The sequence below is a fragment of the Teleopsis dalmanni genome, chromosome 1 (genome assembly GCF_002237135.1).
Source record: "Teleopsis dalmanni isolate 2A chromosome 1, ASM223713v2, whole genome shotgun sequence".
NCBI classification, from domain to species: domain Eukaryota; kingdom Metazoa; phylum Arthropoda; class Insecta; order Diptera; family Diopsidae; genus Teleopsis; species Teleopsis dalmanni.
This window is the reverse complement of record NC_051846.1, coordinates 92,965,252-93,037,340: the sequence shown is the minus strand read 5'-3', so window position 1 is coordinate 93,037,340 and position 72,089 is coordinate 92,965,252. Positions and strand designations below refer to the sequence as shown.

At 35.1% G+C, this 72,089-nt stretch overlaps 2 protein-coding genes across 2 annotated transcripts; one reads left to right on the top strand and one right to left on the bottom strand.

The window, feature by feature from the left end:
- The first annotated feature begins 39,341 nt into the window (after window positions 1-39,341).
- Window positions 39,342-39,902, top strand: LOC119688323. Its single transcript, XM_038103004.1, has one exon. It carries the CDS (start codon window positions 39,342-39,344, stop codon window positions 39,900-39,902), a length of 561 nt encoding a protein of 186 aa, XP_037958932.1.
- A 26,433-nt stretch (window positions 39,903-66,335) lies between these two features.
- LOC119688281 lies at window positions 66,336-66,779 on the bottom strand. The gene has a single exon (XM_038102963.1). It carries the CDS (start codon window positions 66,777-66,779, stop codon window positions 66,336-66,338), a length of 444 nt encoding a protein of 147 aa, XP_037958891.1.
- Window positions 66,780-72,089: the final 5,310 nt, after the last annotated feature.

Sequence of the window (72,089 nt, the reverse complement as noted above, 5' to 3'; positions counted from 1 at the left end):
CTATCCCAAACAGATCGTCAACGTATTTCGTCATGATTCTGGGTTTGTAGACCATTTCTTCAAGACAGTTATCTAGTAACTCTTCCATAATAATATCTGCTATTATGGGTGAAATTGGTGATCCCATCGGCATCCCTTTTCTTTGTGTATATAATTTATTTTCAAAATTGAAATAGTTATTGTCTTTAAGACAAAAGTTTAAAATATCAAAAAATAAGGCTTTTTTAATTGTTGTAAAAGTCTTTATTATGTTCCATTTTTTCTCTATAATTTTTAAAGCCAGGTCAAGAGGAATGCTAGGAAATAAGGAAGTAACGTCAAAAGAGATCATTTTCTCATCATCATATATATAGGAATTGTTGATTTTATTTTTAAATTCTATTGCATCCTTTACATTATAGATAGAGTTTTTTGTTAAATTTTTAAGGATGGACGCCATGTATTGGCATAATTTATACGCTGGTGAGTTAATGCAAGAACAAATGGGCCTAAGTGGCAAATTCTCCTTATGGACCTTTGGTAAGCCATAAATTCTAGGAGGATAAGTAGTGGTGGCTATTAAATTTTCTTTCTCCTTTTTATCAATAATGTGGTCATCATATAATTTAGTTACTGAAGTTTTATTTTTAGTTTGTAATGACGTTGTAGGGTCTTTTCTTAAAAATCTATAAGACATTATATCATTTAACATGTTCATTTTTGAATCATAATATGCTTTTGTTATGGCAACAGTTTTGTTGCCTTTATCTGATTTTACTATTAATATATTATTATTTTGTTTAAGAAATTTTTTAGTTTAGTTTCTTAAAATAAATTTCTGTTTTGCATTATGTTTTAATTGACGTTTGTTATTTTTTACTATGTTAATAAGTTTTGTTCTTGCAATATCTTGTTCGTCTTTGTTTTGCAACGTTTTTATGCAGTCCTCCCCATCTGTTATGCATTGGAAAACAGGAAAGCTTTTTTTAGAGAAAGGTAAAGCGAATTTGGGTCCAAGAGAAAGAAGCCATTTTATTTCATGTGGGAACTCAATGTTTGTTTTATTTATAAACTAGTCGTCTTTTTGATTCATGTTAAATGATTTTAATAAATTTTGTTTTAATTTTTGGAATTTATTATCTAAAACTTTAATTTTATTTTCTTTCAGTTTTGTGTTTAAAATTTCTTCACTGTTGAAAAAGAAATCAGCATCCATTTTAGTCAATTCAAATAAAAATTAAAACTAAAAATAATACTCTTATGATTAAGTATTAATTAAAATCTAAAATTACACCGCACACGATATTATTCCGCGAAGTAAAATCAAAATTAGATCTATTAAAATCTCTGTAACAATTTCACAATCTTGTCTTCCTACCAAAAACAATTCGCAAATATATATGTATGTACATATGTAAGTTACAAATTGTATATTCTTTTAATAAAAAGTGAAACACAACCGATTTGTTTGATTCTTATTTATTAAATGAATTATGATGAGCATAATAACTTATGTCTAAACCTTAAGATCTAAGCATCACTTCCAGCTTCGCTTCTAAAAATTACCATAAAAGGCAATGTTATTTGCAGATTTCATTTCCAGCCTTTGTTCTACTGAGCTTATGTTTACAATAAAATGATATATTTACGTTAAATAAGAAATCTGGAAGTGTATGCACTTTATGATTTGCATAAAGTACCAAATCATTATCAACATACGTTTGTAATAGAATGTTGCTAAAAATATCAATTTAAGCAATTCAACAAAACAACTTTGGTCAATTTCATTAACTGATTGTTTTCATTTACAAACACTTCTAAAGACGCAACTATTGCTTTTTCTGCATTTATTTCAATATGATTATAGTTGCATCCTTGCATTTACTCTATCTTCCTCACTGTCCATGAAGTAAATTTGTAGAAATTTGGAGTCCTCAACGGGCATCGATAGTAACGAACCAATTCTATGATAAACCTGACCTTGAATTTTGAAAGTTGTTCCAACATTGAAATTGTTGTTACTTGTATTTTTAACTACGTTTGTTGCTCCAAATGAGGTCATTTAAAAGCATGAATTAAATTTTCGAATTTTTTTCAAAAATAATTTTGACTCATATGTTATGCCAGCTTTTAATGTTTTCAATGGCTCGGGTGGTGGATTCAATGAAAGCAATACCACTTTTCCTGATGCGCAACATATTCCAGGTGTTTCATTTTTAAATTTTAATGCATGACAATATCCACATTCAATATTCATTTCGCCAACTATAATTTTGGGATGTGCTGAATAATCTATTACTGGATCATATTCAAATGCAAGACGATTGAACGATGACTTTGTCAATGCACGTTTTTTTGAATGCGCTCTCAATTTTGTTGCCTATTTACATCAGTTACGTGTTGACGCATTCGTCTATGTCGTGATATATCTCCGTTTAACCATTGTTTTCTTTTCTTTGGTTCTGATTTTCATTTAAATGCAACTGCACCATCCGTTCCCTATCGATGTCATTGTTTCGCAAATGTGCTTCAGAAGTTCGGGTTTCTCGTCTTAATCGCATAGTTTGACTTCTCTGTATGTATTTAGAAAGATTTGTTTTTGCCTGGAATCATGGTATTTTTTCTTTAAGCAAAGCTGCAATTAATAAATATATTATAAATATATTTTTTCTTTATTTTAATTATTAAGCAAATGTATATTCGGTTTAATTTTTCAAATATATTGAAATTTTTAATATGACGTAATAAATTTGTTTTATCTGAAAAAACAACATAAATAGTATTGATGGTATATTAAAAATATTAGATACTAAGACAACATATCATCATGTGTCCAAAATTTTTCGTTCTATGCATCTACGTCACAATCATTAACAACTGTTGGCAAGCAGTTAAATTTGTAAATCCAGAATTTTAAAAATATTTTGGATTTAAAGAAAAAGTTTTTTAACTTTGTTAAAGTAAAAATTGTTATATTTTATACAATCAACTGAGTAATATGTATATATATAAGTAAAACGATATGTCTTTTACTTTTACTGACTTCGACTGACTCTCTATTTATTCAATATATAATATGTATTAGAACTAATAATTACAGAGTTGTAATTATACTACTTAATTATACAATAAAAATGTAAACAAATTATTGTGAAGTAACACAATTTTATCTTAGTATTTAGTGTTCTAGGCGGTATATAGAAGATTTAACAATTGCACGCACTGCAACTGACAGAATGCAATATACTGTCGATTACATCAACCTCATTCAATATCTTTTAATTTGCACAATCTGTGTGATATAATTTTATCGCTTTGAAGAATAGCTATTAAATAAAGCGTCTAATAAATACCGCCTATTTTTATTTTAAAATACAGATTAGTAAATTTTTAAATATTTTTCGTATACATTTTGTTTGAATTTATGAATAATTTTTTGCACTCGCAGAACTTACATGTATCCTCAAGAATGAGGTAGAATCAGGGTTTGAATTGCTGTGACTATATTTAAGCAATTATTTTTGACTACGAAAACAAAATAAGCAAAACGCAAATGCAACAGCAATTCAATTCAAACTTGGGATTTTTTTTTTGAAATCTTTTTTTGAATTCTGCTATGATAGATAGCGTAATTGGCAAGAAGATACCTTGTTGGCTTTCTGCTGAAAGGCGAACGTCAACGGCTTATAGTTGGTGCGGATGACGAAATGACGCCCTTCAAGCAGATGTCGAAAATGTTTTATAAATGCATTATAGGTGCTGTAATTCACATCTGCCGATTTAAGCTTGGCGGAGAAGAACGCTACTAGTTTCCAGTGGTCAGTGTTCCACTGCTCCATTACTAATCCGAAGAAGTGCTGTTGGTGATAAGAATATTATTTGCGATGTGTTAAGTTCTCCTGTCCAGACTATTTCTGTCTTATCTCTCTTCTTGGATTCTCTCAGTAGGCTGCTTAGGTGTGCTTGTAACTGTGCTGCTCGAGGAATCTACTTACGATAATAATTGACAACTCCAAGGAATTGACGAATTTCATGAGCTGTCTTAGGTCGGACATAATTTTGAATGGCTTCTACGCATTCTACTGGGGGATTCATGCCATTTGCTGATAAATAATAATCGACAACGAACTCGTATTTGGAAATATTAACGCCAAGATGTGTTTCACGTAGCTTGTTTAGCACGATTTCTACGTGTTTTTCAACTTCTACCATGTTTCGCAAAAAAACCAATATGTCATCCAGATAACAGAAAACAAAAGGAATATTTCTGAATAAGGAATCTGTCGTGGTGCACGTATGTATTTTATAATTAAATACAGAAAAGTACGCTGTGTGTACACGACTATATTGTACTTTTATTTAAATGTTTTGAAGTAACAATTCTCAAGCAAGATAAAATAATTTACAGTAAGTTAAAACAAATATTAAAATTTAATGACAAAAATTGAAATATATTCATAGCAAAACAAAGTGTGTCGAATTGAGAACACGTTAAAAACTTTACTAACTCTTACTTGCAGTTATCCCGTTAGTTTTGTTTTTGTCTTTTTTCCTCGTTCGAACTCTGCGCAAATTAGGGATGCCAGATATGTTGTGAAATGTAGCAATTGTTTACATCTAGTAAATACGTTTTTCATACATACGTATTTACTTGCTTGAGTGTTCGCCACAAATTCATATGTCTTTGAAACATTTGTTTCGCATTTTTGAGATCAAATTGCATAACAAGGAATTCGAACATGCCTACTAGAGTGCTTACTGCAGTTTTACAGATGTCTTCTGTGGCCATTGGTATATTGTAATACGCTTTGTTGATATCGATTTTTGAGAATTTACAAGCTCCAAAAAGTCTCTCAGAAATTTGATCCAGAAATGGTATTGGATATTTCTCCAACTGTCGGTTTTCTTTTTCACAAGATTAACGGGACTGGACTATTCACTATCAGATGGTCGCACTATTCCTAGTTCGAGCAATGTGCTGAACTCATAGATTATGGTATCTAGTTATTCACCTGCATAACGCCTCGGCTTCTCGGTTATCGGTTGATAATTCGTTACTATTCGGTGATTCACTTGCGAGTTTTTTGGAAGGCGATACGAGTTGGGATTAGCTAGGTCAACATACTTACTGATTATTGTGAAGAGATTGCTATTTTTGTCCAGCGTTGAGATCGAGTGCGTGGTGACATTTTTGATCGCACCAGTCACATTTAACATTGTTAGCGGATCAATTAGCTTTTTCTTCTTTATGTCCCCACATGTCCACAGAATTTTCATTTTTTATATTTTATTTAGATTCAATTTTAAATTTTACTGCGAAACAAAAATGTTCAGGATGGCATTATTTTTTGAAATTTATAAAACATACACACGATTTTTCAGTAAATAAAAAGGAAATATGTAACACAAATTTTTAGTTTTTTGCTTTAATTCTAATTAACCAATAAATTCTACTTAAAAAATAAATATTTCCAGTGTGGCATTGCTAGAAGTTGTAATGAATCTTTTCTTGTGAAAAGAGCTGGGATAAACTCAGCCTTGTCCAAAATCCTCACAAGAAATTTGTTTGTTGATACCATGTCACTTCCGTTGCATTCTGAAGGACTGAAGCTAAATCATTCTATACAGCTGAACCCCTCTCAATACTCGACACGGTATATTACAGGCACACGTAACTGTTAAAGGTATGTGTGTTGTATTATAGGTCGTAGGCAACACGCCCTTCCCTGTACACTGTTAAAGCGTCGTTAGCGTCTGATGTTTGGAAGGTTTGGTGGTAATTTTTCCAAATATTTATTCAAACTATGGGCCAAAAAACGTGGTATGATATTATATTGGTATGTTGAATCCCATTCTATGCCAATAGAGGTATAGATGTGCTTATACAGGTGTAATTGTACTGGGATTGATATTGCGACAGGTAGCGTAATGGAAAATTCGGAGAATTCATGTTTATATTGGTTTTTATGGATCGAGATAGGTGATCTTTCGTCATATAGCAAATCCCGGTGTGTTTCATGAGACAGTCCTTTACCGGTAAATAGGAAACTTATACCACAAGTTTTACATGTGTCATAGACGGCTTTTATTTTGTATATCAGAAAATTTACATTTTTAATTTTAATTTGAGAAAAACACGCGTTGTTATGCTTTCTTAAAAAAACTCGTTAGCACACTGAACTTAGGTGCGATTCAACTGTCATGTTTGACGTATATATTTGTTTGGAAAGAACATAAACGTGTTCCGAACACATTCGTGTGGAATGTGTTCGGAAATCGTTTTATTAAGGGTGACACATGTAGATAGGAGGATGTGATGTTGAGGAGAGATTAGTGGTGTGTCATCTAGCTCGCGTAGAGACATATGCAGCGATTGAAATAAAGATTTTGCGCGTGAAAATGTAGGTGTTCCTACTTCTAATGGTCTTAGTGCAGTGTGTAATAGGTCACAGAACTCCTCGCAACTATAGATGATACTCCGGCGATACTGGCGGGGAGGTTTTAGTCTGGTATCGCATAAGCGAGGATACATGTTATTGTTTGGTTATTCATATGGTCGCACAAAATGTTGTAATAATAAGACTCGATCGGGGGTTAAAGGTTGACCAGATGGTTGTGATCTGGATATCCAATTTAGTATCATATGTTGGACTTCGGTTTGGATATTGGTTTGTGGATACCCATTGATTAAACATTTGGTGATAAGTTTAGATAGATCGGTGGATAAATGTACTGTACTGGTTCGGTATAGTATTCTGCGGATGTGTGTTGTAAGGGCAGAGTGTTTTGTGGTTGTTGAGGTGTGTGAAGTATAATGTAACATCCGCTAGGATTCGGATGGTTTGTGGTATATGGAGATTTGAAATGTTGATGGTGTGTGCTCTATGTTGTAGTCTAGATACGTTATAATAGGATAAGGTCCGACAGTAGAGTTGATCTTCTCTATCTCATATGTTACTTCGTATCTTATGAACAGAGGGAAGGTTTCCAAAAACTCTGCGCACTGGTTTGAGGCATATACAGCAACACATCGTCTATATATTTCCACCATGAGTGCACATGATGGGATAAAAATAGTGTGTTGTAATTTAAAGAAATCTGAGTATCTAGGTACAGCGTAGCTAATACTTCAGAGGCGCTGGCTCCTTGTGGTAGCCCATCAATTTGTAGGTATACTGTACCGTTGAATGTGAAATAATTCCACTGTAGTAATACAGCCTGTTGAATATCTGCGGGAATAATTCCGTCCGGACCTGGAGATTTATACGGTTTAAAAGTTTGGATAGCCCACTTTATTTGAATGTTGGTCACTTGAAACGGTTTAGTTTTATTTAGAGGGGGTAAGCTGATTTGAGTTGATAAGTCAGCATCAGAGGCTATACTCCCTCGGAAGTGCGAGTCCAGAAGGATGTCGAGAGTTTCCTTACTGGAGTTGGTCCATTGACCATTTGGAGCCTGGATACAATTGAGTGACTTATTGGTGGAATTGAGGATTTTGCGCAGTCGGCTTGACTCGGAAGATGATTCTATGTTGCCACAGAAATTTTTCCAAGCTGCCCTTTTGGCCCGCCTAATGGCGTATTTAAATTGTCTTTGCTTCTCTTTATATTAAACCCAGTTTCCTGTTGCTTTAGCATCATTAAAAAGTTTTCTACAGGTTTTTCGGAGGTCTGCAATGTTCAAGTTCCACCAAGGAGGTTTGGGTTTGCCTCTAAATTCGGGTGGCTTGCAGGCCGCATTTGTGGCGCATCTAAATGCTGATGTGAGAAGGTCAACCGCTCGATCTATATCGGAACAGTTGAGAATGGTGGGAGGGTCCAACTGTAAGTTGGATTCCAGGTTGGCTCGAAAAATGGGCCATACAGTACGTTTCCTATTTATTGGTTTAGATGATCTGTTCATTTCAGGGTTCTCCACAAAATCTAGATCAAAATTAATGTACCTATGGTCAGAAAAGGAGCAATCTTGCGATACGGACCACTTAGTAATAAAGTAAGAGAAGTGCTCGCTAATCAGGGTGATATCAAGAACTTGGCTCCCTACCTATGTTAGCAATCACCAAGTTTCCTGCAAGAATGAAATCAAATAGACACTCACCTCTCGCGTTAGTTTCTGTGCTACCCCACATCTCATGATGTGCGTTGGCGTCAGCTCCTATGATCACCGGGATCCTACTGTTATTTGCCTCTGACACCAGAAGCCTGAGGGAGTCCTGTGGTGGAGTGGCACCGTGATCGTGTGCCATATATGCTGAGACAATCCAAAGGGTATTGGAGTCGTGTTCGTTGGTCATGGCTACATTGTCATTGTCACTAAACCTAGGGAGTAAAATGGCATTAATGTTATTTTTTACTAGATTGCAAGATCTTGGTTTACCTTGACCTTCTGTGAATACTAACCGATAACCGTTTGTATTCAGTCCGCAAACTCGATTGTTTACAATCCAAGGGTCTTGGATTAACATTATGTTCTGTCCTTTTTCAGCTAGGCGGAGGGTAAGGGCTTCCGAAGCAGTTTTGGAGTGTTGAAGGTTAATTTGGACGACTTTCAACAGCTTGGTTGTTTTTCAACTATGGTACTGTCCAGTTCATCCTCGTCCGACATCGGTGAGGTCGCCCGGAAGAGCGCCATACCTGTAAAGAACTCGCCGACCAGTTCGGAAGACGAGATTACGCTACCTCCGTCTTCGGAGGAAGGAGTGCCGATTAAATCGGAAGTCCCTACATCGGGGTTGATTAGAACTGAGATGGAACCGATTCCGTCATCGGAGATCGTTTCCGAAGGTGCCCCCCAGAAGGTTGGTGCTTAGCGGCTTGAGAGTCACTTTTGTAAACACGTAGAGTGACCGAACCGAAGCCATAGTGAATCACCCCATTTCGGGCTTGAAGGGGTGCCAAAGATTCTTCGTTGAGAAGTACGACGGCTTCGACAAAGTCGCCCTTGGGGTCACTGACCTTCACAACTTTCCAGTTATGCGTGGGGAGGTCAGTGTTACTGGCCCTTAAAAGGGAAAGAATTTCCTCAGGGGAAGTAAGCTCCGAAGGAAGCCACACATTAAGCCTAGAAAGGATGCGGTATGCTGACCTTCGCGCCCTATACGCCCTTGTCGAGGGGTTAGGGTGGGAGCGTGTACCAGAAGTTGAGTTGGTACTAATTGCAGATGGTACGGTTGGCGTATTAGCTTTGACCGCAGCACTAGCAGAAGAGCAGGAGGTAGCATTACCACCTGGGACAGTTGCCAAGGTGTTCAATGACGGAGCATTACTTGTACGAACCGCCTGAGCAGAAGCTCTAGACGGTTGGTTGTTAATAGGCGCTTGCCTTATAAGGCTTGAACGCCCCCCTGATGGGTTAGGAGTTTTAAGAGGTTTGTTGAAATTTTTATTTGATTTGTTCATTTTAAAAGGGTCCCCACTCAAAGCCGCTATCTGACACCCGTAAGTGTGGTTCCTGATAAAAAGAAGTCCCACGGTTATCTATGCAAATGCAGGGAGGTCATGCGAGGGTTGGCACAGGTCCTTATGGGAGCAAGTGCTCAGAGCCAGACCAGAACTAATCGGGAGCTAAGCTACAACCGAACCTACACGACCAACTTAATGGTGACGGATGCAGAACGTACCTTGAGGCCTGCCAGGGTTTTAACGGGACGGAGGCAGCCACAGACTTAGCCTGGAGCCGTTCACACGCGAGTTTCACCCCGGTGCTACCGTGTCAGAAGACAGCTAGGTCCAGAAACCTGTGACCACCAGCCCAAAGCGATCAATTACAAAAAGAGGATCTGAAGAAACGTGGTCCGAGAACAAAAACGGTCGTTACCAGAGGATGCTGGAGCCCCTGAAGAGGACAGCATCCAGGGGGGGAATAGATCATTTGGCGTTACCCAGGGTGCACCACGAGGAGGCGATCTAAGACTACACCCCTATTTTGTTTTGGTTAGAAGTAATTTTTGAATATATGCGGGTTTTTGGAGTATGTTTATGATGGTTTGTAGTTTGAATAATTGCGGTTTAAGTATAAAATATATGTAAAATATTTATATGTGCATATATAGGAATTGGTGTTAATGTGTTAGTAAGTGTGGTGACACCTGTAGGTGAAGTTTTGAGAATTACGTGAATATGAATTCATTGCTTGGGATGTATGTAAGTGTGAATTTGGGTGCAGCGACATCTGGACGTGAGAGTTTAGCGAAATATAATAATAAAAATATATGGAATATGAAATAACATATTTATTTACATACATACCTTCATGCAAGATAGATGGAGACGAAAGAGATGGGTGATCTTGTACAGTCTGTTGGTTTGATGTATCCATGTTTTGTATTCTTGTATTTTTCGTATTGTTTTTGGTGTAGTGCAAGAGGAAGAGAGTTATGAAAGTTTTTTTTGCGGGGAAATTGCACTGAGATGTTAGTGGGAATATAAGCACTGAGAAGTGTTTTGGCGGAAAAAATAAGCACTGATTTAACACAAGCAGGTTATTGCCTGTTTTATATGAATTGTAATATGAAACATGAAGTTGTCACATTAGGCTTAATCTTGTTAAGTTTGTTAAAAAAGCTTTATATGATTATTTACGTTTCACAAATTGATAATAGATGGTAGGAAAATTTATTTGTTTTTTTACACAGTTGTAATGTTTTGCAATACCTTGGTTTGTTTTTAATGTAAAAGTGTTTTTAACTTTATATAAATATAATTTTCATAATAGGTTTACAGTGTTAATATTTTATATAAATATAATTTGATGTTTTTAATTGTGTTGGTATAATTTGAAGATTAAAAAAACAGTTGTATACAATTGTACATGTATTTATTTTAGAGATTTTTCACAGATTTATAAAGAATTTGGAGGATTTTATAAGAATGTGATTTGGAGTTTTGTTAAAGTTTATAATTTTGTATATAATTGTTCACAGATTTGTTTTTATATACTAATGTTCGTGAATTTTATAAAGAATTATGTTTTGATGGTTTAAAGTATTTTCATATGCAACTGTTTATAATTTTAAGAAAACTTAGAAAGGTTGGATTACAGTGCGCGGCTTTTGAGTGTTCGTAATATGGCTGTACTATTATGAATGTGTGTGGAAACAAAAATAATGTGAGTTTAAAGCGCATTTTAATAGTCTTAAGGGTGAAGTAGATGAGGGGGGTACATTATGAAAATTCAATTTATACATTTTGGTGGGAGTAGAGTTTTGTAGCCAAGTTAAGAACCGGTGAATGGCACATTATTTAACATTATTTAACATATTAATTTTATTATTTAACATATTAATTTTGTTGTATTTATTTTATTGCATCAATGGTTCAGCAATAGTTTGTATTATTTTGCAGTATTAATTTCAGTTTAAATAGAGGAATACACCCATTCATTAAACATTTGGTGATAAATTTAGATAGATCGGTGGATAAATGTACGGTACTGGCTCGGTATAGTATTCTGCGGATGTGTGTTGTAAGGGCAGAGTGTTTTGTGGTTGTTGAGGTGTGTGAAGTATAATGTAACATCCGCTAGGATTCGGATGGTTTGTGGTATATGGAGATTTGAAATGTTGATGGTGTGTGCTCTATGTTGTAGTCTAAATGTGATATCATTGGATAATGTCCGATTGTGTTATTTCGTATCTTATTAGCCGAGGGAAGGTTTCCAAAAACTCTGCACACTGGATTGAGGCATATACAATAATACATCGTCGATATATTTCCACCAGGAATGTACATGATGGGATAGAAATAATGCATGGTAATTTATGGCAATCTGGGTATCTAAGTACAGTGTGGCTAATATCCCTGATGCACTGCCACCTTGTGGAAAGCCATCAATCCGTTGGTATGCCTTACCGTTGAAGGTGAAATAATTCCACTGTTGTAATATATTCTTTAACATCCGCTGAAAGACTTCTATATCTATAGGACATGCAGTCTGAAACCAAGACTCTGCGGTCATGTCTTTCAATATTGACCATAAAGAAGATATTTGTGTGGTAGGATACATATCGCGGATATAAATTGTTACCAGTATGTAGCCATGTAGGTGCTTTAGTTGTAGCAGGTGGTTAGTCAGCTGGTTTATATCTGATAAGTTATGTGGTGGCAGACGATTTTTGGTTGTTGTTTCCAGGATATACTGACACAATTTCTGGATTGGCTGCGAGTACCAATATAATTGACAACATATTGGTCGGATTGGATAATTAGGTTTATGGGTTTTTATTGTGCCATACAGGTAGGGTAGTGCTGGCTTATCATAGCTTCGTCCTCTCAGTAATAAATGTATACTGGAGGGATAGGGGCTGTTATTCCCTTTGTAGATTCGACATAATGATCTGAATAATTTTATGTACTGGGCGTAATTTTCCGTATTAACTGGGCTAGGTCCCCTTTATATTCGTTGCAAGAACCTGTGGCCAGGTATGCCTTTAACCATGTTTCTAACTTGTTGGGTATGAAATGTTATTATAAGTCTTATAACTTTCCACAATAGTTCACAGTGTTTTTAGTTTTTTAATTTTTATAAACAAGAATTTTATGTTGAAGTTTTAAAATATTTTTTACACAATTGTTCATAATTAGTTTGAAACTTTGATTGGTTTGTTCACTGTACAAGAAATTTTTAAGAAGTTATCAATATGGCAGATGTATGACGAGTGTTTGTTGATACAAAAATAATGTGAGTTTAAAGCGTTTTTACATGGTCTTAAGGGTTAAGCAGATGAGGGGGGTACATTAGTAGATTTAAACTTATATATTTGGTGTTAAGTTGGTTTTTTAGCCAAGTTATGAACCGGTGAATTGAAGAGGAGTTAACAAAATATTTTTGCTGCAATGGTGTTGCGACATTTGTGGTCTCTGGTCTTGTTTGGAAAGACTGTATGTTTGAGCATATAAAAAAACATTCTCAGTGCTAGAGAATCGTGTTGTGTTTGGAAATTTTCAACCGTGCCCAAGTTGTTGTGCTAGAAAATGTTTCGTCCGCGTCAAGCGTTATAACATTAAACTTTTTACTAAAAATTTTAATCGTTACAAGTTATTCAGTCGTAAAGACGAATTTTGTTTTTGTATCTCTTCAATTTTTAGTTATATTTGTTTCTTTTACGTTGATTTTACGTTGCTCGGGGTCACCAATTGTGGGTTGCTAATTCCACTATAGTTTAACTTTTATGTGCTTGCTCGTTACCCGTTCGGATGCAAAAGAGAGCGATGCTTGATTGCGTTCTGTTTTTATATCATCCTTAGGTTATGATGCCACAATGTTACCATCATGCTTTCCGCGTATTATAAACTATTTGTGGTTGCCACATATATTTAGATGTATTCTTTAATAAATATATGCATGTTTTATTCAATGCACATGTTTTAAACTTTTTAAAATTTTATATATTTTATATATTTTTATACGTATGTAAATTAATATTTATTAATTTTTGGGTTCAATAAAATGTTTACTTAATTTAATAACTTAATTAATTTAGGTTTACAATCAGATAACTTATTTTACTTGGAAGTTCTGCACTTAAATTATTTAGAATTTTTACAATTTACGTCACTAATTGTTGTCGATTACAAAATTTATTTTTTACAATTGTTGCGTTACTTCAATTTTTTTCAACTTCCTTAACAAATTTTTTTGTTGTTGCTAATCTTAATATTTCTTTTTTATTTAAAAGTTTAATACAAATTCAATATTCAATTTTTTATTAAATAATTGTGTGTTTGCACACTTGTTTGCAAGCTTTTTTAACAAATTGTTTTGTTGCTTTAACTGTCAGAATTTATTTTTTACTTAAAGTTTATTTATTATTTCTACTTATTTCTACTAATGGCCCATTGTGGTACCACAGGAGTTACGTTAATTTGTATATAGATTGTAATCAGTATACATTTAACGCCGAAGAAAGGTAACGACTCTCCTATTAAGTAAAGGAAAACCAATCTGACAGTTCTATGAACTTGGTTAGGTCCCTAACATTACAGGATGACAACTCAGTCAGGTCAGTTAGAAAAGGAGATCCAAGGGTTTTTAATCTTCTTCTGGCTAGGGAAGGGCACTGACACATGAGATGGAGTACAGTCTCCTCCTCATCCTCAGAACCACAACCTCGACAAAAGTCATTAAAGGGGAGACCCAGTCTCATAGTGTGCCTTCCTATTACGTAGTGTCCCGTCAGCACAGATGCCGTAGTGCTGAGCAGGTTCCGTCTTAGTTGAAGTAGCTGACTAGTTCTTTTCTTGTCTAAGTTCGGCCAAGTCAACCTAGAAATCTGACATTGAGGTTCGTCAGCCCAGTATTGCTTGGCTATGCTCAGGCATTTTTGTATGATTGCCAGTTTAACTGTAGCAAGTGGAATGCCTATTTCAGAGAGGTTAATGTTAGGGAGACCTGCCTTGGCTAGGTCGTCTGCCCTACAATTTCCTATGATATCCCTGTAACCAGGACACTGGCGTCGCTAGACCAACTCTAGGCGTCGGCGAATTTATAATTGCGAGGCCCCTTCCATTACCGAATTTTAAAAGTAAATAAATTACATTAACTTGCTCTTGAGTAGCCATTTTTTATGTTCGGCGTCGGCTTGGTCACCAATGTAGTGGTTTACTATGTTTGCTTTTTATTTCGATCCTAACGCTCCTTAGTGGAAATGAATAACTTTATTTATTTCTTATAATATTTATTACAAACTATTATTAAAGTTAAGATTTTTGTTTATATATTTATTCACGTGTTGTTTTATATTTTTTCAAAAACTACGGGAGCTGCGGATATTGTTGTCTCTCCTCTGCATTGTTGACAGTTCTTTATTTATATTTTTTGGTGCTGCCACAGGTCAATTTTAATTTGGTTTTTACAAGATTCCAACGCTTACTCGACTTTGAAAAAAGCAAATAGATTTTATTGATGAACCCAAAAAATGTTTTCGCTGTTACAGAAGAATTAGCTGCATCAATCAAAAGTAAATTCCAGCTGTGGCATCCACAAGGCGTAAAAAATGCTCTTGAATTAATATTTAGGATTCTTGTTCTAACGCCTTTATTAATACCGACCATATTGGCACCATTATCATAACCCTGGCCTCGACAATTTTGGATATCTAAACCGAATTTGTTCAATTCTTGCAGTAACGAATTTGTTAAACACTCTCCCGTCGTTTCAGCGACAGCAATAAACCCAACAAAGTGTTCCTCTATAGATCCGGTTAAGGAATTGCAAAATCTTAGCATTAATGACATTTGTTCAACGCGGCTCACGTCCCTGGTGCAAACGAGCATAATCGCATAATATTTTGCTTTTTTAACTCTGTCTATAATTTCGTCAATAACTGTCTTAGACATTAATTCAATTAATTTATTTTGAATTCCGGGACTCAAATAATGTTGCGATATTTGTTTGTCATTAAATCATTGCAGGTGCTCCCGTAGTGTAAGATCATATTTGGATAACAATTTAAATAGATCTATGAAATTACCACTATTTACACTATCGTCCATACTAAGGGATTCTCGATGAGCTCTAAATGGCAGATTGTGAGACGCTAAGAACTTTATTATGTCAATCAATCTTTCAAACAAGTTATACCAATACTTTAGCGATTCTCTAATCAATTTCTCATTTTCCTTATCTATGGTTTTTCCGTGTGTGATTCGTTTATAAAATTCTATCCAATTAATCATGCACTGTCTGTGCCCCTGACTTTGTTCATGTCTTTGCAATATGCGACTTAAATCTTTCCAATCACAGCATCCTTCTTTTACCATCTGTGTCTGCATATGCGAAAAAAGTCTACATGGAAAGCAGTAGACTTTATCTTGGTATTTCGAGTAAACTACCCATGTGCGACGTTGCGTTTCGTCGTTACTTAATTTTCGAGTAAAATGAAAATTAGAAAAATGTCTTTTATGAGAATCCTTAGGATAACTTTCATCAGATTTTTTTATGTTTTGCTGAGGGCTATTACGAATTAAATCATGACGTTGCGAAGCCGTTATTGGAAACAGCCACCTCCCCGGATCTAAGTTAATAAATGACGCTCTTAATTGAACATTTCATGGAATAGTATTGGCACGTGCTGGTTCCCTATAGGACAGATCACAGCAGCTGCGGTTGAATGCAAAGGTATGTCATGCCTTGCATTGATCATGGAAGTTCTACCTCGAGGCAAACCGGTACGCTCCATCATTTGAAGGTTCTCTTTCTCTGCTTGATTGTAAACCTCGATCCTCCTACCAGCATAATAGACCTCTTCATTCACAAAGTCTGGAAAGACAGGTAACACATCTGGTAAGGCCTAAGCCAGATGCCTACGCGACTCCATGTTTTCGCGTATTTATGTCTGGTCACTCAGTTTATCGAAGAAAATAAATAACCAGAGGAAAGAAAAAATATCAACAGTCAAAAGGTAAATTTCAAACAAGATCAAAGGCGATGCTATCTCGATGACGAATAAAAACTGTGATTATGACGCTTGTATCACCCCCTTATTTGAAATCACTAAGATCTCGTAGTGTATTCAGAAATTTTCTATAAAAATTAATTCAACAAAACTACATAATAAAAAAAAAATAAATAAATATGTATATAGTTTTTTTTTTCCACGCTATATTTGTTACATATAAAAAAATATTTACAAAATTTTTGAACCTTTCAATATGATATAGAAATAAATAAATAAAAAAAACTTTACAATATAATCATATAAATTATTCTACAATGTTTTCAATGAATTTATATCTACATTTCAAATATAGAAATAATAACAAAAAAACTTAACAATATAATTAAGTATATATTAAGTATTTCTCTGCAATATATTCAATTCAATTCATAATAACATATTAGGATGATTACAATATTCTCTTCATTTTTATCTCAACAAGTTTATACATAGTTCATGATTATCTAAATAAATGCCTAAATAATGTATAAAAAAAAAAACTTCCTAATAGAAGCACAAACGAGAAAAAAACAAAAAAAGAAAATACAAGAAATCAGTAATGGCACCAGAAATTTTCTGGACTAAATAGAAAACCGAATCAGTGAAATGACAATAAAAGAAACTGTCACACTAATAATAAAAAAAAATAAACAAAAAAATTGTGAAATATTTATGTTTTACAAAGATGCTTGGTTTTCTCTTCCAAGTTTGATAGTGATTACTTTAGCTTACCCCACAGCCGCAGAAATGACGTCACTCCAACCACTGCTGACCTAGCTATAAATTTCAAATCAAAAAAAAATATCAAATCTATATATATATTTTACAATTAGTTTTGTTACGGTTTAAAAAAATAAAAAAAGATCTGATATGTTCATATGTTTCCTTGTTTTTTTTCTTTCTTAGTTTGTGTGTTTGTTTATGACAAATATTTAATTTTATATATTAACATAATGTTATTTTTTAATTATAAAATGTGTAACTCATTTAACACCATATAAATTAAGAATCTTTTCTTTAAATAAAATTTATACTGTTTAAATTTTTAAAAACTAAAATATGTGTTCAGTTAAATATTACAGCGTAAAAAAAAATATTATTTCTTTTCTTTTCTTTTAAGATCAGAGATATTTGAAGGAATTTATTTACAAAAAAATCGACCTTTAGGCGGTTAAATTTTTTTCTTCTTCTTTTTCAATTTATACTGTTATTAACCGGAATACCTGGACACCGTTGCATACTAACGGTGTGTCATGTGGCCGTTACTGTCCTTTCTTCCAGTTGTTTTTTTCTTAATCCGTCGGCTCCGGAGTATAATTTCTCTAGCGCTTCTGCAGGATTTCAAATATCCGTAGTCATCCACTGACTGTCAAATAGATGAATATCTATTTCTTTATGCACTTTTTATTTCATATTTATTACGGCTGTGTCGTTAGTTAAAATTTTTTTCTTAATGGATATACAAATTACAAAAAAAATATAATTTTTCTTTCTTGATTTAACTTTTAATAGTTTTTGTTTTTAGTTAAATTTTTTTTTTTTTGTATTTAACTTTTTGAATTTTTATGAAGTTTTAGCAAAATTTTAATTAAGATTTGAAATTCTATTCACTTTTAATAACTTTAGCTAAGTTTTACTTAACTGTTTGAATCGTATAAACTTTTGAAATCTTTTAATTAAATTTTTGTTAATTTGTGAATTTTTCACTTTTAATAATTTTTCAGTTAAATTTTTGTTCACTTGTGAATTTTGTTCACTTTTAATAATTTATTTTAATTATTTAATTATTTCACTTTTAATTATTTAATTGCTTTAGTTTAATATACACCACTCCGAAAATAAAAAGACAAAAAAGACTGAATCAAACCTCTGCTAGCTCTTTTATACTCCTGTCGTCTAACTGAAAACACTTTTTCTAGAACATTCATCGTCCTGTTAACTTCAAATTTGGCGCTGAAGGCTCTTTAAACTTTTCACCACTTTTTAGTTACTTGGTAGTTCTCTCGTACATTGCTGTTACTGACTTTTCTTGTGTTTATTTTGGTTTTGATCTTGAGGTGAATGAACTATTACAAAGCTCTCTTTATTTTTTTACTTCCACAAGAGTATGACTTACCCTTTTGTATTTACGATGATTATTCCTGCTTGGTAACACCTCGTTTTCTCAGTAGTTTGAACTTGGTGCAGCTTTCGCTGGAACTCGCCTTGAATGCACTGATCAAAACAACACAAAAACAAGACGAAAGCAGATGCAAAAGCTTTCACTTATTTTTGGTTTAACAACGTGCGAGCAATGCACGTTGAATTTATTTGTTTACAAAAAAATGATGTGATGTTTTTCAGTTAAATTATTTGTGTTTTTTTTTTTTTCATTTTAATTTTTGCTTAATTTTAACGTTTTAATTTTTCTTTACAAAAATTTATAAGTGTAATAAATAAGTGTAACAAACCACATACACAATCAATGTAATGAAATAGGTCGAAAACAAAAACCAACTTGGCAGCGAGTGCTGAACCAAGCCAAATTACAGCGCAATCAAAGCCCGATGCCGAGCTTCCACGCTTCAATTGCAAACGGCATGCAGACTACAAACTTTTGAAGACTTTTCCGCCCCAACCGAACAACAACACAAAGAGGAGTTCGGCGACGTGTATAGAGCTCAATGGACATCGAGGGAATTCCGAGATAATGTCGTGAATGTTTATTTGCTTCTTGTGGTATTAATTTGTTACTTTTCCACAGGCCTACATAACAAATTGTACTTTAGAATTTGATAACAAACAAGCTAGTGTTTATCCTTTCCGTATAACTTTCTTATATTTTTAATATTAATAGCGAAGAATAGTTTAAAAGTCGACTTTCCAAAAATGAGATGATGAATACAGGTGTTTTATAAAATTTTAAGTTTATGATTGTAATCGATGGATATTTTGCCACCGACTTTAATTATAAATCACAACACTTTTTTATTGAAAAACTAACAACAAATTTCTAATTTTTAATTTAAAAAATATAATAATGAAAGTATAATATTGCTTTGTCTTTTGTAAAATGATTCAAAATGCGTGCACATATAAAGGATGATTGAAATAGAAAGAATAGGTATTTATATTATCATGAACGTGAGATGAACTTGACAAAAATAAATAACCCAAAAACCCAAACAAAACCAAACTCATAACAATAACAGCTCAAAAACCGCTATTCGTGGCCCATAATTTTTACATCCGCATATTTATTTTTGTAATGCCATTTACTATCCGACTGCACACGTGTGTCACAATGCTTACAACTTTTAAAATTTGGGACCACAAATAAAAACAAAATGTGTATTAGTAGCTATTTTGAAGTTGAAAATATGATTTTGTATTTATTACTGATGTTATTGTTTCTTCACTGTTAAAATATTTTATTTCTCACGTAATAAAAGGCAAACATCATTTTTTCATCAATTTTTTGCGAGGCCCCTAGAGGCGCGAAGCTGTTGGCGGTCGCCAAATGAGTTTGACCCTAACAAACCTAGCTACAGGAACCCAAATGAGTTTGACCCTAACAAACCTAGCTAGGTCATTTAGTGAAGCACGGCAGTCTTGTGTTGTGATTGATGTGGCTGAGGTGCCAATCAGTGATCTGATGGCAGCTTGGCTATCAGAGAAAATTGAGATTGGTTAATCGGATTTTCGATAGAGAAAATGACACAGCCGACTCGTTTATCTGTTTTGGAGCCGTCCGTGTAAATGTCAACCGTTTGGAGAGGGATCACTCTTTCAAGGATCCAGTCCTCCCTGCTAGGTATAAGAGATTCGAACACCCTGTTTAGGTGTGGGTAACAACACATGTAGTCAATAGAGACTGGAGTTGGCAGATCCTGATTCAGTATGATCGCGTGGGCTATATCAGTTCTTGACCAGCAGGAGAGGGCGTTGAGCCTGGTTGCAACTAATTTTGGCTTGCTGTTTTACCAGATTGATATGATGTAGTTTATCGTCTGTTTAAATTTTTGTTTGTATTTAGATTCTTATCAGCTTACAGACCCGAACAATTAAACGCATTTATTTAAAAATGTTGCAAATATTTCGTTCTTTATTTAAGAACTTCATCAGTGCTATATAATAACAAACATTAATTTAAAGATAAAATACTAACATCAAAATATATATACCTTATTTTTTATAAAATGCAGTAATTTTTCTGTTCCACAATAGTCATTAGTAATTAAAATTGAATTAACAAATAAAAATAAAAAATTAAAACAATTAAAATTCACACATTAAAAATTAATAAATAATTTTTTTGGACATAAATAACGAGCATAACAAAACTAAAAAATTTTTTAATATTAATATTCCGCCAAAAATAATGATAATAATAAACGTTCTCTTTTTTATATCTCTTATTACTCAATAAGAAGAAACTCAACAGCTGACTTTTATTTTCATTTATCTCTTATTTTCGATTAGCTTGTATTTATCCAATAAATTAGAGTAAAGTGTGCTAAAATTATCCGTGTCTCTCTTGTAGTTTACCATCTGTTCATTGTTTAATATGATGTGAATAACTTCACTCATTAATCCATTTTGATAGTTATTTTCAATTTTCACGATTATTACTTCATCAAAGTTAAAGTTATGTCCTTTGGAAAGAGAATGTTCAGAAAGAGCTGTGTTTTTTCACTTCATCTTTGCGTTTACACGTACTTTTGTGTTCACCAACTCTTTTTGCCAATCTTTGTTTGATTGTTCCTATATAAGCTCTATTGCAATCATTACAATTGATTTTATAAATAAGATTTGACAAATTTTCTTTCTTTTCTTTGTCTTTAATTTTTGAGAGGAAGCCGAGATGGCAGCCAATGAAGCAGAGCGAAAAGAGCTTGCGTGGGGATGAAGCGAAGAGCACCAGTGATTTGTAGTGCAGCTATCCTCCTAGTTTTGTCAATTAATTTGGTGTGGCACGCTTTTTCTGTTGCCTGCCACCAGAAAGCAGCCCCATACAGAAGAATTGGTTCGATAACAGCTAAATAGAGCCAGAGTGTAATGCACGGTTTGAGCCCCCAACTGCGACCTATAGCTCTTCTACAGCAGTAGGTGGCGCATAACTTTTATTTATTTGTATTTAAATAAATATTTTTAATAGTACAAAATAAAACTGTTATTCTTTATAGGTTCATTTTTATTTATTTGTATTTAAATAAATATTTTTAATAATACAAAATAAAACTGTTATTCTTTATGAGTTCATTTTTATTTATTTGTATTTAAATAAATATTTCTTATTACTTAAAAAAACTCCACCGCTCTTGTTGCTTGTCTAAACAGAAAACTGATTTTATACTTAAAATTAAAATACAATGAATTGGTATGTTCAATCCATGTCATCAGATTTTGGCTGATCATTTACACAAAGAGAGCCTAAATAAAGAGAATTTGTAGTTTTTATATAACTTCTCCCCCATTAGACTAATGAATCCCGGATCATTATACATAATTGAACATTTACGAGAGAAATGTTTTTAATACATTTTTACTGTTTTCAGTTTCTATCTCATTTGTTGCTCTATACTAGTTTTTATTTCATGTTCTATACTTGGCGTTGAAGTCAGCGTTTCCCCTTCTTTAAAAAATAATTCTGAATACCTTCTTATTAAACCATTTATAGCTTGTGCTTCTTCTTTATTTAAATGTTTCGTTTCTATTTTATTTAGTGGATCTGGTACTGCTTCTAACACTTCTGCTACTGGTTGTGAATATGCTTCAAATGAAATTAATTGATTATTTATCATTATACTACCTTTTTCTAAATCTAGTTTAGATTTTAATGCATGTAAAATATCTGTACCAATGATAAAACTATAAGTCTTGCCTGCTGGAAATGGTACGGCCTTCCATCTAATTCTTCCCATATGACTCATTTTAAACTCATTAGGTATGGCTGTATGAACTTCTTGATTGAATATTGTTGTATTGTTTATTGTTGAATATTTTATAGGTGATATAGTTATTTTTGGAAACTCATTTAATTTAGAATCTACTAAACTCACTCCTAGTGCACCTGTATCTATTAATGCATTATATGAACTATTTTGAAACGTTATTTTTATTATTGGGATTATGTTGTCCGAGGCTAGTTTATAAAAAACTCGTTATTAACTTCCATTTTACTTTGTTCTACATTATCAACTTCCATTGGTTGATTTTGGGTTCTATTATTATTATTCTGATTTTTCTGTCCAAAACTATTATTTCTACTAAACTGACTAGATTGATTCTGATTATCATATTTTCGGTTTTGAATATAGCCATTCTGATTATTATTTTGTCTTTGATTTCCATAATTTGGATTGAACTTATTGACACGAAAGTAAGCGTTATTTTGCCACTTGTCAGTTTTACTTTTACTATTGGGACTTAATCTAAATTCATTCTTAATACAAAAATTTTCATAATTAATATAAATCATTTTATCAATCATACCGTTAAAAGTTGTGACTTCCTGTAATGCATATAGGAGAGTTCCTTGCACCATTCTTTTTACAACGTTGATAAGCATACTCTCTACGTAACTTAAATCTATATCTGGTCTATTACTGTAGAAGGATCTAAGTTCATCTGCTTTCGTTTTAAGCGCTTGGACTTTTTCGACTAGCTCGTTTACATTATTCGCTTTTAATTGTGGAATGCGATTAAGCAGCTCCCCTGGTTCTATGTCAGGTTTGAGTTGTCTTCTTAACGCTGTTTTTATTATTTTCCAGTTTTCGTAATTATGTATATGTTGTACTGCTGCCTTAGCTGGACCCTGTATTTTTTCCAAAAATATAGATGACACTGCAAACTTTTTTAACTCGATGTCTCCTATTCTCTCCAAGTAAAACTTCATGCATTGAATAAATGCAGCTACAGATACTGTACCACTGCCAGTGAAGATTGACAGATGTTTTATTTCCGCTAATATACGCTCTCTTTGTTTAGATTACGTAATCCACGGTTCGTTATTGTTTTGTAACATCGCTTGAATGGCTTGCTGCGTAGCCAACAACGCTTTTTGGAGCTGATCCATGGTGCTGTTTCCCTGGATATTGTTATTATTTGACTCCGTCATTGTTTGATTTTTTTTTCTCAGCTTCTGTATATTTTCTTGTTGTTACTAATTTCACAACACTTAGTAAATATTGTTATCAAAATTTTTTTTCGATAACTTATAACTATGTTTTATTGTTCGGATTCCTGATTAGCTATTAATTTAAATCAGCTTTTCTTGTTGGTTCCGTTTTTTTTCATTTATGTTCTAATCTTATTTATTTTAATTGACAGGTTTTTAACTTTTATACGTTAAAAACTGCTGCAGTCACTTTTTATTTTCTTCTTTATATAGGTTCTTTTGCGGATTAATTAAAAAATATTTTATTTTTCTTTTTAATCCTACCGCGACTGCGCCACTTTTATTTATTTTTATTTAAATAAATATTTTTAATAGTACAAAATAAAACTGTTATTATTTATGAGTTCATTTTTATTTATTTGTATTGAAATAAATATTTTTAATAGTACAAAATAAATCTGTTATTTTTTATGAGTTTATTTTTATTTATTTGTATTTAAATAAATATTTTTAATAATACAAAATAAAACTGTTATTCTTTATGAGTTCATTTTTATTTATTTGTATTTAAATAAATATTTCTTATTACTTAAAAAAACTCCACCGCTCTTGTTGCTTGTCTAAACAGAACTCAACTCATTTTATTCTTAAAATTAAAATACAATGAATTGGTATGTTCAATCCATGTCATCAGATTTTGGCTGATCGTTTACACAAAGAGAGCCTAAATAAAGAGAATTTGTAGTTTTTATATAACTCATACGGCTTTGCGGGCTCTCTCAGCCAAGTTGTCTTTCCAGCTGAGTTTAGAGTCCAGAATAATACCCAGATATTTGACGTTCGAACTTAAATTTAGAGTAACGCTCTTTATCTTTGGTAAGGAAAATGTCGGTATTTTATATTTCCTGATGAAGAGAATAACCTCTGTCTTTGCGGGGTTAATATCAAGACTGAATTTCCTATACCATTTAGTGACAATGAGGAGCGCAGAGTTAATAACATTGGATAGAACTTGGGGGAATTTGCCAGATGAGGCAATAGCAATGTCGTCCGCATAAGCTATAACACTGCATCCGGATTGTTCCAAAAGTTTTAACAAAGAATTAACCGCTATGTTCCATAGAAGAGGAGAGAGAACCCCACCTTGTGGCGTTCCCCGACAGACTGCTCTGGAGGATTGAACACTTCCGATGTCGGATGTGATAATCCTAGTTTTGAGAAGGGCCTCTACAAATTTAACCAGACTATTGTCGAGATTTAACTTTGAGAGGGATTTTATGATACCATTGGGGCAGACATTGTTGAAAGCGCCCTCAATATCGAGAAAGGTGGCAAGTGTGAATTCCCTGAGAGAGATGGAATGGTCAACTTGCGAGATGAGTGCATGAAGCGCAGTATCGACAGACTTGCCTTTAGTATAAGCATGCTGTGATGGAGATAAGAGCGCTGGGTTTATCTTGTTCCTGATATGCAGATCAAGAACTGTCTCCAGTACTTTCAGAAGAAAAGAAGACAGACTGATTGGTCTATAGTCCTTGGCACTGCAGTGAGTTATTTTCCCTGCTTTGGGAATGAATATTACTCGAGCCACTCTCCAGCAGCTTGGGACATACATAAGCTTAATACAACTATTGTAAATGCTTAGAAGCCAGGGGAGGATTACGAATTCATCCTGTTGAATATCTGCGGGAATAATTCCGTCCGGACCTGGAGATTTATAAGGTTTAAAAGTTTGGATAGCCCACTTTATTTGAGTGTTGGTCACTTGAAACGGTTTAGGATTATTTAGAGGGGGTAAGCTGATTTGAGTTGATAAAACCGCATCAGAGGCTATACTCCCTGGGAAGTGCGAGTCCAGAAGGATGTCGAGAGTTTCCTTACTGGAGTTGGTCCATTGACCATTTGGAGCCTGGATACAATCGAGTGTCTTATGGGTGGAATTGAGGATTTTTCGCAGTCGGCTTGACTCGGAAGATGATTCTATGTTGCCACAGAAATTTTTCCAAGCTGCCCTTTTGGCCCGCCTAATGGCGTATTTAAATTCTCTTTGTTTCTCTTTATATGGAACCCAGTTTCCTGTTGCTTTAGCATCATTAAAAAGTTTTCTACAGGTCTTTCGGAGGTCTGCAATGTTTAAGTTCCACCAAGGAGGTTTGGGTTTGCCCCTAAATTCGGGTGGCTTGCAAGCCGCGTTTGTGGCGCATCTAAATGCTGATGTGAGAAGGTCAACCGCTCGATCTATATCGGAACAGTTGAGAATAGTGGGAGGGTCCAACTGTAAGGTGGATTCCAGGTTGGCTCGAAAAATGGGCCATACAGTACGTTTCCTATTTATTGGTTTAGATGATCTGTTCATTTCAGGGTTCTCCACAAAATCTAGATCAAAATTAATGTACCTATGGTCAGAAAAGGAGCAATCTTGCGATACGGACCACTTAGTAATAAAGTAAGAGAAGTGCTCGCTAATCAGGGTGATATCAAGAACTTGGCTCCCTACCTATGTTAGCAATCACCAAGTTTCCTGCAAGAATGAAATCAAATAGACACTCACCTCTCGCGTTAGTTTCTGTGCTACCCCACATCTCATGATGTGCGTTGGCGTCAGCTCCTATGATCACCGGGATCCTACTGTTATTTGCCTCTGACACCAGAAGCCTGAGGGAGTCCTGTGGTGGAGTGGCACCGTGATCGTGTGCCATATATGCTGAGACAATCCAAAGGGTATTGGAGTCGTGTTCGTTGGTCATGGCTACATTGTCATTGTCACTAAACCTAGGGAGTAAAATGGCATTAATGTTATTTTTTACTAGATTGCAAGATCTTGGTTTACCTTGACCTTCTGTGAATACTAACCGATAACCGTTTGTATTCAGTCCGCAAACCCGATTGTTTACAATCCAAGGGTCTTGGATTAACATTATGTTCTGTCCTTTTTCAGCTAGGCGGAGGGTAAGGGCTTCCGAAGCAGTTTTGGAGTGTTGAAGGTTAATTTGGACGACTTTCAACAGCTTGGTTGTTTTTAAACTATGGTACTGTCCAGTTCATCCTCGTCCGACATCGGTGAGGTCTCCCGGAAGAGCGCCATACCTGTAAAGAACTCGCCGACCAGTTCGGAAGACGAGATTACGCTACCTCCGTCTTCGGAGGAAGGAGTGCCAATTAAATCGGAAGTCCCTACATCGGGGTTGATTGGAACTGAGATGGAACCGATTCCGTCATCGGAGATCGTTTCCGAAGGTGCCCCCCCCAGAAGGTTGTTGCTTAGCGGCTTGAGAGTCACTTTTGTAAACACGTAGAGTGACCGAACCGAAGCCATAGTGAATCACCCCATTTCGGGCTTGAAGGGGTGCCAAAGATTCTTCGTTGAGAAGTACGACGGCTTCGACAAAGTCGCCCTTGGGGTCACTGACCTTCACAACTTTCCAGTTATGCGTGGGGAGGTCAGTGTTACTGGCCCTTAAAAGGGAAAGAATTTCCTCAGGGGAAGTAAGCTCCGAAGGAAGCCACACTTTGGAGCGGGGGCGTTGTGGGATATTTTCCACCGAAACAGCTCTGAGCTGTGCGCCGGGCCAGAGTTCCCCAACCTTTTCGATAGCCTGCTTATAAAGATCCGCGGAGCGCTGGTATGAGCAGGCAATAATTTTAATATGACCCTGGTACCATCCAGCGTCTTTACAGCTGGGAGATGGCCCAGGGTTGAGGGCAATGATTTCCATATATATTTTGAGGAGAGCCCGTTCGACTTTCTTCCAGTTTGCTGGAGAGACGGTGCCATCACTGTTGCCAACGTCGATGATGGCCCAGGTCAGACTCTCTTTAACTATTTCGCTGAGAGGTTTAGACAGCGATGGGGGTCTCGGAGGACCAAATTTGGGGCGCTTAGGAGCGCTTGTCGAAATTTATTTCCCAGTCTGCTCAATCGACCTTTGTCGTTTCTGAGCAGGTGCAGAGGTAGAAGCGATGTCGGAGGGCTGGAGATTGACATTTTCCCTTGCCCACTTTAGTGATGCCTTATCGCTTTCTGAAAGCGAGCAAGGATCCGCGGCATTAAGCCTAGAAAGGATGCGGTATGCTGACCTTCGCGCCCTATATGCCCTTGTCGAGGAGTTAGAGTGGGAACGTGTACAAGAAGTTGAGTTGGTACTAATTGCAGATGGAACGGTTGGCGTATTAGCTTTGACCGCAGCACTAGCAGAAGAGCAGGAGGTAGCATTACCACCTGGCACAGTTGCCAAGGTGCTCAATGACGGAGCATTACTTATTCGAACCGCCTGAGCAGAGGCTCTAGACGGCTGGTTGTTAGTAGGCGCTTGCCTTGTAAGGCTTGAACGCCCCTTTGAAGGGTTAGGAGTTTTAGGAGTTTTGTTAAAGTTTTGATTTGATTTGTTCATTCTAAAAGGGTCCCCACTCAGAGCCGCTATCTGGCACCCGAAAGTGTAGTTACTGATAAAAAGAAGTCCCATGGTTACCTGTGCAAGTGCAGGGAGGCCATGCGAGGGTTGGCACAGGTCCTTATGGGAACAAGTGCTCAGAGCCAGACCAGAACTAATCGGGAGCTAAGCTTCAACCGAATCTACACGACCAATTTAATGGTCGTGCCAGACGTAGTCGAACACCCTACATACTGAATGAGACTAGCATGTCAAGTTCATTAGATGTTAACTTATACTTAATTATAAAGTTTCACTTTATAATTACTAATTTTTAAATTTACTTTAACAATAATTTTATAATATTAATTAGGATTCAGAGCTTCAATTCTAAGTTCAATTTCACAAATTTATTTTCAATAGAATTAAAAGCACGACTTTCCGTTTTCGTATAAGAAACAAATCTGTTTATTTTTATTTTTAATTTCTTAAATCTACCTTAACATTCTTAGTCTAAGTTTTTTTTGCTTTAAAAAGTTGGTGAGTTGCAGTTCACATGCTGCAACCCGATTCCAGTAAGCAAATTTTATATAACCTGTCAACAGTATTTTGAGAACAGTTCAATATTGTTGTAAACAGGTAAAATAATTTATAAGTAATGATAAAACAATATTTATGTCGACTGTGTTGGCTTATGTGTAGTAAATGTTAATATGTATCTTAAGATTTTGAATACAAGGCGAAGATCAGGTTCGGCATTATTGTGAACGATCCGTTAAAATCCCTTATATCTTTGCACTTATATCTTTGGATGTTTTCGCCAAAAGTTTATACGTGAAGTTAAAGGTTTCACAAAAAGTTAATATTTGAAATTTTGTGTACTACATGTTTTAAATTTCCTTTTTTTTTTTGTAAAAAGTTAATATTTAATTTGACTCGCGCACTTTAATTAAACGCGACAGTGAGTACCTAGTATTTTCTTTTGTAAAAACTAACCACTTTGGGCGGCAGTTATGAACCTTCGCGTCGAAGTACCCAAAAAAATAAAACACTAGCTTGCTTGCTGTTTTCAAACTAAACACTTTATTATTTTTTACTTACAAAGTAACTTAAATCTTAACTTAAAATAAAAATTTAATAAGCGCAATTGACAATTAATCTATTTCCTGGATTATTGATTTCTTGCTGTGATTGTTCATCATTTGTCTTCCTTGAAGCTAGTGAAATTAAGGTTAATTGAACCAATTCCTCTATTTCAAGGCATTCATCTATTTTATATCCCACTGTAGTCGAATTGTTGGTGTATTCCCAAATTTCAAAATTAATAGCTTCAATCTCATTCCATAGGTTCTCAATTCTTGGGTTGACGTGTTGTTGTGGCTGACTCTTTTGAGGAATGTGTTGTTGCAATAGCTGGAACATTTGTGTGCCCAACCTTTGATGTTGATAGAACAGTCATTATCTCGACTATTTCTTCTTGATCAAACTGTTTAATGGCCATTTTAAATTGTCGACTGTACAGTAAAGATTCAGGATCTCCTGATAATATTCATTTTTTATGTAGTCGTGTTCGATTGGAACAGGATCAAGATTCTGAATTTTGTTGTCAACTTCATCGAACGATTTCCATGCTGAGATTAAACGCCTCAGTCGTTCTTTATAGTAGGCTTTGATCTTCCTTGCCTTGCCATCTTTCTTGAAGTTCTTTACGATGTCCTGGATTTCATTACGCGTCTCCACCTGTTGATTGGTAAGCACCTCCATGGTCATTAGAATTTGATTGTTGATTGAATTTGGTTGATGATAGTGTCAATACCTGATAGATCACGTTTTCTAGTTTGAATGTTGATGTTGGACGTGATGTGTCGCGACTTCTAGTTTGATTGAATGTTGAAGTTGGACGTGATGGATCACCAAAAATGTTCAATAACTCGTTTGTTATTGAAACTGACTCGACACTTGAATCGATTCAGTGTTGCTTAGGAATCCGGCACTTGAACCAGTACCAGTGGTATATGCTTATAAACTTATTTTCTTTTAACCTTGAACTAAGTCCATATATCAGCTTGCTTTACAAACATAATTTTTATTTTAATAATTATAATACTGACGTTCCACAAACGAATTGTTATTCCTCATAATGTTTTGCATTAAAATATTGCACATGCCAAATGCATAGCTTATCTGCAGTTTCATATGACGAGCAAAGTGTGCTCGTGTGATATACAAATGTTGTTGTTTTTAATAAATGTTGATACCTTAACCCACCGTTCAAGGCTAAGACATCAAGTCATTAACATTATGAGAATGAAAATTCGCTTTGACAACAATATAAAATTAGAAATAAAATAAAATAAATTTAAACAGATGATTAGTAATATGATTATTATTATTATTATGTCATTATTATGTTCAAATTGGACACTGTTTGGTAACTTTTATCACAAACAAAACAATTAAATTTCTTTATGATTTAATTTATAATTTATATTTATAAAAAGAAATTTTTATTTCAATATATATATTTATATATTTTGTATTTTTTTTTTGTATATTTAAGGTATGTTGTTGCTGAAAATAACATGTCTTTTAACATATTTTTTATAAGGGGTATTTATTTTAGATAATACTAAGAATAGTAATAAAATACATATAAAATATAAAATTGTTTTTGACTCAGCTAATTCGCTGTTGTTATTATAGCTGTCGTTGTTGTTGTTGTTGGTGTTGTTTATCACCTCTTCTTTTGTTGGTTGACTACCTATTAAATACGGCGGCACCAAAAAGGTTGACCCACATCAATCCTTAGAAATATTATGACACATTCAAGTGTGTCGTGTCGACATGTGCAGAATAGTAGCACAGAAAACTGTCAAATAGCAATTGCTATTTCAACAACTGCACCACGAGATCCTTCCAACCTCTTTACCGATTGTTGTCTGCTTACGGCTTTTGGAACTGAAGAATGAAGCTGCCGATGATTTTAGTTAGCCCGCCGGGGACCCCAAAATGGGCCGTTTTGACTACTAGGCCATCGTGCCAGACCTTGTCAAAACTTTTGGCTATGTCGAGAATTATCATCCCGGTTGATTTCCATTTACTTAAGCATGATATAGACGATGTTACATATCTGCACACCAAGTATTAAGTGCAAGTATGCGCTTTGCTATACACTTTGAAACAAGGTATGCATACTTCACTTTGATTTATTTTCTACAGCGTTCATAACAACAGCGGAGCAAGTACAGAGTGTAAAACAGTAATTGAAACTGAAGCAATTGAGATGATGATAATAGCATGTTAATAACATGTTATTTATTTCATTATGTAAAAATTTCATATTTCTTAGAATAAAACATAATTTCTCATTTCAATTCTTAAAACTAAAATTATTTTTAATTTAATTCGTTAAAATGCTGCATTTTAATATTTTTATGCACAACATAATTTTTTAAATATAAAAACTTACTTAAAAATTTGTTTAGCAAAAAATAATTTTTAAAATATATAAACTTCTTTAATAATTGTTTATAGCACTTTTTTTTCAAATTTGCTCAGGTTACTCAGGTTCACTGCTAAAATGTGGGGAGAAAATTTTATTTTATTATTTGAATAGAAAAATTATATTAATACCAAGTACATATTTTACATTATATGTTATTGGATTTATATAATAACCAAATTAGAATTATTCCATAAATTCTTTAACGGAAGAGAAAAAAAAATGTATAAAACATACGTATAGCAAAAACTCAGTCACTCACAAAAAAAAACATCTCAGAATCTATGGGTAACGTCAACTGATACAGTGTACTTGCGAGTATGAAAACTCTGTATGTTAACATTTACAAACTGACACTGTTCATTGTTGACGTTCCCAACAAAAAAAATGCATTTCTACCACAAATGTTTTCAAAGAGAATGCGAGGAAAACACAAAACTTTAATTTAAACAACTCATAAATTAATAAATAAATTATGGATGAACATTGAATTAAAAATTTTGAATGGTGCTTACCTGCATCCTACCGGCTGCGCCAATTTGTCGTGGTCCCTATCGGCGTTGATATAAAAAAAACACGTGGAGTTGGGGTTCAGCTTTGTCTATTTATTAGTTTTAATTTAATTTCTACTCTAAATGCTGTCGTTGCTTCGCTATGATCCGGAACTTCTGATGCCGACCTGTTGCTGCTGATGTTGTTACTTCCAACTTAGTGGTTGTTGGGATTACTTCCGCTGCAGTTGTTTGCTGATGTTGTTTTTGCTTATACCTCTGCTGTGCCTCCGCTGCTTTCTTTGTTATATCAGTTCAAAAGGAGGAAAACGAAGTGAAGTGGAAGATGAGGAAGAAGTTAAATCTTATGTGGATTAACGGCTGCTGAAGAAGAACAAATTTTGGAGTAACGATATTTGTTTTAAATTGTCTTAAACACAAAACGTTTTCGTTGCTTTTAAATATTTTAGTGTTCACAATTGTGATTCATTACCGAATTTTCTTCTAATAGAGTGATTAGGTTTATTATTGTGTTAGTGATACTAAAAACGTTAAGATCGCGCTATTGCTTCCGATCAAGAACGTTCTTCGTTCGATGGTTAAAAAACAGCAACTGCCAGTCAAAAGTTTCTGTACTTTTGCGTTAGCTTCAAAAGTAGCGTGTTTGCTGATCGCGTTTTGTAGTGTCAGCACATTCCACGCTCGCGAATTATATTTAATAAAGACACAAAATTTAAGTTATATGTTTCTTTATTGAATTGAATCTTAAGACTAAATTAAAAATATTTCTTAAACAATACCTTAAGTCTAGAAACATAATCAAATTCAGTTAACCCTGAAATGCAAAATATCTAACTCAGCAGATTTTTGCACCTGAGTACCGAATTTGATGCTTGCTGTCTTTGCAATAGCATTACCTAGATAACGCTATAGTAGACAGCTTAATATTTAGGTCAACATGCATATTCGCGTTAATACGATATTTATGAAAATATGCATGTCTATATAAACATAAATAAAATGCATACTAAGGTATGCAAGAAGTATAAGAATGTAACTCGCGTTGTTGGATCGTTGCCTTCTGCAAAGTCTTATGCTACCGCATCGTAACATGAGACTTAGTGCCAAGGCTATACTTGCATATTTATTTAATAACGGCCAAACCGTTTTTTTCACACCCTATCGTGCATGTAACCACAACATTCTTTCAAAGAAAATAAATGTCTAGCACATTTTCAATTATTTTTCAATTTTTTTCCGCGATCTTTGCTCGTCCGACGCTCACCAAAATTGTTATATTATGAGGTGTCTGCAGATTTCGATATATATATTTTTTTTTTTTTTTGTATTTATTGTTATATAAATACAATCTGTAAAAGAACATTCAGTATTACTTATGAATATAAAAATAAAAAAAGTGATTTGTAGACATGTGCGGGACACTCAGTAGTAAACACCGCTAAAGATTAAATTACAACTAATAATAATGATGACTAATAATAGTGAGTAAATAGTTGGCTATAAATATTTAATTTCAGTGAGTTTACAATTACGATTCACGTGTTTAAGGTTCTACTTGGCAAGTCCGACGTAGAAAATCTTCTTAGTCGACGTGGATCATTGATATCTGATAGTAGCTCGTTTGCCAGTGGGTTCGGGTGATTTGATAGACTTATACGATAGTTTTTGCTGACGTGGAGATCGCGCTGTAAAGTACTATTTGGGATATACAATGGAGCAGCCGCACATAAACGAGAAGTATTTTTGATTCAAGTCTTTGCAATATCGCTATATTAGATTTTGCAGCTGTTCCCCAGATCGAGACACCGTAGGTCCATATTGGTTTTAAAATAACTTTATATAAAAGTACTTTATTGTTCAGTGATAGTTTTGAATTTTGGCAAAGAAGCGAATGCATGGAGCGCATTTTTAGATCCAGTTGCTTGCGTTTCGTAAATATATAATGTTTCCAGGTGAGAAGCCGATCAAGATGAACACCTAGATACTTCACGTGATCGGATTGTGGTAGTACGTTATTATTTAGTGTGACTGGTGGACAGTAACCATTGCAAAGAGTGAATGTGGTTTGTGCAGATTTGGATTCATTAGCTTTAATGCGCCATTTGTTTAGCCACACTTGGATGCTATCTAGGTTTGTTTGCAACTGACTAGTAGCGACTGTTGGGTTTTTGCTTTTAACCATGATCACTGTGTCATCGGCAAAAGTTGCGGTATATGTTGTTGGGTTAAGTGGTAAGCCAGCTGTGAACAGTGTGTAGAGAGTACACTCCCATGTGGCACTCCAGCTTTTATAGGGAAGATTTTCGTATTATAGTCTTCTATTTTAACCATGAAATATCGGTTATTGATATAGGACTTAAGTAACAAATAGAAGCTGTGTGGTAGATGTAATTTCAATTTGTAGAGCAGTCCGGTGTGCCATACCTTGTCAAATGTTTGCGTTGTATCGATAAATGCTGCAGTGCAGTATTCTTTTCTTTCCAGTCCATCTCTTGCATATTGATAAACACGATTTATCTGTTCAATGGTTGAGTGGCGGTTTCGAAAGCCGAATTGGTGAGCAGGAATTAGTAAGCGACTTTGGATGATCTGGTTATGACTCTTTAAGAGTATTTTTTCGAAGACTTTGAAGAGCACCGGAAGTAGGCTTATAGGTCGGTAAGATGTAACTAACTCTAAAGGTTTACCTGGTTTTGGTATCAGGATAATTTGAGCTACTTTCCATTCACTTGGATAGTATTCTTGACGTATAATAGCATTAAAAAGTTGGTTGATGAAAACAAGACCAATGTTTGGAAGCTCTTTCAACACTTTGCCAGTAATCAAATCGTACCCAGGAGCCTTTTTGGTTTTTGCAGGAATGACTCAATTTCAGTGTCGTCTTCATAACTTATGCACGGGTGTGGTTGAAATACACCTTGAAGATGCTCTGCGAAAATTTGAGCCTTGTCGATTCTGGATCTAGCCCACTGTTCATTATACATTTTGAGTGGTGGAATCTGTGGCGTTGATCCATTCAGCTTGCGAGTGGCCCGCCATAATGAATAGTCGGTTGCTTCACTGGGAGACAATTCAGATAGGTATGTTTCAATATTTTTGTTTTTGTTCTCCCTTAGGGTTTCTTTAAGTTTTTTTATCGCTTCATTCAAACGTCTTTTGTCTTCACGATTTTTTATTATTTGCCAAATTCGTTGCAATTTACGTTTCTGAAGTAACTGTTCCTTTATGCCTCTGTCTATGTGCTCTTCTTTGTATTCATTAAAATGCTTAGTTGAGTTCCACGCGGCATTCTGTACGGTTGTATTAAATTGCTCGACCGCAGATTCGATATCGGTACCGGTTTTGAGTGGGATGTTGGTTGTTAAATTTTCATTTATGATGCTTCTGAAAATACTCCAGTCTGTACTTTTGTTGTATAATCGAGGCTCTTTGTTCTTTACAAAAATTTTAGAGTTCAACTTCACTCCATAAGAGTGGTCTGAGGAAAGATCTAAACTGGAATGAATCGATAATAGTGAGCTTGAAATGCCTTTAAATATGCAAAAATCGACACATCTGGAACTTTATTGTGGTCTGTTGGCCAGTAAGTTGGTTCACCAGTTGATGCGTCAAGCAAATCGTTGGCCTGCATAGTCTTAAACAATTCGCGGCGTCTTGGTGTGATTAGTCTGGAGCCCCAGTGAGTATGCTTTGCATTGAAGTCCCCAGCAGCTATAAATGTTTGATCAAGCGTGTGGAAAAATTCCTCAAACTGATGACTTTTAATTTTTTGGTTTGGTGGGCAATAGATAGAGGCTATACATATTGGACCTTTATTGTTTTTAACTGTTAATGATATTGACTGAAGAAATGGTTTTTCGTATTTGTTGTGCACAGAGTGATCAATATCGCTTTTCATGATTATCGCAGCTCCTCCGCGAGCATTTCCAGATGGGTGGTTGGCACCGTATATAAAATACTTCGGAAATCTGAGACGGCTTCTTTGGTTGAAGTGGATATTAACATAATATCAATATTTTTGTCAGTGAGAAAAGTCTGTAGTTCGCTGCTATGTTGACCTAACCCATTAGCATTCCAGAAAGCAATTTTAAATGCACTCATTATTTTGACGTATTAGCGACGAACGCTGTTAAAATATTTAGCATAGTACTCATTTGTTGTATTAGTGTTTTAATCATTACTTGCAGCTCTGACATATCATTGTTTTCTGATCTTGTTTGTGGTTCACTAGTGATGGTTTGGCCGTTACTTACGACATTAGAGTATGTTCGACCAGCTTGAACGAACTCTGTGCGCGTTGGTGGACTAGTGGTTTCTTTTCTACGGAGAGGTGGAAACGCTTTTTGTTGAAGCTGCCTGTATACTTCACAGCCCTTGTAATTAGCGGGGTGATTTCCGTTGTATAATACACATTTTACTTCATTGTCGACTACATTACGAGTACACTCTGATGTCAAGTGATTACCAGGGCATTTTACACAGCGGGGCGTTCGTTTACAGTAATGGTTTGTATGACCATAACGCTGACAACGAGAGCATTGGGGAATTACCCGTTTTTTTCTTGGAGCTTCAAAAGTAATTTTTGTATGTAGTAGGCTGTTACAATTGAAAATACTCTTGTTTGTATCTGACGGTTTCAAACCAATAAAAAATATAACGGATATACATAAACAAACATGTGTGCAGACTTAACAAATAATTGTTAAGTTTTAATTTTACCACATACATGTAGGTTTTACTTAAGTTTAACTTAGTTTAGTTTATTTATTTTTCACATTGATTTCGCTTAACTAATTAATTTTAATTTTACTACAATAGTTTGTTTATTATTTCATTTCCATTGGTCTTTCTTTGCATTTTATACAATATTGTGAAATAGGGTTCTGCTCGCGCTCTTAGAATTATTTTGACACAGCCACTTTGTATGTCTTGTTGCTATCGCTGCTGCTCACACACTGACTGTAAGAAAATTTACTTCTTCGCTCTGTTCTTTCGCGCGCTGTCAAGTTCAGCGAGGGTTGCCCTGCGCTCCAAAACAATTAAAACCTTAGAGCTATTATTACTTATCCTACATACATGTCTCTGATCGAAATTTGGTATTCAAACTTAAATATACAAGGTGCGATTTGGTAGCACGCCTACTTTGTCTGCAAACATGTAGCATTAGCTATATCCTGCTTTAGAGCGGTTTGTATTCGCTATTCTGACTAGTTGTTCCGTGGAGAGATCGTCCCTAAGCCCGAATTCTTCGTATGGAAGGATATTTAGGGGTTACCGCTGTTTTTGGCCTAGCCAGGATAACTCGTTCTGCCAGGTTTCCCAAAGTTGGAAGCAGGCTGATGGGCACCAGTTCTGTGGGAATAAAGGATTCTTGTTCGGTTTAGGAAGCACTGCAATCGAAGCCATCTTCCACGCCTTTGGGAACTCGCCAAGAATAAACATGCAGTTGATGATGTTAACGATGCATTGAATTGCGTCTTCTGGGAGATTACGTGGGCATTCGTTGCTGATTTTTCCGTGTTCGGGTGCTGATTTGGTCTTTAGAATAGATCTGATATAGTTAATCTCATCGCTAGAGCACGATGAGATGCTTTCATCGGACACCTGGTCCCTAAGTTTAGCAACCTCAACTTCTTTATTAATTGCTTCCTTTTTGTTTGTATTTAGATTTCTATCAGCTTCCAGAACTGAACAATGAAACGCATTTATTTAAAAATGTTGGCAAATATTTCATTCTTTATTAAGAACTTCATCAGTGCTATATAATAACAAACAATAATTTAAATATAAAATACTAACATCAAAATATAAGTACCTTATTTTTTATAAAATGCAGTAATTTTTTTTGTTCCACAATAGTCATAAGTGATAAAAATTGAATTAACAAATTAAAATAGAAAATTAAAACAATTAAAATTCACACATTAATACTTAAATCACAATTTTTTGGACATAAATAACTACCATGACAAAACTAAAAAATTTTTTAATGTTAATATTCCGCCAAAAATAATAATAATAACAAACGTTCTGTTTTTTATCTCTTATTACTCAATAAGAAGAAACTCAACAGCTGACTTTTATTTTGTTTTATCTCTTATTTTTGATTAACTTGTATTTATCCAGTAAATTAGAGTAAAGTGTGCTAAAATTATCCGTGTCTCTCTTGTAGTTTACCATCTGTTCATTGTTTAATATGATGTGAATAACTTCACTCATTAATCCATTTTGATAGTTATTTTCAATTTTCACGATTATTACTTCATCAAAGTTAAAGTTATGTCCTTTGGAAAGAGAATGTTCAGAAAGAGCTGTGTTTTTTCACTTCATCTTTGCGTTTACACGTACTTTTGTGTTCACCAACTCTTTTTGCCAATCTTTGTTTGATTGTTCCTATATAAGCTCTATTGCAATCATTACAATTGATCCTTGATTATAAATAAGATTTGACAAATTTCCTTTCTTTTCTTTGTCCTTAATTTTTGGGAATAAATCCGACCGCTACGGATGTTGTTTCTAGCGTTTGTAGCTTGCTGATTGTAGCATGGTGCTACATCTTTGTCTGCCAGGTGTGTGGGATACTGTATGACCAACATTGTCGTATCTTGATGCTGTTGGCATGTTTGGCTATCGAAAATGCTGACGGAAGTCAGCTTGTGATATAATTGCCTTTTTTTCAATATTTTTTCGAAAAATGCAATAGCGCAATGGCGTTAACCATCACTGCATCAAGTCCATTAGTTATAAGAGGCCAGTACCATTTATCCCTCGAATCCGTATTCGGTAATTGTTTATAGCATTGTCAAAGAGATCAACGCCACCCATTGTTTTATTATAATGATTTATATTCCGTGGCATGCTGATATTAGCCAGTTTCTTCTCTTTTCTAGTATAGCGTTTGGTAGTTTGCATTGGAAGAGTTGCGATGGGGTTTGATGCTACTGTAAGTACAGAATTGTCATTCCATCAACATAAATATACATTGTTTTCGACATTGTATACCGCATCATTTATTCCTCGTAGCTCAGTTTTTCAGCCATAGTTCGATTTTCGCGTATCGTCCCAGTTACAAAAAAGCCTTTTTCATTTAGAAGAGCTATTACTTTGAATGATGTGAAGAAGTTATCGAATGTTACCGTATGATTTTTCGGGTCTTGTATTCGAGATAAAAGAGATAAGACTACCCGTTCTCCTAAAGGCAAATTTGTTTTTACAATAGCTCCTGCATAAGGCTCAAACTGAAATGCTTTTCTTCCAAGCAAAAGCTATGGGTCTTGGTTTACAAAATATTGGCTTAGCATTTTCAGAAATAGGTAATGAAATCAGTGTAGATTTATATGAACCTAATTGCCCATTAAAAAACGAAAATCACTAATCCGTACCAAAATCTATTCAATGGAGATCTACCATTCTTCAAGAATTTGATGAAGGCCGTTTTCGTCGGATGCTTAGAGTAAATTGGAACGAATTTTCCTTAATACTCTCACTAATAAACACTAGCGCGGAGTTCACTAATTCACATTCAATTCAACAATTCCCGCTCGATCTTCAACTTGCTATTGTTTTATATCGTTTGGGTTCATCAGGCGAAAATGCGGCTATTCGTAAAGTCGCTACATTATTTGGTGTTGGAAATGGGGAAACAATTTATAAGATAACCCGAAGAGTCTTTCGCTCCATATTGGAGCTGCAAACCAAATTTATAACGTGGCCAGATGTATCTGAACGACAAGATATAATGGAGAAAACCTATCATGAGCTTCCACATTGCATTGGATATATTGACGGTACTGAAATAAAACTTGCCGAACCACCAGTGGTTAACCATACATCCTATTTTTCAAAAAATATAGTGTATTCAATAAAAGCACAAGTCGTATGTGACTATCAGCTGAAGATTCGACATGTCGCAGTTGGTCACTATGGAAGTGTACATGATGCTCGCATGTTTCGTACAAGCGCTCTCTGCATCCAAGAAAATTCTTTATTTTCTTCGGAACAATAGTTAGCAGGCGATTCTGCTTATCCATTACTTAAAACTCTTATAACTCCGTTTCGGTCAAACTCCCAACAGCTTGACTACTCCAAACGTAAAACTTTTAACTTACGCCATAGCAGATTTCGTGTAAGGATTGAACATTGTTTTGGACTTCTGAAAGAACGCTTCGGTAGTCTTAAGGAGTTAAGAATCCGTTTTCAGAATGATACAAGTGTTAAGTTATTGTAAAATAAAACAGTTTGCAAAGCTTTTAAGATTTTAACCTAGTTTATTTATTATATTGATAGTAGCAGTTTTTAATATATATCTTATTTCATTCGCTCCAAAGCAACCAAAAAAACCTCCACTCTACGCGTCGTATTTCGCCATACTTCTTTTTAAACGTCAAACGCTCGATTTGCTATTTTTTTCACACTCATGGTTGCATTTTCGTATCTTAATTTTTCGTGTTTTTACAGTCGGCCTCCTGACATCTCAAAGCGACCCCGCTTTGTCCGTCGATTCGGCAACGTTATCATTGTCGTCATCATCGTCGTCATCAGCCTCGCTGCTACTGTCATCGTAAGGCAACTGACACCATCGCTTGATCTTATCGAACGAATACACCGAGGTGTACTGCCGCTGTGTTCGTTTGGAGTTGGGTAAATCGTTGACTACATATCGGTCTTTGTCGAGTACTTTAGTAATAATGAAGGGGCCTTTATAACGCGGCTCTAGTTTCCTCGACTCACCCGTGCTATACGGCTCGTTTTGGACTAATACTAGATCACCCTCTTGAAATTTCGTTGGCTGTAAGTACCGCTTGCCGTATCGGCTTTTAGCTTTAGCTCGCTCATCAGTAATTCGTTCTGCAATCGTTATGCGTAAATCCGTTAATTGATCAGTAGTCAGAGTGTCGTCGTTATGTAGAGTTAGAATTAATGCGTTCTGAAGTATATCACGAGGTTGATAACCATACAGCAACTCGTACGGTGTGCATTTCGTTGTCGCATTCTCCATCGTATTTAGGCACCATTGCAATCTTACCATATTTTCGTCCCATCGTTTGTCAACCGTATTTGTTGGTAACAGCATCGATAATATTGTTCGATTAGTCCGTTCGGCATGAGCATTTGCTCGTGGAGTTCTTACTGCATTTTTAATATGTCGAATATGGTTCCGAGTACAAAACATCTCGAAATCTTTCGCTGTGAACGCAGTCCCTCGATCAGTAATTATTTTCGTTGGCATTCCACAGTAACTTATAACTTCATTTAATGCGCTGAGTACGTGCTTTGTCGCGGTACTTTTAACTGGCTTTAGTACGGTAAATTTCGTAAAAGCATCTACTATAACGAGTAGATATTCATTTCGTTTCACACTTTTAGGAAATGGTCCTAAGTGATCCATATGTATGGTCTTGAATGGTACAGGTTCTATTTTATCGAAATGGTAAATTCCTTCCCTTTTCCCCCCTGGCTGTTTATTATACGCACACTCAACACAAGATTTAATATAATTCTTTGTGAAGTTTCGCATTCGTGGAAACCATAGATGGGTTTTAATTCGGTTTATCGTCTTTTCAACGCTCATGTGTCATGCGCTATCATGACAGTCCCGAAGAACTCGATGTCTTAAACGTTTCGGCACGACCCATAAAAGCTTATCATCAACCATACGATACAGCCGACCGTTATGTATTTTATAACCATCGCTTTCAAGTCCATTTTCGCGTTGCACGTCAGCCACGATTTTCTGAAGGTTTACGTCTTGTAATTGCATCGCAAACAACCAGTCGTATTCGTTTAGTCCAACCTTGAACGTACGCATGTCCGCTGTGTCGCCTTCATAAACATTTAGTAACGGATTTCGACTTAGTGCGTCCACGTGTTCCATTCGTTTCGCACTTTTATGTTCTATATTTATATCAAAATCTTGTATACGTAACCACCACCTGGCTATTCTTGGAATTAGCTCGCGCTTTTGCATCGTTGTTTTTAATGCACTGCAGTCTGTCACCACCGTGATCGGTTTACCATATACGTAATAACGCAATCTCTCCAGAGTTTCGACAACGGCTAATGTTTCCAGCTCGTAGCTGTGGAACTTTTGTTCATCTATCGTTGTAGATCTGCTGTAGTACACGACCGGTTTCCATTCGCCCATCTCATTTTGTAACAGCACGCCTGCTAACCCAATTGAGCTTGCGTCAGTATGTACTTGATGCTCAGCATCCGATCGATAACGAGTCATAACTGGCTTCTTCGTTAATGTGGATTTCAGTTCATTGAATGATCCCTCCTGCTCGCCACCACACTCAAAGTTTACGCCTTTATGCAAAAGTTGTCGTAATGGTTTACTCACGATCGCATAACCTGGAACAAATTTCCTAAAGTAACCGCTTAAACCCAAAAATTGTCGTACTTCCGTTTGGTTTCGGGGCCTTGCGAAATTTTCGACTGCTAAAGTTTTTGCTGTACCAGGGCTAATGCCGTCTGAAGTTAATTTATGACCCAGAAACTCGATCTCTCGATTCAGGAATATGCATTTTTTTATATTTAGTGTCAATTTCGCCTCACGTAATGCATTGAATACTCGTTGTAATTTACTAAACATTTCGTCTGCCGTATTTCCGCCTACGCCAATGTCGTCCATAAAATCCACCATATCGCCAGGATGAGTCATTTCTTTGACCTTGGCCATCGTACGCAGGAATACCGCCGGAGCATTCTTGAGTCCGAAAGGCATACGTTTGAATTCATACAACCCGTCTGTCGTTATAAATGCAGTATATTTTCTGCTTTCTTCCGCTATTGGTATTTGATAATACCCTGAGTTAAGATCAAGGGTTGTGAAATAAGTATATTGTTTCGCTTCTTGCAGCCGTTCTTCGATACTTGGGGTGGGAAATATTTCTTTGATCGTGTTGTTGTTGATACGCCGATAATCAACGCATAAGCGATCTTCGCCATTCTTTTTCTTGACTAAAACAATAGGGCTGGCATACGTAGATTCTGACTTCTGGATGATACCGTTTTCCAAAAGGTCATTTACCATTGTTGCCACCACCGACCGTTTTGGTGCTGGTACCCGATACGGCTTTTGTACGATTGGTTGATCGGTTGTTAATGTAATTTTCATTTTCGTTAAACCCGTTTTGCCTATTTCGCTCAAGCTTGTGGCGAATACGTCTCTATTACTATTAATGAGATTGCACAAGTCTCGTCGTATTGCATCGTTATCGCTTCCACAATTGATTTCGTTCATTGATATAGGGTCCCGCGTAGTTCTTCTTACTATTAAGTGTCTTGGCGTTTTCTCTAAGGTAAACGTATCGCGCTGAATTTGTACGACCACATCATCTGACACAACATCATGGCCTAGCAATATATCGGTTGTCAACATTTTATCGTCTACTACATAAAAATATATTAGTTGGCGTACACTGTCGACGGCAAGTTGGGCCCTAACCCCTTCAGTTAGTCGTACCTTTCCACTGCCGAACACCGAAATGTTCATGGAACATAACTGAATTTGACCATTAATATTTCTCGATACTGTTTTCCGTATAAGACTGCACTGGCTACCTGTATCAAGTAGTGCTGTACATTGTCTACCATTTATGTATACTTCTCTGATCGATTCGTTGGTGCGTTCAATTCGACGCACACTTGACTCCCCACAGTGCGTACTCTGACCTTTTGGGTGAACTCTTCCGCAATTGTTACACCGTTGTCTACGTTGTGGCTTTGAACATTCGCGCGAAAAATGTCCCGCTTCACCGCAATTGAAGCAAGCTCTAACCTTCGGTTCCGTTCTAAACTGTTTCTGTCCGGAGTTTTCATTTGCGTCTCCACTTACGCTCGAATTTATTATCGGATTTGACGATGAATTTGCCAAAGCTATTTTGTTCGTTCCATGTTGCATATTGCGTAAAAAGTCCTCAATACCTTCGCGAAAATCTTTTAAATTATTAAACCGTAGCGGTGCGATCGCCGCTTGCAATTTAGTGTCGTTTAGTCCATTGCGAGTATATTTTATAATGGCACTATCACTTATCTTGTATCGTCGGCCAAGTGCCGCAATTCGAAAACAATAGTCAATAATGCCTTCATTAACATTACGTACCGCTTGACTCAATTCAAAATTAATGTCAGCTTCGTCACATTTTACATCAAATTCTGCACGCAACTTATTCGAAAAACTGCTCCACTCGCTATCAAATTCTTGTAGAGAATCCAGCCACAACCGCGCTATTCCTTTTAACTTTCCATAAACGGCTAGCAATAGTTGTTTTTCATTCCATTGGAATGCATTAAGAGATCTTTCGACGCGATTGATAAATTGTCCAACCGTAAGACCATTTTTATCTGTTGGATCGAACACGGGTATCGTTTCGCTGATATCTTTTACCGACCCATGTTGTGGTAAATCGTTAACCACTGTAGATGTAATTTCCGTCTTCTGATTTTCATTTTTTTCGCTCACGTTTTCCGTAGGTTTACTTCGTATCACGTTTTCTATGCCCATTACAAGTTGTTGAACCATTCGTTCCATATTATCTATTCGTGAATTGATCACATCTACCGGCTCGCGGATTTCGTCTGCTTTCAGGTGCTCTGTCAGACGCAATACTAACTGCGCTTTGTTGCCCGTCGTATCTAAACCTTCTTCCTCCAACGCCTCCTTCAGCTCGCTTAAACGCATATCCTTCAACTTCACCATTCTCATTTTATTACCGCCGTTAATTTATAAACAACAAATTTCGTTCCCGTTTCGTTTTGTTTTTCTTTATACCTTAACTTCGCTTTCGCGCATGTTAATGTGTTGAAGCGCTAGCGCTCCCACGGACACACTCACACGTTTCAGCTAGGCGCTGTTTATCCCACTTCTGATTTTTGTTAAGTTATTGTAAAATAAAACAGTTTGCAAAGCTTTTAAGATTTTAACCTAGTTTATTTATTATATTGATAGTAGCAGTTTTTAATATATATCTTATTTCATTCGCTCCAAAGCAACCAAAAAACCTCCACTCTACGCGTCGTATTTCGCCATACTTCTTTTTAAACGTCAAACGCTCGATTTGCTATTTTTTTCACACTCATGGTTGCATTTTCGTATCTTAATTTTTCGTGTTTTTACACAAGTCATAATTTTTGTTCAAATTGGTTCCTTGTTTGGTGCATATTGCACAACATTTTGCGACCTTCATGTGATGATACGGAACACGTGGATTACGTACATGACAACGACGAAGAATCTGATGAGCTTATGCAGAATGAAGCTAGTCAGAGAACCAATGAAGGAGCTTCGAGGCGCAAATTTTTGTATAATTTAATGTTCGGCAATCAATAATTTACGAATACAAATATATAAAACATACATATATGTATATATATTAAATATATAATTAAGAAGTCAATTGCAACATTACTTTTTTTCCAATAGGTTTATTTCAAAACAATAATAATGTTTAAAAACGTATATATATATTATATAATATAAAAATAATTAGTATAATAAAAATAGTTATTTGTTATATTTTTTATCGATTTCATATTTTGCAATTCTTTCCTTCATTTCCAGTTCCAATCGTTTCAATTCCATGTCCCTATCCCTCCACTTTTCTTCCATTTCAATTTTTTTTTCTTCAATAGCAATTTTCCGCTCCTCAATCTTGCTATATGTCTCGTGTTTTATTTTTTCGAAATCTAACTTTTTTTCCTCAAATACGAGTTTTTCTCTTTGTACAGCAGCTAGCTGGCTTATGGCAGAATTTGAACCTTTTTTAGCAATTTTAGGGGATGCGAGTGGGGTAGTGGGGCTTTGCACAGCAGAACGCACGACTTTCGGTGCAGAGCTGGATGATGCGTTGTCTGCAGACGATTCAATAAAATGAACTTCGTCGCCTAGCGCAGAACTAACTGGTGGCTCTGGCAATGTGTCCGTACATATTACAAGCGGCTCAAAATTAGACATGCGTCCAAACACTTCATTCAAAAGTTCAAAGTGTGGACACATTTTCGTAAGTTTCGCTGAAATTGATAAATAGATAAATTAATTCACAAATGTATATGTATATAATATTATATTTGTGAAAACTTAATTAATGGGCACATCGTTTTAAATCATTGAACGAAACGCATGCATAGCCATAGATTAACATATCTCGAAATTTTACTAACCGTCAATAGTACTGCCGTCCGATTCATTTAGGAGTCCTGCGCCAGTTGCGGCAAGCCAGTCGTTCGCTTTTCGATACTGCGCCTTTAGATGCCGTACCTTCCACCGTACAAGGTTCCACGTTGCATCCAACTGTGTCTTTTCTAAAAATTTTTTATAAAAAAATTGTGCAGTTGGAGTCTGTAAAATTAAAAATAAAAATTAATTAGGAGTTATACAAATAAAAACAGGAATTAACCTCAAATTTTGCTTCCTCCTGCAGAAATTCTATTATTTGGAGCACTTCTCGCTCCGTCCACTTCTTGTGCGGCTGCAATCTTTTTTTTTTATTAGCTGGTGCTCCGTCCTCCATTTTTATCTGAAAATACATCGCAAAAATTTTAAATAACCAAAATTTGTATAATATTTTAGCAAACTTACCTTTCGCTACCAAATTCAAATTTAAAAATGAGAAGCAACAAATGTCAAAACAGCTGATTTCTGCCATTTCTGTTTTGTTGAAAGCAAATATACATAGGTTTTAGTATTGGAAGATTGCACGTAATTGCACGAAATTTTGTGCGTGTATTTTGTTGTTGTTATTTGCATTCTCGTACAATCTGTGCATTTCGTGCACCTTGCAATGAGTTTGCAAGAGAGAGTGAATACCCCTATTGTTTTATTTTTTACAATATTAATTTCATTGCAGTCATTACTTGTTTTTTGCTTCACTTCCATAATGAGTGCTTTACGTAGTGCTTCATCTAGCGATGAAGCTAGATGATAATCCAACTAGATGATAATAGCTAGATGATAATCCTGATAATCCAACTATAAAACGATCCAAAATAAAAGACTTAAGTTGCTCACCGAACTTGCAATTCAACGCTAGTTGTTTTGTTCTAGCAAACCACTCGGAAATTGATTCATTTTCACTTTTTACTGCAGTGTTAAACTTTTTTCTCTCTTTGAATATGATTGTTGGAGACGTGTAATGTTTATCCATTATATTACAAAGCTCTTTGTAAGACTTTGTAACTGGTTTACTTGGACTGCATATATTATGGAGAACATCATATGGCCCCGAACTAATAGATTTTAAGAGAAGAGCTTTTTTTGTGTTATCACTGATGCAATTTATCTCGCAGAAGTAAATTTCTAACTTTTCCTTCCACAAATCCCACAATTCGCTGCATGGATTAAATTCCGGCACGTGTTGAATTGGATGATATACATTAATTTTTGTGTCTACCACGTTTTCGTTATCCGTACTCATTTTTTTTTAATTTATAATTATTAATTTTTAACAGTTTATATATATATATATATATATTTTTTTTTTTTGTGTTTTATTTAATGACAAAATCAGAAGCGTCACAAAGCTTTTTCAAAAAAAAATAATGCTCACCGATCACTTTTTTTTTATATTATTATTATTGATTTTATTTCAATTTGTATATTTATACAAATTTAATGTTCAAGAAATATATATATATTTCTTTTTTTTTTTTTAAAAAATTTAAAAACAGTTTGTATATTTACACAAATCTAATGTTCAAAAAAAATTTTATTTTTTTCTCTCATCGCTAATTATTTGGTGTCTTTATCAAAGTAAAACGCGCTTTCGAGTTGTATTACAGACTGACTTTATTATAATTTTACAAAAGCTTACGAACTAAACATTTTGAGTATATTGTGTAACATACACTGTAACTTATAATATTATAAATATATATATTAAGTATATATATAACAGTAACCATCTGCTGAACAGAGACACCAATACTTATAACTAAAGCGAATTGTTTGTCTCTGATGAACATTTCACATAGATGACGTCCAAAGTTGCTTATCATCTGTTCATCTATACATATATCATGGGCGAAGAATCCAAACTGCTTAAAACGCTTATTGAGTAAATTGTGAAAAGGTGTTCCTTTAGCAAACTTGTCTGATGAATCCAATTCATTACTATAGCAAACATTTTATTTTTTTTTTTTTGTGTTTTATTAACGATTCTTCAAATAAAGACAAAAATCGTTTTAATATTGCACCTAGTACAAATAACAAAAAAAAAGGTACTAATAAGCAATTTGATTTGAATATTTAATGTAAAAAAATGAAGCTATTTTGCTACTCGCTGTCCATTAAGTCTGCCACTGTTTTCCTTTTTAGCCGTCTAGGTATTGCAACCACCTGGAGAAGACTGGATGCTGGAACGTTGACATGTGTTTTCATTCGCTGTTTGTGAGCAATGGCACACCTTTTTGCCACGACGTCGACTGTTGGTATATCAAGGTCACGGTGGAGATCACAGTTTCTAATGTAATATGGAGCATTTACGATGTATCGTAGTACTTTATTTTGAAAGCGCTGGATAGTTGCAATGTATTTCTTGCTGGCACAACCCCAGAATTGTATACCATAATTCCAAGCCGGCTTCAGTATTTGTTTATAGACCATTAGTTTGTTGTGGATTGGCAGTTTAGAGCGCCTGCCAATGAGGTGGTAAAATTTGTTTAGTTTTAGGTCAAACTCTTCTCGTTTTTTCTTAACATGCGCTCTCCAGCACAGCTTGGCGTCGAGCGTAATGCCCAGATATTTGGTTTCGTTGGCGTGTGGAATTTTTGTGGCATCGATATGAATTGGAATATGGTTATAATTTCTCAATGAGAAGACTATATGTATTGATTTTTCCTTATTTAGCTTGATTTGCCATTTTTTTGCCCATGAAGCAATTTGATTGACTGTGTGTTGTAGATTAGCCGTCGCGTCTTCTATATTGTTTTCGATTGCTAGAACCGCAGTATCGTCTGCAAATGTTGCTGTAACTAGTTGGTTTGCAGAGGGTAAGTCATGTGTATACAGGAGATATAGAATGGGCCCAAGAATGCTCCCCTGCGGGACGCCTGCGCTAATCTGAATGTGCATCTTCATATTTAACACTGAAGTACCTGTCGTTTAGATACGATGATAGCAGCTTACAGTATTGTATAGCCAATAATGTCTTAAGTTTATGAAGTAATCCTTCATGCCAAACCTTATCGAAGGCTTGTGATACATCTAAGAACACGGCAAACATAGCAAACATGGAAATATTTTTTTATTTGCCAAAATCTATTTCTCGACTTGCACTGTTTTACTACTTCTTTCCCCAAAGATGATATGCTAGACTAATAATTATCCACACTTGGTACTGAACTGTAGCCAGATAGGTATAGTATGCCAAAAAATGTTTTCATTTCAGTTATTGAAATATTGAACATATGGTCATTATGCATTACTTGTGCAAATTCATTTGTGTGTTGGGTCAAAAACTCCAATATTTCATTATCGATCAACAATGCAAATAGTTCCACTTCTGATTTTTGCCCTAAACAAGTAGTAAACATTGAAAGCCAATTTTTGTTATTATATCTAAACGTACCATGATCTGAATACAGCTTTTCATAAATCTGCATAGAAATGTTTATAGGAATATTTATAAATTTTGGACGTTTTTTTTGGTCACTTCAGTTTTTCTACTTTCTTCTTTTTTGATACGTTAGTTTCAACTTCATCGGCTGTAGAATTGAAAACCATTTCTCACTCACCTGCTACTTCATTGGGTAGTTGTACATGTCATCTAATTCCACCGCATCACACTGGTTATCGACATTGGGCGGCAGCAACATAGTAATGCGTGTACTGTGTCAATATCATTAGATCCCATCAAAATATCTTCAATATCACACATAGATGAAAACTTTCGTTGTTCATTCATTTTAACATTATTTAGCACTAATGTTTTAAGGCTGAATATTAATTTGACACTGGAAATGTTAATTTGAATCTAATGACTGTATTATACTGTCTAATTAGACTGTCTTAGTGTGTTTATTCAATAATTTCATTAAAGTCATCGGTTATTAAATATCCAACTGAAAGTGAGTTTGAAGGCACTTGTACAAAATTTAACCAACAAACCGGTACTACAATTTTCAATCCTGCATTAGGTAGATGGAAACATATACCAATAGGTGTGTTTACACGACTTCGTGACTAATACATGAACCGAAAATCCTTTACATCATTTTACAAGTTGTGTATTCCAGTCATAAGGAATTTTTATCAATTTGTGTTGGTTTCCTAGGATCGGTGCATGATGAGCGGGTTCTACAAAGCAGTGAATTATTTAATTTGCATAATTTTCCTCGACCAGGCTACTACTTGCTAGGCGATAGTAGATACTGTTGCCGGACTAGTCCAATAGCAGTTCTCACTCCATATAAAATATTGAAGCCGTTAACATCAAGACAAAAGAAATTTAACAAGCGTCATAGTAAGGCTCGTACTGTTATCGAATATATATTTAGTGCATTGAAAATACGTTGGCGCTCAATTTTTGATAAGGTTCTTAGGTTAAATCTTGAACACTGTATTCAAACAATAGCTGTAGCATGAATAATGCATAATATATATCTGAATGATGGACATGACCTTATTGATGTAAATGATATCATGGAGGATTGTCATTATGAAGTAATTGAGTTATAAATTTTAATAAAAAATCCTTTTTTATTAAATGATATGTAAATTAAATAACTTATTTTTCTAGTTCGAAAAATTGATTTAAAATTAATAATTTAAAGCTATCTTGTAATTAATTAAAGCTATTTGTAATATATATTAAAACTACTTAAAAGTTATCCTACAACTAATTAAATCTATTTATAATATTTGTTAAAACTACTTAAAAGCTATCTTATAACTAATTAAAGCTATTTATAAAATTTATTAAAACTAGTTAGTTAGTTAGTTAGTTATATTTATTCAATTGAATTTAAAATTACAAATTTACAGATTTTTTATAACAGCTGTGTATAAGAAGGCTATGAGTCAAAACTCCTCCGCCTAATTTAATATTTAATTTTAATTTATTCATTTCAATATTTTCATTATTTTAATATTATTACACCCTTTCTTTTTTTTTTTTTTTCTATGTTAATTTTAACGTACAACTTTCATATTTATATAAAAATGCATTTAAAAGGTGTACATGTTAATTTATATAATATTTAAAATTCTTTCAAAATATTTCGTCCATTATTTTTTTTCTATAAATAGTTGCTTCATTAATAAAAGCGCTAAGCAAGAACCAATTTTCTCCATTTAATAATGAAATTACATCTGTTTTTTCTAAAGATACTTTTCTAAAATACTTAAACCTAATCTCCTGTAATATAGGACAGATCCCCATAAAATGTTGGACGTCTTCAATTACCCCAAGATTGCAAAGGGTGCAGTCTACATTTACTTGGCTTTCGTAAGGAATATATGCCAAGCGTAATAGTTCGCCTCGTGTTTTAAATATTCTTGTAATATCTATTTCTCTGTACTTGGAATTAAAATAATTGTTATCCTTCAAATCGTAATTTAGTTTACTGTACGTTGATCTCGTTAGGCTCGTTCTCGCAGCGTACTCGAATTGTACTCGTTCTTTGCTTGTTTGCTTACTTATTATAGCTTCTTGCCATATTTTCCAGGATCTAGTCTCTTGTATTTGTAAAGGTTCATCTAATTCTGTTGCCATATCCATCCAGTTTTTGAAAAATAAGGTTTTATTGCTTAATAATTTTTGAGTTACTATTTTTGTCAGACGACTTTCCTTTAAAACTAGTATTCGATTTATATATCTGAAATGTTGTCTAAGCGTGTTTATATGTAACGACGGTAATCCAGTTTCCAAATGTAACATATAGTTCGGTGTGTTTATTGGTAAATGAAATGCACGTTTAATGTAGTTCCTTTGTAATTTTTCCAGTTCTTCATATCTCTCCACACCCCAAACTTCTGCCCCATATGTTACTATAGTTCTAACTGCCGTCTCGAAAACTTTATGTTTCACCGCTGGACAGACTTCTTTGTTCCCTAAGAGTTTACGCCAAGTACTGTTTACTGCCAATTTACCTTCTTTTAATTTCTCTAAGATGTGTTTACCGAAACATGTATTTTAAGTTATCCATATCCCTAGATACTTAAATTGGTTAACCACCTCTATGTATTCTTCCTCCAACAGCCATTTTTCTTCAGCTCTTAGTTTTCTTGCGTATTTCCTGAATATCATGATTTTCGACTTATTAATATTTATTTTTAAACTCCACATTTTACAATATTCATTCAATTTATTAATACGATAATTAATACGATATCATCTGCATACATTAAGATTTTTAAGCCCACTCCACCAAATTCTATACCACCGGGTAAAATTTTTGTCAAGTCGTCTAGAAACAGTGCAAACAGCAAAGGACTCAAAACGCACCCCTGTTTTACTCCCATATTTGTTCTAAACCATTCTGATAATTTATTGCCATCCCAGACCGCAGCATTACTTTCTCAGTAGAGGCTTCGAATCATCTGAATTATCTTCGTTGACAAACCAATATTACTTAGTTTATAAAACAATGAGTTTCTATTTATGGTGTCAAACGCTGCTTTCCTGCTTTTGGAATCATTTTTATTTCTGAAACTTTCCATTGCTTCGGGTAGTAGCCAAAAGCGAGGATGCTGTTAAATATCACCGTTAGAAAAGTTATTGCTGAATCAGGCAATTGTTGTATCATTTTACCCGTAATTTTGTCGTATCCAGGTGCCTTTTTGGGATTTGCAAATGTTCGAATAGTCTCCTTGACGTTATCCAAACACAACGTAAGGGGAGTTTCAACAATAGAAGGAGATTCGATGTTAGGTTGGAAATCTGATAATTGTGGGTTTGGCTGAAAGACACTCTTTAGGTGTTCTGCTAAAATACAACCTTTTTCTTCGTCATTGCGAGCCCAAGAACCATCCGGTTTTCTAAGCGGTGGGTCATTTTGTATTGGCGTTTTAAATTTCTTCGTTGCCTTCCACAGAGAATAGTTGTTTTCTTTAAGTGGACCAAGAGACTCGAGATATTCTTGTAAAGAGCGGTTTTTGTCATCAGATAGTGCTTTTTTAAGATCTTTTGAAGCTTTATTTAATCTTTGTTTTGAGGTGGGTGATCGAAGTCTTTGCCATTCACGCCTGGCTTGTCGTTTTCGAGAAATAAGATAATCAATGTGTGATTGAAATACTATATTTGACTGGACTGATCTTTTTGGTTGAGAGGCTTTAATTACAGCATTATTTAATGTCTTGGTAAAGTGATCAACTGCTTTATCAATTTCTTTAGGTGAACTACAATTTGAATTGTAACTTATTTCCTCATTAATAATATTTATATATTTCCTCCAGTTTATTAGAGTTTTCTTATTCTGCTCATTTGAATTAGTATTAAATTTTGTCAGAGTTAAAATAACCGGAGAATGGTCAGAGGACAAGTCATAAGATGATTTAACAGCAATATCTTCACGTTTCATACCATTAATGACTGCGAAATCGATTAAGTCTGGTATTTTTCGATTGTCTGATGGCCAGTATGTTGGGTGGCCTGAGGACACAACATCAAGGCTGTTGCCAAGTGCTGCATTCAGTTGACGACCTCTTGGAGTTATTAGTCTAGAACCCCAAAAGGTGTGTTTAGCATTGAAATCCCCAGCAACTAGAAAGTTAGGACCGAGATCAGTAAAAAATTTCCGGAATTGATCAGAAGTAATAGCAAATTTGGGCGGGCAATAGATTGCTGAGACGACAGTTTTAGTTAGACCAGAAATTACACAAATTGATGTAGCTTGTAGGTATTTAAAACAATGCTTTTGAATTTCATAATGTTGTATTGTGTTTCTAACAAGTACTCCAGAACCGCCACATGCTTTACCATCTGGATGTTTAGTGTCATAAAACTTATATCCAGAAACTCGAAAACAGTTTTTGAAGGTTAAATGTGTTTCAGATATAAGCAGTATATCGATATTGTTACTCACCAGAAATCTAGTTACTTCCAGTACATGTTGGCTTAAGCCGTTTGCATTCCAATGGCATATTGTGATTGCATTCATTTGGGTTTTACCAACTCAGCAATCAAACTTTGGTTTTGTATCATGCTTTGCATCAAGCTATTCATCATATTTTGCATGAAGTCCATGAAGTGCTCAATTTTTTTGGGTAAAACTTGCGAGCATTGCTTCAAAGCCTGGAACAACAGTGGAGCTATTGGTAAGAAGTGGAATTTGTTTAGTGGCATTTGCGTACGTCATTTGCTGCATTGTTGGAGCCGGTGGTTGCAATGTAGGACCAGTGTTCTGTGGAAGGGGCGGGAAATGAGATGTTGTGAAGTTTGGCAGATTAAGCTGTGGGGTGCGCTGTCTTTGGGCAACGTTTAATTTTAGTCTTAGAGCAGTGAAAACTGGACATCCTCTGTAGTTTGCTGTGTGGCTATCACCGCAGTTTGAGCATTTTCTAACTGCTGGGTTTTCTTTGCTTTCAGGACATTTATCTGAGCTATGGATTTTGGCACAAATAACACAAACTTTAGCAAGTTTACAGTATGACTTGGTGTGTCCATATTCCTGGCAGTTGAAGCACTGTACTGGAAAATTACGCTTGTGTGGTTCCTCTATAGTAATTTTTCTGTTTAAAAGAAAGCGAAGCAAATAAATAGGATGGACTTCGCCACTTTTCAACTTGTTTCTGTCTGGATACAGCTCAACTTTGTATATTGGTTGCGGTTTACGGTCTCTATTTAAGATATTAAATATACTTTTTGCTGCGAAGTTTTTTTCTTTAAGTGCATCGTGAATTTCTTTAATATCAACTCCTGCCTCTATACCTTTTATGACCACTATTAGTCCTTTACTACTTTTTAATTGATACGTATAAAATTGTTTCGATTTTATCTCTAATTCAGCAATTACTTTACGAAACTGATCTTCACTTGAAACTTGTACCTTGGTTTCATTAATCATGCCCTTTTTAATAGGTACAACAAAGAAATTTTTTTTACCTATTAAATTTGAAAGTGAATTAACTAAATCACTAGAGTTTTTTTCTCTTACATAGATAGGCGGTGGTTTAACAATTTTATCTTTGATCTCTTCTATGTTTTCGCTTTCATCACTCAGTGCTTTGAATCTGTTGCTATAATTATTGTTGTTAACTTTTTGAATTTTGTCACGATTGTTTGCGTTTTTTTGTGGGCTAAGTTTTCGCTTAACTATTTCAGTATATCGTTCAATTCCTGTTTGTACTTTGACTGGTTTATTTGGAAGTCCGACATTTTTCCCGGAGTTAGGCGTTTTACATTGAACACTCCAGGGTTGAGGTGATAGAGATGGTACAGAAGTGAATGAATGTGGACTCAATTTCGATTTTTGTTCCTGTTGTTGCTGACTTTGTAAAGTTTGCTTTTGTGTTTTATGTTGCTGCTCTTGCTGTTGTTGTATTTCTTGCTCTTGATTAAGTTGTTGTAGGCCTCCACCTTTCGGTGGAGTACGATCAACCGGCATTATAATCAATCAAAACGTTTAAAAAAAAAATAAAAAAAAAATAAAAAATAAAAAAATCTGTATATTTAATTAAAAAGTATTTTTTTTTTTTTTTTATTCTGTCAATATAATTTATACAATTACACTTTGCAGTAATATTTTGGGTAATTGATTTGAACTTCTTTTTGATTTATATATAAGAATTTATTAATTTTATTTATTTAGCATAAGTTAACAAGTTAACTACTCAATTTACACAATTACACGATATTGTGAGATGCAATTTGTACAGTTTTTTTTTCTATTTCGAACACTTTTCTTGTTTTTTATTTTAAGCTTTAGAGCTTTATCTGCTGTCTCTATCAGCTGTTTTTAAAAGTGTGTGAATTTAATGCAAATAAATATATTCAAAAAAACAAAACAAATTTGCAAATAAATTCACTTTTTTGCATATCAACAATATAAATATATTAATAATTTAATTTTTGACGTTAAGTCTGGCACTAATATTTTTATAAATTTTGTAAGGAGTCACTATCTCGATTTATTGCGATAAAAATTTTAAATTATTTTGCACGTTTTGCACTTGAAAAATATCAAAAATACGCAGTGATATTATTTTGCGCGCGCACTACATTAAACTTGGAAATGGTGTGAATTCAATATTTTGGTTTTTATTTGTTAATCCACCTACATTATATGCTAATATTTTAAATTCATTTTTAATATCATCTCCTGTTTGCTTAACATTGGTTTTGATCAGTTTAATATTAATACCGTTGAGTTGCTATTTTTTATTTTTATTTTTATTCTCAACATATTTCATATATGCTGGGCAGACACGGCTAAAAGCATAATGATTGACATCAACTTGCATTATCCTTTTCTGTACCAATTCAAAGCAGTTTACACATTTCATGTTTTGGGACTTACAGTCTTTTGATTCATGGCTTTCCGCACATCTTGCACAAGCTTTTTTATTTGTGCAGTTAACTGCTATATGGTTAAAACCTAAGCATTTATAACACCTACGTATCTGAATATGTTCATATACAACGCATGAATCCCACTCTATGTTTAACCGTTTTTTAAATAAAATACTTTCATACGTTATTAAGTCTGTTTCAATAAGCGCATTGAAAGAAGTTTCTCTTATATTGTTGTTTTCATAAATTTTTAATACTTTAAACTCTTTCTCTTTGCATATATCGTTTTGTTTTGTTAGACATTCTGTTATTCGCTCACTGCTCAACTTCTCTGTAAGACCAACTAATTTAAATATTTTTCTAATTTCATACCTCTCTTTCTTTTTCTCAATTTCAAATTGTTCACCAGCCTCTTCCGTAATTTTTTTTTGAACTTCTTGAAGAGCCTCTTTATTTTTGCAATTAAAAATTATTCCCCCATTACTTATTTCTCTTACGTCGCGAACTAGACCATTTGTAGGTTCGATAATTTTCTTTAAGACAGATTTTGTTTGTTTTATACCTTTATTCTTTTCTTTCGGTTTGACTACTATTGAGTTTTCCATTATTTTAGTAGCTTGTGCATATGTCATGTTAATATTTTCCTGGAATTCATTTTTTTTATTTAATCTAATTCCATCTAACTTTTGTGTGTTCATTTTTATTTCTTCTGACATATTATTCGTAATTTTTATTAAATCATTTTGAAAGTTTTCAATTTCTTTGTTATTATTATTTAATTCGTAACATACCCTTTCATTTTTTTTTACCAAACTTTCACTCATTTTGTACAACTTTTGAAACTCTTCAGTATTCGCTTCACATGCTTTTTGTGCTCTTTGTAAAGCTCGCATTCTTTCCTCATACCGTTTTTCAATCGCTTCTAAAAGAGCTTTAATACCATTCTCACTACTCTTAAGTGTATCACGAAACTCTTTCTTGTATTCGGTTAGATTGTTTGAATTTTTTTCTACAGCAGAGTGCAACACAGCCATTGTATGCCCTATGTCATGGATCATAGCTGTACATTCGCCACATATAAAACGTATCATATCACAGCTCTCTAATATTTTAATTCCACACTCTTCAACACCTGAGCATGTCACCGCAATATGAAAAATTTTATTACATACGCCTTCACATTTCAAACCTGCTTCTCCTCTTATAGTTTTTTTGCCTTTATTGCATTTAGCATTTGTGTTCATTTTCTCACTATGTACTCTCAATAGAGAGTGAGAGGCGGGAAAAAAATAAACAAATTTACACTTTCAGATTCGAATGTTGACCACTTGTTTCAAATTAATTTATTTAGGTTTATAGTGTCTCTATCACTGTTTTTTCATATCTTTTCTTTTATATTCGCAACTAAAATATATCTGCACACTTCACTCTGAATTTAAAGTAGTGAATTACTGTGTTAAAATCACCTTTCCGCAGCATCAAATTTCGCGCGTCCGACCACTTCAACGTATATAAGTTATTAAAACTATTTAAAAGCTATCTTACAACTAATGGGGCCCTTACTCAGAATCGGACGATTGTATTTCAGAGGGTAGCCGAAATATATTGAGTAATGGCCCGTGCCGCCTTCCTTACCGCCTTGTCCATCTTTATTGCGGAGGTTATAAAATTTCGCTTCGTTGGCCACTTGCTGAATGAAGGCGAATTTCGGTGGGATGAAGAAGGCTGTGAAGTTGTGCGTGATGATGACGTATGCTGCGATGAAGCCAAAGGCGATGCGGATACGGTTTCAATCGCTGGATTCCCTTCACTGTTAATTACAACAGGTGGATTGAAATTGTGACGCTGACTGCAATACTTATGAAGTTGGTCATAAAAGGGCCAATTTATTGCATTGTCAGCGCCTTCATTTACCTTGTATTTTCCTAATAAATTGAACCACCGTTTCTTTGTTAATGCTTGTGGAGGTGTTAAACCTGGAAAGGTTACCGTCATCATTCTTTGAATTGAATTTGAATTTGTTTTGAGTTCATAAGGTGATCTTTTAAATTGAAATAATCCATTGCCAGTAGAAAATGATGTGATATCTCTTGACTCTTTTGCTAGCTCTACTTGGTGGAAACCTGACATTAAATCTAGGCAAGAAAAATATTTCGCTCTACCAAGTTGATCTAATATATCACCAATTCTTGGGAGTGGAAATTTATCGGCTGTTAACTTTTTGTTAATGTTTCTATAATCCACAACTAATCTCCATCTTTTCTCTGTGTTACCTGGTAATGATTTTTTAGGGACTAACAAGATTGGACTATTATATTCAGATACGGAAGGTTCAATTATATTATGTTTAACATAATTTTCAACTTGTTTGCTGATTTCTTTTTTATGTGCATGTGGTATTCTATAGTTTTTCGTATAGGTAGGGGTTTTGTCTTTCATACGAAGCTTTTGTTTATAGAAATTATTAACTGAAATTGGTTCTGTTTCTAAATCAAAAATGTCTAAGAACTCTGTACATAAATTGTTTAATTTATTTTTAACGAAAGTGAGAAAATACTTATTAAGTTTGTCTAATTTTGCTTTATTGTTATTTGTTGTTTGTGATTGTTGTATAATTTCATAATCATTGAGATTTTCTGTCTTTATAATTAGGGGATTAATGGTCACATTTTTATTTGTAGTGTTAATTATTTTAATATAAGCTTGCATTTCTTGACGTGTTTCTTGATGGGGTATTAAAATTTCTTTGTTTTCTATTTGTATATTTATAAGTCTGATAACTTCAGATCTTGCAGGTAATGTTATTGCATTGCTATGGAGAGTATTTCTCATAGGGATTCCTATATCTTCATGGTAGTCTTCTGGTCTTAGTATTATTCTATCTTGTTTACTCTGATAAACGAGTTTACAGTTATACTTTTTAATAAAATCTAAACCTAATATAAATTAATTTTATTTAGTATTGGGTTCCAAAAGAGCTTTTTTTGTATGCAATCTTTTTAAAGAGTTTGTTGTTTTAAATTTTTAGAAGTTTCTTTTTTTGCACTTAAAATTTGTTACAAATTTTATATTTAGGTTTTAATAAAAAATTGCGCATTCGCATGCTTGTTTTTCAACCTTTTTTTACAATTATTGTTGTTTTAATTATTAAAAGTTTTTTACTTGATTTTTTGTTACAGAGTTTATTTATAGTTTATATCAAAATAAATTTTCATTTATTTTACAATCTTTTTCTTTTGCAGAACTTTAATAAACTTAGTTTAATTATATAAATTATTCCCAAAATCACATTGAAAGAAAATCTATTTTTTACTACGCAAAATTGTACGATATACCATCAATGTAATCATTTCACTTCACTTCACTTTTTCTACTCCTCGAGCTCTTTCTCCAGACTGAAGTAACTGGGCATAATTAAGCACCCTACATACCCCAGTAAAATAATTATATGTGCAGTACTTGAAATCTGTTTTAAACTCCAACAAATTTTGTTAGGGTGAATTTAGTTTATTATTTGTTTTTATGTTTAGTAGTCTAATTAAAATAATAAAAAAATTTTATTCAAATTTATTTTTGTTAACAGAAAAATTAACTTTATTTAAAATCTTCATAGAAAATATTTATATGTGCAATTCACATTTTTTGCTAAAAACAATTAATTATTTTATGTGATTTATTTTCTTTATTTTGCAATAAGGTAATGTGTTTCCATTATTTATTTTTATTAACTGTACCCTAAGTGGCATTAATTCTACCAATTTTTTTAATAGTAGGAGGTTAATTTTGGCCCATTCGTCCAGTATGTCCTTTTCAGCTCTTTAAGAGCGTCGTATTGCTTCGACTAAGCATAAATATTGGCACTAAGAATACCCCAAAGATCCTCTATTGGATTTATGTCAGAACTCATGGCCGGCCAATCTAGCAATGGGATGCTTCTCTCTTCAAAGAATTTCTTCGTAGCACAAGAAACATGTATTGGAGCATTATCCTGTTGGAAAGTCCAATTATCTCCATGAAAATTTTCAACGAAATTTATCAGTTCGCTATCCAACAAATTTATGTATATTTCCGAATTCATTTTTGATGGTACGAAGCATATATTAGACTTTCCCTTCGAGCTAAAGGCAGTCCACACCATCAGTGAACCACCACCATGGTTGCGTTTGTTGCAATTCTGACGTGGATGACGAATATCTCTCCAATATTTATGTTGACCATCTGGACCGTCTAGATTAAACTTTTTTCCATCACTGAAAACAACTGCTTCGAACTCCTCGTCCCAAAACTTATTTTTGTCATAAAAAGCTAAACGAGCATTTTTATATCTTTGTGTAAGGCACGGTTTGGGAACTTTCGACTCATATTTTAGCTTTAAGTCTTTTCTCATAATTTGTTGCATGCGTTGCCTAGTGATAGACAAATCTAATTCATATCTTATTTGTCTGCAACTCATCCTCTCATTGGTAGCAAGAAGCTGAATATGCCGGTTTGTTCGGCCGCATCGCTTATAACACCATAGTTTTCGAGATTTTTTAAGAAGTTTATTATAGTATTTAGGTGTCTATAACCAGCAGCAGATATTTCGCCAATTTTCATCCCAGCACGACTAATTCCAATAATCTTTCCGCACTCTTCACTTGAAAGTTCCATCCCACGCTGCATTTTTTATCTAAACTTAATTAAAATCATAAATATTTATTAATAAATAATAAATATTTTACTTACCAATTGTTCTTTACTCTTCAATACTTTAAAAAAAAAACTTTATAATACACTTCAAAACTTTATTTCCATTTACTGTTGACACTTCGAGAAGCAAAACAATTTTGCACATATTTATAATTATTTTCTATTAAATTTGCTACCTATTGATATTAGTTATGATAACGGTACCACAAATAATATACAAAAACAACTCCATATATGATCAGAGAAGTTAAACTCAACTACAGAATCAGCTGTATAAAAAAAAATAGTACCATTATTCTAAGAAGAGAATAACAAAAAGAAATTTTGCACATATAATTATTTTACTGGGGTACTTGGTGAGACCAGCATGTCTACTTCGTTAGGTATTAACTTATATCTGTACAGGCAATGGGGAAATCGCCATCAACTAAATGAAAATCTGCTTTAATTAGTAGGTTTTCGCAAATAAGGTCAGGCTCTATTGTTCGTAATGTGTTTATTGTACGAGTTATAGCTTCTAAAATTTCTCAGAATATTCTAGAAGCTTCTTAGCTCCATCCTATAGGTTTGGAGCTTCTATTTTATAAAGCGCCTCGTAAAGTGCCGTTATAGTGATATAGGGTGTTACCTTATATTCGTTTTCCTGCTGGTCATTTCTGTTAACATTTCGTATATTACGATTATTATTAACATAATTTCTTCTAAAATTATTATTTCGATTGAAATTGTTATTGTTATTATGGTTGTTATTACTGATCTTGAAATGTCTTCTATCTCTATAATGGTTTTGTCCACGTTGATTATTTCGACCGTTAAAGTTATTATAATTATGTTGAGGTTGGTTTCTATTTCTATAAAACATAATTGAGCTAGGTTGCATTATAGCATCATTACTAGCATCAACAAATTTTGATATGGCCTCATTCATATCTGCGAACTGACCGGATTTCATTAATCTTTTTACCTCCGGGTTATTAGCATTAGATATAAGAGCGTCTACGGCTACATCTGTTGCATACTTTGCAGCTGTTTCCATTGGAATTCCTTCTTAAATATATGAACTTTCCAATGCTTGGGTAAGTTCTTCTATTTCTTTACAAAAAATGTTTGCTGTTTTTCTATCCTGCTTAATGTTTTTTATTTTAGCCTGTAGTACCTTGACACTTTCTCCTTTACATTTTTGTTTAAGTTTAGCTGCTCCTGCTCTATGGTGGTTTCAGTCGTAATAATATTACATACTGCACCTTTGAATTGTGTTTTGATTAAAGTGACTGCGATTTGTTCGTTCGAGCCTACTACTGATTTCAATAAATCTAAAGACTCTAAAAAGCTTTGTAGATTTTTAGAGTCACCAATAAAATCGCTTAAAATTGAAGTGGCTAGTTTCAAAAATTCTGTTGCCATGTATTTGTTGAAGTTGTTGTTTCAGATATGCTCATATTTAGTTCGTATTCTGAACTTATTTCGTGCAGCCCGTTCCTGCATTTACTAATGAACCTAAAGACATTGTTGTTATGCTTTTAGCTAGGGTCTGTTAACCTTGCTAATAAATAAAACTCTCAAAATTTATGATGTTAATAATCTTTTAATCAAACTTTTTACACGAGAGAAAAATGGAAACGTTTTCCACAATCTCAAACAGAAACTCGAAACTATTTAAAATTGAATTTTCCTTTTTAAATTCAATAAAAGCATAGCCTACTGGGTCGCCACAGTACCCCCCTCCTAGCGACGGAGTTCGGGCGACGACGCGCTACACATGAAGAGAAGTTACTCGCGGTAGTCACACAACTTCGCTGGGAAATGCACTGCTCGGCCAGAACGCGAAACCTTTGAAGAAACGGCCGACGGTTTAAGAACCTTCTTCTCGGATGCTTGTTTCCGCTCATGATTGACTAAAGGAAGTGGCGAAAACTGCTTGCCGGTAAGTTCATCGTTAGTCAAATAAGCTGGTTTTAATCTGTCTAACGAGACGGTGCACCTGCTCCCTCTTCTGTTAATTACGAAATATTTTTCATCTCGTTGAAGAACTTGAAACGGACCTTCATACGGCTGTTCCAATGGAGCTCTCACCCGATCGACACGCACGAACACAAACTTGCTGGTTAGGAGGTCATTCGGAACATAGACTGGGTGATGCCCGTGTCTACTGCCATTGATTGTCTTCAGTTGAGCCAATGCATTACGAAGTGATGAAACGAAATCGGTTTCACCTGGCTTTTGGCATTTCTGTGACAACAGCTGTCCTGGAACACGTAACGGGTTTCCGTACAACATTTCAGCGGAACTGACGCCTAGATCTTCCTTTGGGGAAGTCCGTAACCCCAGCAGAATCAATGGGAGTGTGCGCGTCCAATCATTAGAATTATGGCATCGCAAAGCAGCCTTCAACGTCCTATGCATACGTTCAACCATCCCATTCGCTTGGGGGTGATATGCTGTGGTGTGAATATGCTTGATACCCAATAGTCTGGACAACTCTCGGAAGATCGTTGATTCAAACTGACGTCCTAAATCAGTCGTGATAATATGAGGAACACCATACTGTGCTACCCATCCTTCGATAAACGCGCCGGCAATGACTTCGGTCGTCATGTCTGAAACTGGAATCACCACGGGCCATCGTGAAAAACGATCGATGCACGTCACACAGTATCTTTTACCCTGCGACAGTGGTAGTGGTCCGATGATGTCCATATGCACATGTTGGAAACGCTCGTCAACACCTGCGAAACAGCCTATAGGTGACTTGATGTGCCGGTTAACTTTAGACAATTGACATGCGATACAATTCTTAACAAACTCAGCTGCATCCTTTGCTAAACCTGGCCAGACAAAACCTGCTTGGATCAGTCTGCGTGTCGCTCTTACGCCTGGGTGCGCTAAGTTGTGTAGTTTTGTCATCACTAACTTACGACAACTGGCTGGAACAAACGGTCGCATAACACCTTTAGAAATGTCGCAAAAAACCTCAGTATTACTGATGGGTAACTTGTACGCCACGAGTTTCAAAGATGTATCGGCTTGATGATCCAGTAACGCGCGCAACTCGTCATCTGATCCTTGCGCTTTAGCAATCACGTCTACTTCCGCTGCCTCAAATTCAATTTGAGCAATACGCGAAAGTGTATCGGCCACGCAATTATCTGCACCAGCTATATGACGGATGTCAGTGGAGAATTGGCTTATGAATTCCAACTGCCTAACGCGCCGTGGCGAAGTCTTCTCGCTATTCTGCTTGAACGCAAACGTGAGTGGTTTATGATCAGTCAGAATGATGAAATCGCGCCCCTCGAGTGCGTACTTGAAGTGCTGGATAGCTTGAACGATGGCAGTAAGCTCTCTGTCATACGCGCTGTATTTTAATTGCGCCGTATTCAACGCCTTCGAATAAAATGCCAAAGGTTGCGACTTGCCTTCTACAATCTGCTGCAAAACAGCACCGACTGCTGTATCGGACGCATCAGTGATCAACGTTAGCTGAGCATCCGACGCCATGAAGTTGAGAATTGTAGCATTAGCTAAATCTACCTTGCAAGTCTCGAATGCGGAAATGTCTTCTGGCTTCCAGACAATCTTGCTATTGTCGTTTTTTCGGTTCCCAGGAGTGAGATTGAACAGACAACGCTGACTGCTGACGGCATTGCGTAGAAACGGTCGATAAAAGTTAATCATCCCCAAAAAGCGCCGTAACTCCTTCACCGTTGTTGGAAGTGGAAAATCACGTATTGCTGCTACTTTGCTTTCGGGAGGCTTGAAACCGTGTGCGCTGATGGAATGGCCTAAGAATTCGATCTCACTACACCCGAATTCACACTTGGCAAAATTCACTGTCAAACCAGCTTGACGAAGACGCTCAAAAACGGTTCGGAGATGAACTCGATGTTCTGCGACGTCTTTTGAAGCAATCAATATGTCATCAATGTAAGCGAAAACGAAATCTAAACCAGCCAAGGTTGCATTAATAAACCGTTGAAATGTCTGGGCTGCGTTACGTAAACCAAATGTCATGCAACGGAACTCGAATAACCCAAAAGGAGTAGTAATCGCTGTTTTCGGTATATCGCATTCTGCCATTGGAATCTGGTGATATGCCTTCTGTAAATCAACCTTAGAAAATAAGTTCTTTCCATGAAGGATGGTTGTTACATCGTGCAGGAAAGGGATCGGGTACCGGTCCGGCTTCGTTTTCGCATTCAACATACGATAGTCACCACATGGTCGCCACGAGCCATCACTCTTCTTAACCATATGCAATGGGCTCGCCCAAGGACTCTTTGACGGCTGACAAATGCCTTTTCGCAACAAAAATTCAAACTCCTTCTTTGCTTCCTCCAATTTTGTTCCAGACAAACGTCGTGGACGGGCAAAAACTGGAGCACCAGTGGTCTCGATGAAATGTTCAACTTGCGTGTCGCACGTGCGGGAGTTATCACGCAATGTGGCTAGATCACGGTATTCATTCAGCAAAGAACTGTAGTCACCTGCACTAATGTTGGCTCGGATGCCGTTCACCTGCCCAACTGCTGCCGCGCCTCTCGCTGCTACAAACGTCTTGCTGTCTACTAGCTGCTTCCGTTTCATGTCAACCAGTAAATCATAATGCCTCAAGAAATCTGCGCCGACTATGGGAAAATTTACATCCGCCACCACAAACGTCCATGGGAAATCGCGCCTTAAACCAAGGGATAACGACAAACGTTTGGTGCCGTATGCGCGTATCGGCGTGCCATTAGCAGCAAATAAGCTGGGTAAAGATAAAGCAACTGACTTACCTCGTTTGGTACCGAATTTTTTTGGTAGTACAGACAGATCCGCTCCGGTGTCAATAAGAAAAACGGTTGACGTCGCCGGATCTTGTACTGTCAGTCGAGCTATAATTGCGTTGCTCTCCAATCGGCTCGACGTCGATTGCGGCATGCTTAGTTTTTTGACTTTGAATTAGATGTAAACGTGCATGGCTGACGGCATCTGCGTGCTTGCTCTCCAAACCTACTGTGAAACCAGCACCAACCAGAGTGGTTTGAGGACTGCGATAACGTTCGACTCTTTCTGCGTGAGGATTGTCGCATTCTCGACGGCTGGCGTCCACCAAAATCCAATCTGCTCAATCGCTGCTCAATTTGATCCAAACGCTGGCACAACCTGGCTGTCTCGTTCGAATCGTTACTTACACGAGATGACACTGCAGCTAATTGATGGTAATCGCCCGCTTCACAAATCCTATCGGCCAGTTTAGCTAATTCTACCAGGTCAACATTTGATGTCTGCAAAATAGCACGTACCTGCGGAGGCAGACGCTAGAGCCAAAGTGACTTCAGGAATTCGCTACTGACTTTATCTTTCGCTAGCGCTGTCAGCTCATTTAATAACTGCGATGGTCGACGATCTCCTAATTCGACCTCAGAAAGGAGCCTCTGAATCTTGCGTTGTTCACTTTCACCAAACCGCTCTAAAATCTGGTTCTTAAAATTACTGTATTTACCAGTTGCCGGAGGATGTAAAACGGCATCGGCTACATCAGCAACAACGCTGGACTCGATCGCTGCAACGACAGTGTTGAATTTCGTAGCGTCATTAGTTATATCGGCGACTGCAAACTGCGCCTCAATTTGCGCGAACCAAATTTCTGGTCTTTCGTGCCAAAATGGCGGTACCTTGACGGACACACGATTCAGATTACCTTCTCGTGATTCGTTCTCTCGTTGCACCGCTGCGGCTTCGTTGCTCGTTGGCAAAGACATGCTGTTTGTAAGTGTTGCTCGCAATAATATATTTCAATTAATTTTGAAAAACGTAACCGTTCGTTCAGATCACGTCGGGGTCACCAATTTAGCTAGGGTCTAATAACCTTGCTAATAAATTAAACTCTCAAAATTTATGATGTTAATAATCTTTTAATCAAACTTTTTACACGAGAGAAAAATGGAAACGTTTTCCACAATCTCAAACAGAAACTCGAAACTATTTAAAATTGAATTTTCCTTTTTAAATTCAATAAAAGCATAGCCTACTGGGTCGCCACATGCTTAAATAAATGTTCATAATTTTACACAATTTCGATTGCTTTATTATATTCCAGAATTAGTATTTTTATGTGTTTATCTCGAGTTGGTAGTAGAGTTGGTAGTAGTTAATTAATTAGTTAATTATACACTTTTTATTCAAAATTTTCACTTTAAAGTTTTTTGTCTTTTTCTTCTTTTTCTTTTTTGTCTTTTTTGTCTTTTTCTTCTTTTTTTTTTGTTTTATGCTACATTTTCTGCGGCTAATTTACGCTTGTAGTAGCTCCTAACATGATTTCTATGCAGTTTATATATTTTTAGCACTGTTCCAATCACTGAAGCAATTACTATAATTATCAACTAATTTTGCACTAATATCACATCTAGTTTGTCATCCTCTATCTCAATATTTGTAACGACATTAGCGGTATTATCCGCTGCCTTAGAGGATTTGCCACCCATTTTAATAAAATGGGTTAATTGTCACTGATAAGTTAAACTTTTTTTTTTGCTATTCTGCTTATTTGCTGTTCTGCTTATTTGTGGGGTTGAATGCATCCCTCATAGCTGTCATTAAAATATTTAATTGTTTTGTTTTTGTTGTTTGTTCCGGTCACTTTGTTGAAGACATGAATTTAGATTTAAAATTGCACTTCGGTCAATCTTTTTGTCTTTTTTAAAATTTTTATATGAGCCACTGCTATAGTTGATTGATTTTTCTATATTTTCTATGTCTTCTTCAGTAATTTTATCATCATTACGTATTTTTTTCTTTAATGCCAACAGTATATGTTCCACTGGTCGTGGTGGATAATTATTTTGTTTATCCATAATTATTTATAATTTCAAAGAGTTCGGCTGTTTATAACTTTTGTGAGTTCACTTTTTTTGTCGAAATTATTACAATACCGATAATAACAACAATATACGTAACTTTTTATTGTTCATGAATATAACTGAACCACACATCGATTGACTTTTAATATTTATTCTTTATTTATGCGATTATTAATGTTGTTGCTCAAGCAACATCCCAAATGCTTCTGTTCTCTAAGAGCGGAGCAGCATACAAATTAAAATTTTTGTTATAATTAATTTATTTTTAAAAAAATTATGTTTTATTTAATATTATTATTTAATATATTACAATTTTATCCGTATAATAAATTACTTAACTTATTTCTCTGAATGATTGCTAAAGACTGACTCCTTTGATTTTTATGAAGAATGACTAAAGTCATTTCAGAAATTGTACAACCGCACAAGTGTGATTCCGCTTGCGTAAACAAATAATGCGTTTCTTCGCGGGGTAACGGGTCTGCCGTGAGCTTGGCTTGACTTGTGCTGGCTGTGCGTGTGGATGTTCGCTGCTGGCTCTGCTGTGCTGGCTGTGCTTGGGGATGTTTGCTGTTTGATTTTTTTAAAATATATTTGCAAAAGGAACTGATATGCACTAACCATAAGTCAAATGTCGTTATCCAATCAATTCGAAACACGTTTAACTTAAGTGGTGTGACATAACACATATCATATTCTTCTCTTCCATTTAGGTTCACAACACAAGCAAAGCTGCCCAGAAGAGGAATTACATTTCCAGAAGCATCGTCAGCTTTTTTATTAGTAGGGTAGGGTAGTAGGGTTTGTAGGGTTGGCTGACCAAGTTTGATCCAGTTCGATTTGGAAATAATTGTTATGTTCGACCCGGTATCAAGTTGGAGTTTAATTGTAGATCCATTGAGATTTGGTCGGACATACCTACGATGCTGCTGCGTTCTGTTAGTTTCGTCAATTTTCTTCACACATGATGTGTCAGGCTGAGATTTTCTGCGTCGCAACTTGCTTGGCTTCATATTGCAGTAACCATTTTTGTGGCCAATAGTGTTACATGTTGAACATTCTTTGCCTTTAAATGGGCAATCTTTAACCCAATGAAGACCTCCACAACACCAACATGGCGTTGGTGGTATCGAAGATTCGTCTTTTGTTGAAGAATTTGATAGTAATGATTCATTTTTGCGTTGATATCGATGGTGAATTGCAAAAACTTCTGAACTTGAAGATGGCTGGACGACAGTGTATTTGTCTTGCTTCAGACAGATTATACGTTCAGCTTCATTAGTGAAGTCTTGAAGTGTTAAGTGCATGAAGGCATCCTTTAGCGCCTGTGTCTGAAGTGCACCAAACTGTGTTGATTCATTGTCGAGTCTTGCAAGGAGTTTCTCGAGTATTAACGAATCGTGTGAACTCTTCAAGCCATTGACAAAGATTTGTGCTTTAAACTCATCGGGAGTGCAATTAACGACATCAAATTCTTCACAATGTTTGTTGACGCGAGCTGCATGCTGAGCAAAGTCTTCATAATCCTGTTTTGAAATTGTAAGACATTTTTGGCGCTGAGAAAATTTTGATTGGCGATATCCGAAAATAGACGAGAGTTTGGCAACCGTTTGCATGAGTAAGCTCATGAGGTTCCTTTGGTAAGATTGAGTTTGCATATTGCTCGAAATCCAAATTTTTTAATTTGCTAGTTAGCAATCGAACCTTAGTCGGCTCAGTGAGATGTGCTGCTTCTAAAGCGAAAACTGATTTATAACGCTTGTACCATGATTCAAATGTGACATTATTTTCAGGATCATTGCAAAACTCCAGCATTGAGTCAGATAGATTCCTGAATGTTGACGAAACTGCTTCTGTAGTTGAAGAAGGCGCATCAATTTGTTGTTGTGTCCGCGACAAACGAAGCTCCTCAAGCAAAGCGTTATTTGATTTTTGCACAGCTTGCAACAACAAATGAAACTGTTCCGTATTCACGTTAGCTTTATCCTCGTCGCCAATGTAGTAACTTCGCTAGTTATACATAAATACACTAATTGTTAATCTTACACCAAACGCTTATCTTGCCGCGCTTTTTCTGCCAGCTGCTCTTCTCTTGTCCCGTGTTGTACAAATTACGTTTACTACCAGTGTTGTACTACGTCCGTTTACTACAGCTTCAGTATACGATATTAGGTTTTGTGAAGAGCTTTCATCGCTATGTTGCGTAACTGTCATGGAATTAATCTGTAAACTCTGTGGAATCCTTGACAAGGCGTCAGCTACTTTATTCGCTCTACCTGGCTTGTACTTTAACTCGTAATTATACTCCTCTAAGACTGCTTTCCATCTTTTAAGTTTACTATTTGTATTTTTGTTACTCAGAGCGTAAGTCAACGGCTGATGATCCGTGAATAATTTGACAATTGCTGATCCATATAGGAACTTTTTTAATGTTTTTAGTGCCCATATAGTGGCAAGCATTTCCTTCTTATTAATGGCATAATGCTCTTCAGTCTTACTTAAAGTTCGTGAAATTAACATGATTGGCTTATCATTCTGAGCTAACACAGCTCCTATTGCGTGATTTGAAGCATCTGTTACCAATTGAAATTCTTTCTTAAAATCAGGATAAGTGAGGATAACATCCTCATCTGTTGACGATTTTTAGTCAATAGTCATATTTTATTGAAATTTTATAACATTTATATTTATTATTTTTATAGATTTCGATTTTTAATTCTTATTGCATTTTATCTTAAGTTAACATATTTTCGTTTTTTAGTTGTATAATAAGTTTTTATATTATTTTCTTTAATAATTAATTTCTTGTTGTTTTATGTCATCACTTTAATTGTTTTGAGCTCGTCATTCTTGCATGGATGATTTGCAAGTAATGATTTTTTTGTTTTTTTAAATCAATACATTGTTCTTTTAGTAATTAGTTTTTATTTTTTTAGGTATTATTATATTATGTGTTGTTTTGTTCGTGTTGTAGCCTAGAGACCCCTGTGCTTGGAAAAGCGTCAAAAAAACTTGCGACGCTCTGAGTCAATGGCTGGTTTCGGCGAGCGTCCGGGCCACTTTCGGGACCATAGACATTCTCCAAATGTCGACGTGCCTTAGCGGCTGCTGACCGCTTCCGTAGTTGCTCTAGGACGGCTTTGTGATCGTTGTCCAAATTACGGTTCTCCCTATCGGTTGATTCCTGTATCATCAGTTGAATCATGCGAGCTTCTTCGTCGCTTATGATTCCTCCCATCTTGAGTTATGTGTTATTATTTTTTCTCCTCTTCGTGAGGATCTTTATTATTTTTTTTTTTTCATTTCTTCTCTTTTATGAGGATACTTATTAATTTTGTGTCGGGTCCACTGCTTTTCCGGATACCTTGGAATCGGTTCAGATTGGCAGTTTCAAAATTCAAATGCGTTTGTGGTCAAACAATATAGCGAGAATGTTTTAATCGGTGGTTTTTTATTTCTATATATTACCACTTTTATATAATGTTTGCACTTTTTATTTCATCCGTTAATGCGTTTATCTTTATGGTCCCAATTAATTATTATTTAAAATCCGCTGCAAACACCTTTGATATCGGGTGTTGCAATAAAATTTTTAGACACTCGCGAAATCTCTTTTTATATTATTGGAGATTTTGATTATCGCGGTCCCTGCTCAGGCGCCAATTATTTCATTCGAGTCCGGTTATATTTTTTAAAAAAGATATACAGCCACTCGCATATATCTGCATACACCTCAAAAAAATTTTAAAATCAATCTTTCAACTCAAATTATTCGATCATTTATTAATATTTTTAACCAATTCTTTTTTTTAAACATAACTATAATTTATTGTCTTCAATAATATATTTTTTTCAAAATTTTTTAACAATGTCTTCTATTTTATTTTTAATTTTAAAATTAACACTACGAAAAAATCTACACGCAAAAGTCTGCGTACAGCTCACTTTAACCTATAAGTAGAGTAATAATGTACCCTTTTTAATAACTTGTAGGGTATCCTTTTCTCTGCAAAACCTCCGCAAGGCGTTTTGGCATGGAATCGACTAGTTTTTTTGTTTCATCAGCAGTAATATCACCCCATTCCTCCACAATTACATCCTTGAGCATTTTTTTCGATGTTATTGTGTGTTTTCGGATTTTTCGCTCGAGGAGATCCCACAAATGTTCTATAGGGTTCAGATCAGGACTCTGAGGAGGTGTTCGCAGCTGAT

Bases quoted from the DNA above. Each gene is read 5' to 3' on its own strand.
- LOC119688281 (XM_038102963.1), bottom strand. From the start codon at position 66,779: ATGTCTTTGCCAACGAGCAACGAAGCCGCAGCGGTGCAACGAGAGAAC.
- LOC119688323 (XM_038103004.1), top strand. From the start codon at position 39,342: ATGCTTAGAGTAAATTGGAACGAATTTTCCTTAATACTCTCACTAATA.